General features: G+C 41.1%; 1 protein-coding gene and 1 long non-coding RNA gene across 2 annotated transcripts; one reads left to right on the top strand and one right to left on the bottom strand.

Annotated features, from left to right (window-relative positions):
- Window positions 1–5,713: 5,713 nt before the first annotated feature.
- On the bottom strand, window positions 5,714–55,431 carry LOC107312795 (bromodomain and WD repeat-containing protein 3-like). The gene is given in 41 exon segments (XM_015860503.2): window positions 5,714–11,401; window positions 12,610–12,768; window positions 13,277–13,374; window positions 13,985–14,148; window positions 15,471–15,623; window positions 15,904–16,044; window positions 16,544–16,600; window positions 17,069–17,150; window positions 17,251–17,376; window positions 17,760–17,880; window positions 18,242–18,397; window positions 18,488–18,549; window positions 18,818–18,929; window positions 19,441–19,523; window positions 19,747–19,871; window positions 21,003–21,110; window positions 21,418–21,534; window positions 21,855–22,032; window positions 22,614–22,690; window positions 23,222–23,371; window positions 23,549–23,642; window positions 24,124–24,307; window positions 25,784–25,954; window positions 26,575–26,800; window positions 27,241–27,291; window positions 27,293–27,370; window positions 28,137–28,271; window positions 28,770–28,923; window positions 30,106–30,210; window positions 31,911–31,951; window positions 33,787–33,887; window positions 35,231–35,301; window positions 35,966–36,066; window positions 36,510–36,731; window positions 38,340–38,500; window positions 44,270–44,368; window positions 46,608–46,758; window positions 54,536–54,595; window positions 54,768–54,797; window positions 54,974–55,032; window positions 55,125–55,431. Coding segments are annotated over 41 exon segments (5,394 nt in total). The 5' UTR covers window positions 55,162–55,431; the 3' UTR covers window positions 5,714–10,607.
- LOC107312796 lies at window positions 54,847–58,556 on the top strand. The gene is made up of 2 exons (XR_001554625.2): window positions 54,847–55,021; window positions 56,634–58,556. It is a non-coding gene; the product is annotated as an uncharacterized LOC107312796 (long non-coding RNA).
- Window positions 58,557–60,233: the final 1,677 nt, after the last annotated feature.

Below are 60,233 nucleotides of genomic sequence, written 5' to 3'. Positions count from 1 at the left end.
TTGCAAAAGCAGTAGGGGGAAAATCAGAAAGCGTAACTCCAAAGGATGCTTATCTTAAAGCGTCCAGAGAAACCAAATAGCTACCTCAATGTTTTTCTGCTACTAGACAGCAGATGCAGATCCTTAATGAATGGTGTTCACATGAATCCAATAGCACCATTTATACTGCCCAGCCTTGATGGAGTTGACTCATTAGCTGTTATAAATAACAACTCCTAATATGCAGTCAGTGTACAAGTGCCTTGTATAATGATTGAGGAACAATCACTAACTAACTTCCCACTGATAATTTGTAAGATATTTGAATAGAAATAAGGTGGCATTTGCATATCTCCCCGGAAGGAAGTAATCTCCCTGAAAAATATGTTGGTTTGCAAACTGCATTCATTAGTCAACAACTTCAGCACGGTCGCCTTCACAAGGTATTATGCCAATACATGTGGAAGATTTCCTTTTCTTTTAAAAGCAGAAGGAATCTCAGTAAGACACAGAAGAGCACAAAGGACTGCAGCAAGATGCGCTGCCCTGAGTAATTGATGGCTGCATCCATTCCAATTAGTTGTGCTTTGTTATAGAGGAAAAAAATAGGCACGCTACAGACTGATAGCTATCGCTTAATCTCCATAAACAAACACCATTCAGGAGTTAATTTGAACAAGGAATAAGAACACTATTGCACACAGCCTGGGTTATAAATTCCACCTGTGCCCACCCCACATCACTCAGCGCATTCATGTTCTCTTTGACAGAGCAGACACTTTCACGAGCTCCGTACAGCAGCCAAGCAGAATAGCCACGTTGCTGAAGAGTTGAATTCCCAAACATTACTTACAGGTAACAGCTCTTCAACAGACATTTTCAGGTATTTATTTCAAAACCCCAATCTCCTGTCAGTGTTCACCACTTGCTGATTTCACAAGGTACTGCTATATACAAAATCCATGAGGGAGTGACAATGACTGGTTGTGGTGGATGGATTCCTGCCATCCTTCTCCTGGCAGAAGCCCCAGGGAAGGCCATGTCCAGTGTCTACTTCCAACAGCTGCACACCTGGCTCTTAAATACTCCTTTGCTCTCAGGATTTGGCCAGTCTTCCAGATCATGATGTGTTCAGCAATCCTTAAATAATCTGCTCTCATCAGCGGCTGGCTCTTCAATGCCTTTTATTCAAGTGTTTCAAAGACTTCTAATTAAACCTCAAGACCCTTTTAAGATGAAGGCAGCATCCCTATCTGATACAGCCTTAACTGAATCAAGAGAGGTTAAGAGGCCAAAATACAGAACTAATTGGAGTGCTCCTCTAGGGCTGCTTCTGACCATTGGTTCTCCAAGGGCTGGTAGTGCCAAATTCCGTCCCTCAAAACACCAAGACTAAGTCAGGCTTCTGACCGATCAGATCTGTTGCTATAAGCTTGTAAACACTGAAGTTGCTGGTTTTAACTATATCTAGCAGGAAGAACGAAATCTGATAGATGTCAGAGCCTCTGCCCCAGGATCTGCATTTTCTATGCCACTTAATATTTTTCAGTATAAGTTATTTCAATAGATGTGGCTTGTTGGCCAATTTAGCAATGTAAGTGCTGCTGCTGAGCTCTCAGAGCAAGCGGGTTTCAGGAATATGACTCTTAATGCTTCATAGAAATTATTAAAAAATCAGAAGCGAGTTTTCCTTCCCACTAATTGCCAGTTTACAGCTGTGTTCCCATGGCCTTCTTAAAGGTCGTTCATCATTCAGACCCTTAAAAAACATACAAGGAGCTCAAAGAAAACAGTTGTTATGATGGATTGGATGCGGACATCTACTAAAAGACAGAAAATGGGAAAACACGAGCAACACCTCTGAGTTTTATGGGCAGACTGAGCCACCACCACCACTGCAATTCACTGCCTGCAGGCAAGGACTTCCATGGGCAGATAATCACTCACACAGCAGAGAAAGAGATAAAGAACCGCTGCTTTGCTCAGCGTTCAGTAGAGATAATTAATTGGGGGTCAATCAAAAAGTAATCCAACTCCGTTTAAGTCTGCAGCGATAAAATCATGACAGATGGGATGAAGGAGGAGAAATCCCAGGCTGGCCAGGCACACAGCAGCCTGCCCAGGGCTTCCCCAGCTCTTCCCAAGCACAGGCAGTGCTTCTGTAATTGGGTGTTTCTGTGATTTGGTGACCCTGATTTCTTACTCAGCTGTGGGCACCACACCTCTCATACCCAGCCCTACCATGCACCCTGTCCTTCTGAGACACACCAGGCTATTTAAAGCAACTTTACAGTAATTATAAGCTGCAGTTTCATCTGAATTACTGCCCTCGAGATCCTCCAACTGGGATTTCCCAGTGAACAGCATCTTTGGTGCTTCTCTCAAGCCAAGTGTTCTCTAACGCTCTTTTGTACCTTCTTAACCTGGTCCTTACACTGAAAATCTCAATACACAGACAAGCACACAGTGCTTTGAAATCTGGGGAGAGGAGCCAGATTAAAGCCCCAATCACAACCTGATATCCCCATTGCCCACATTTAGTGCGTGATCATGGATTTCAGAAAAAGGGCGTTTGCCCCCATTCCCCCATTCTTGTTCTTCTACCTTCAATATGACATCAAGGAGCTCAACCACATCTTATCTCCAGCACTGGCATAAAGGAAATGAAGGTGACCCCAGCGGTGCGAGGACCACGTAGATATTCCTGTATCACTTTAAAATAAGGCTCTGAGGGAGAAAAAAAAAAGCTGTGCTAAGCACAGAGTGTGGAATATCACAACTCTGAGTAGGTGTTTATGGCTGAGCTATAATGGAAGTGCTGACAAGCCCTTCCCGCAGTGGTCCCAGCTGGCCCCTCTGACAAGTGACACGGAGCGAGCGGCTCTGATTCACCTGGGCTGTGTGCAACACGGTGGGGAAACAAGTCGGGGGGCTGCTTTGCTCTGCTGTTTTCCTTGTTTCTATTTTGACCCAAAGGCCGGAACATTTCAAATCGGCATCGTGTGCGTTTTATACCGTGAATATTTCAACATACATGAATGTTTAATCCAGCGCTGCTCAGCTGAGCTCAGGAAATTCGAAAATTATCTTTGTAGTGACTATAGAGCTTTCATAAAAACAAAAAACATTGTTATGTGATGTACCAGCAAAATAACGAGCTCAAATGTGCTGCGGCACCGGCTGCGTGCTTGCAATCAATTCTGCTTTGTACAAATGCAAAAATGTTCCCTTTGGGAGCGTGCTGGATTTCTGCATTTTCCAGTGCCTATGGAGCGTTATAAAGGGATCAGAAGCGACCCCAAGCAGATGCATATGGATGTTCCACCGCGTTACAATGTTCTCCATTTCAATACTGCTGCCCATATAAGTGAAAATAGCTCCACGCCTCAGCACGAAGGTGGCTGGGTGCAGGGTGGGAGCAGTGGATCCGCGGGTGCTTAACATCCCCGCTGCACAGCCCAGGCTAATGAGCTTCATTATTTAATAATAATAATCAGCGTTTAATTAACACAACCATCGCCATCCATAAAATACTTTAATTACACCAGAGGCTGTTGGTAAGACGTCAGCTTGGGGTGACACTGAGCAGCAGGTTCAGCTCTGCTCTGTGCGCTGGGCTGTGGCCACCAGCAGATAGATTTGCAGATGGATGGATGGACAGACAGATGGTGCTACGCTTGGTGCCTTCACTCACTGATTAACTACAAGCTAAAACTGCTTCAGTTTGTGCCCTTTCATTGATGGAATGGGCCAATCCCAATTTCCCGTTGATCACCTCCACCCATGCCTGTGGCTGCTGTTGGGCACAGAGGGGTCTCCCTGTGGTATAATTCCATGCTGAAATGGCCTAGTCCCTGTATGAGAAGTAGTTATTTAGGGGGACACACGGGCAATGCCCTGGGCTCAGCACCTCGTTGGGTTGCATTGGGATGCCTCCATGGGAGCCCACCCGCAGCCTCAGCTCCTTCCTCACCTCGTGCAGTACGGCTGCCCCCAGCACCATGACTGCATGGTCCATCTGCTCTGTCCCCACTCCTCATCCTGTTTTCAGTTGCGACCCAGAGCTACAAGAACAAGAAAACAAACGACAAGCATCTGGTTTTGAAGCGAGCTCCTGTTCTGCGAGTTTGAAAACTTCACTTTTTCACGTAGGCTGCATTTTCTCCCTGGCAATTTGTGCTTCATAAGAAACGCTTTGATTGTCATTTAGCATTATTCTCCGGGTGCTTTGTGGCTGGTGGAAGCGCTGCTCCCTGCCCCGCTCGCAGCTGCTGTGCACACAAAGCAGGATGCCACGCACCTGCCCTGCCTGCCCGCAGCTGGAGGCGCCCAGCAAAGCGCCAGCAGTGACTCAGTGTGGAAATCAGCCTCTGTTCTTCGTGACTGCATTACGTGGCAGCACGGGCACGGTGGTGGATAGACGGCCTGTTACAAAACCTTCCTCCAACGCTTTCACAGCAGCGCTGAGACAAAGGAAAAATACTGTTTTAGAGCCTTTCATCCGTTCCTCGGCTTAAACAAAGTCCATTTTGTTGCTGTGAATAAACCAAATGCATTCCCAACTGCAGTTAAAACAGCATTTTGGGGCTTTTTGACCACATAATACAGCTATCAAAAAAGAGTTAATTGCTTCTTTTGGAGAAAAAAAAACCCAATCTCCAGAATGCTGCCACTTCAGCTGCATGCTGGAATGGTTTGATGGAGGTGAAGGAGCTCCCAGTGCCAAAGCCAGTACCGCTGTGTATCGGCACAGGTAAAAGAGAAGTTAGTTCCTGTTAGTAGAGAGAGATTTCTATATTGTCCTGCAGAGTGTAACTAAGTGACATAACAAATGGTGAGGCACCTGCATCTGCCTGAAATGAGCCCCACCAAAAGCAGAAACGCAATTTGCTCCATATTCCAGAAGCACTGGATTTTCCCTGGGGAGTGAAGGAATGAACACACTGCAGCTCCATCCATACAAGGAATGATTAAAGCAGGAATAAAGCGCTGTGTGTGCCCCTGGCAGCCCAAGAACCACAGCACCCAACCTGCCCACAGCTGCTATACCATTAAGCCCCTCCTGCAGTCATCCATCCCTTCACTGGGTTAAAATCATCCACATCTATACAATTTATACAAGCAGCCTTCTTCGTAAAGACAAAGTGATGCAGTTAAAGAAGGAAGAACTCAGGGTTGTGAGTGGCTTTTTGTCCTCTCAGCTCTGAGCTGCTCAGTAAGCAATGCCAAACCAAAGCATCAGTTTCTCTCTTCTTTTTTGTTTGTTTTTATTAAGACAATCCCACAGCTGGAAAATGAAACATCCTAAATTACATCAGTGACTTCAAAGAAAAAAAAAAACTCTAGAAAAAAAAAATCTTTACAAATATTTACATTTGTACAATACAAAAAACTAACAGCTCATTGCATATAAATATTACATTTGGTCTGCCAACGAGTGGCATCAAAAATCCCTGAAGTATTCATTTAAAGGGACCTGAGATAGCGGATGTGAAGATATGGGCATAAATATCACCAGAAAAATAAAAACAAACCAACAAATCAACAGAGAAAGTATATAATCCTAATACCTTTGTGCATTCTTGGAGTATTTTAAGTCATCCAGAGCATGAACTGTGGAGCATAAATGTGGCGAACGTCGCTGCTCCAACACCAGCGGTAAGGAGCGGTATTTCTAAGCAAAGTCTGCTGTAACAACTCATGTAGGAATGAAAAGCCTCTATGGGTATTTCTATGGAATAACTAACCGTCAGGCTGAGATTTCTGAATACATCCGAGCAGCCGCTGCTCTCAGGAGGCGCTTTGAGGGGCACAACGGCAGCGCTGGGGTTTTCCAGAGCAGCAGCTCCTGTCCCATCTTGCCCAGAGCTGCCAATGCAAAAGGCAGCCCGAGAATGGAGCGGCCGCCCTTAATAGTCCACGAGGTTGCAGGTTACCTATTTTCCAGACAGCTCCACATCTGGAAGTTCACCAATGTGGCTGCAGTTATTTCCCAGGAATAGCAACTCTCCAACGCAGCACTAAGGAGTTCTTCTATCAGGTACCCACATCCATGCATGTAAATGTATTTAAGCACCATTTGTATAACACTAGAGTTAAGGCTGTGACAGCAATTCCACCGGGAAGGTTCATGGATCCGTAGCACAGCTGTGTGCATTTGCTGTGGGCTGAACTTCACATATTAAACATGTACAAGCTCCCAGCAGGTCTCTGTATTTCTAATACTAAAGAAGACAACTTTTAGATGAAGTTTGCAGGCTGTTACTGTACAGAAAGGAGTTCTTGCTGCTGTTTTTTTCCCCTCAAAGGTGCACACCTCCAATATACTAATATCTGAAAATTATCTATCGCACACGCGTAGTAATTTTCTATAATACATTTGTAAGAACACAATGATGGCTCCCCATGGTCCTAATGGAGATTTTTGCTTAGGTTGGTAACTGCTCCTTCGGTCTACACTGTAATGAGCAATTCATAACACTTGCCGTAATGATTAAAAGAAGTAAATCAAGATCTGCAGGTACACAAACACACCACTAAAACATGGAACTTGTGACACAGCACAGCAACGCCCCGCTTTGGCTTTCCCCAACCTTCACCACCCAAAGTATTCCCAAACGCTTGCCAAGGTTATCTTGCTTTCTGAGGTCAGCAGAGCCTCCACCATTGTCAAAAGCAATGTGTTTTAGTCTGTCTTTCCATGTTTTATAAACTGAACACATCTTTTTTTGCTAGCACGCAATGTCTGTTCTTCCCAGGGCTCATCTCGCTTTGTGCAGAAGTGGCAGCTGAGGCGCACATTTCAGAGAGCACTCAGGGAAAACTAAGATACGCAAAAAGGACAACATTTTCGGCAACTGGAAATCATCCATAAATTACTTCTCAGTGCTTCTGTTCACCCGCAGGGTGGAGCCACCTGGGACAAGGCAGTGACTTCTGCTTACTGATCTGCAGCTAACTTCTATTACTGGAGAGCATAACTCAAGATCGCTCCAAGCCCAGAAGCAAGCACAGTGTGCTCTCTCTTTATTAATAAGAGAGGCAGTGAGAGGGATGAGAAAGAGGAGATACAATGGGTGTATCCCAGGCACCTCCAGCAGCTGGGGAATGGTGCTAACACAGAGAGAGGAAGGTATGAAAAACATGGGAAGTGGTGGGAAAGTTCATCTGCCAAACAGGAGGTAAAAGAGTGAAGCCTTTACAGCCCAGCTGAAATAAGATCCATTGAGATTGTGGAATTCCAAAAGTATAATAAATAACCTATGGGTCAATAACAGGAAGCTAAAGAAGAGGGGTGGAACACAACAAGCAGAAAAGCAAAAGATGACAGAAAATGAGAAGTGGGTAAAGTTCAGGCTAAAGAGACACAACAGCACATCAGAACTGCAAAGGGAGCTTGGTCATTCACACTCTGGTCCAGGAAAACGTGGGAGTGGTACAGAGAGCAGATCTGTAGCCAGAAGAAATCCAAGAACACAGACTTTCAGCCCCATCACCACAGAGCATAAAGCAGGGGGCAAGGAACTGCTGCAGTGACCCCTGGGGCAGAAGCCCCTTTTCCAGAGTGCCCAGTGTCCCCAGTGCTCAGGAGAAGGGCCACACAGCTGGAGAACACCTGGCCTCTCTTAGCTAGAGAAAACCTTGCTTGCATCTTGCAGCACAGAAGCTCAAGAATTAAGCAGCAGCAGAGCCCCAGGCCTACACACACACCTTGCTAGCCTTCAGGGATCTAATAACCAGGCTCACAAACCTATTTCTTAGGTCCAATTTTGGAGTAGACAGCACAAGGCTTAAACCAGCTCACTGCTGCTCTACCCGCAAGGCTACCTGCAGCACTAAGTGGCTCCTCCTGGCAGAATCTGGGATTTGAGAGCAAGAATGCAAAATGCCATAACATTAAAATGATCCCACAGAACGAGGCGATGAGGAATCATGTGCCCAACTCAGAGAACGCATCCAGATACAAAACCGAGTAAAAATAACATCTCTAAAACCAAGTTATTCTTCATGCTTACAGAAAAGTTCTCATGCACAAAAAAAGCAGGTTTTTGTTTTCATTTTAGATAAGCAATAGCTCTGTTGTTCCAGCACACCCTGCTGCCTAGCTCTTAACCATGTAACACGTATGATTAATACTTACGCCACAGCAAAGTGATGCTTCACTGTTATCTTCACAGTACTTCATTACATAGAAAAGATACATTTGAGAATATGTTTAATATTATCCTAACTGTTGCTAAAATACACAAATTATAAAATGATTTATCTGGAATCCATGTATTTATCTCCCGCACAACCCCTACACAAAATAAATATGTAATGGATCTTCAGCCAGTCAGAAATATATGGAAAGCATTTCTTCTGCATTTCAAGGTTTTCAGGCTTTAGAACAGAAACCATAGTGTTTACATTAGCTCAACAGGACTGATCTAAAAGAGGTACAGCTCTGACTATGAGCTGATGTATAACGTGCTATTCCTGGTTACCATATGTAGGAGGAGCCATCAGTCAAAGAAATAATACATTATTATTATTTTTTATATAAATATATAAGCATATATATATATATATATATATATATAAAATGAGAGAGAGATGATAGGACAGCTATTTATATTTTAAAGCCCAGTACAGAACTTGCAGTGCCTCTGCACTATATTTCCACCAAGACACAACTGAATTAAGTTCAGAAACGGATTATGGCTGATCCAAAACAGCTGATAAAGTGTGATTTTTCTAATGTACCATTAACTCATACTAATGCTCCGAGCAATTTAGGGTACGCTTTCCTCCATCACAAAACTAAAACTTTGCCTTTTTTTCAAGTCATTTTGTTTTTAACGAGGTTCTGGAAAGTGAGATAAAATAGATAGTGCTTAATATAGAAAGGCAAAAACTAAATTCTTTCTGCATTTGAGGATATACATGGGTCACTCTTTGCTGCCTGAGGTTTTCCAGAATCATTGACCAAGCCATGCACAGAACTTACGGATACTGGATGAAAGCTTTTGTTTGTTTGTTTTGTTTTTAAAAAGAACATTGAAAAACTCCACCAAAGATTTCTAATCTCTTTCTTTCCTTTTCTTCTCTCAGTGTAATCTAAGTCACTCAACCGAGCTGGAACTGTCAGATTCTTTTAGACAGAAGAAAACCAAAGTCCTACACACATTCCAAGCAGACCCTGCTGAGCAAAGAGGCTGCCACCACCAGCTCAGCCCACACAAAGCACCTGCTCACGGCTGCTGGGTTTGGCACCCACAGAAAAGCCTCTAGGTTTCCCTCGTATCATCACATACTACTACTACCACCACCAAAATGATTTCCGATTTCAAGTTAGCATTCTGCAGTATCACAGCAAGACAGTGCAATACGAATTCGCTTCTGGAAGCTTGAGACACCAGAGTCGGTGTGGAGGATGGAACAGCAACTTCCCAGCACTGCCAGCCACCAGAGTTCCATTCTGCTTCCCCAGCAGTTCCAAGGGGCAAACTAAAACAAACACAGATTTGCACTAAGTGGCAGCAGAAACATGTGGGAGACAGTTGGCCTATCTGCACCGACAAACTGCCATCTGTTGAAAACCTTACGCTTCTGAAAACTCTGATAATTACTTAGATTTGTTTTCATTGTGTCAAGATATCTTTACTACACAACTTGGTGAACAATTCCATCCTTCTACAGCTCCTTCTTGCCAGCACTCCTTCAACACGTACTGAATAATAGCATCTATTTTCTTTTAAATTTCCAGTAGTTGTAAATAGAGGTAGCCAAGCTACTATTAAAAATCATGTTATGCTTCAAAGAGGAGGAACCTTTCAAATGTTGAAGTTACCACTTAGCTGCACAATCTCTAATAATACTATAAAAATATGAGAGGACAAAAAGAAAATAGATGCAAGTAACTTTTGCATTTGGCACCTTTTGTCTAGATATTCATACTTCTCAAGTATTCTCTTTTAATAAAGTTAATGCACACATAGGACACACCACATCAAAGGTTTGCTACATATTTACAAGGCACCAACCCTTTGTCACTTTTTACACGAATAAAGAACTGATAGAAAGCACATCAGGACCCTCATAACTGTAGTATGGACATACTTCAGTTCAGCACAATTCACGACTGTTTGGCCTGGGAAGATTAAAATAATCCAGATCCTTCTTACAATATAGAAACTGTAAACATTTTATAGCTGCCTTTAGGATTGGTGTATTGTGCAAAAGTTATAATTATTACTGTGTATAAGGATTTATGGCAAAAAACCACATAAAAACTCTGTAAGAAGGTGCTATTTCTATAATACAAAAACAAAACAAGGGAGAGAAGTCATAACCATGATTCAAAATGTAACGTTCTTATTGAGAAGCTGGAAGCCTCTTTAATGCGATGAACTCGTAGTGTGTGGGGAAGAATTTCTGTAATTTAAGGCCTAATGAATAAGGCTTTGACCAACGAAGCATGGAGATCTGAAGTTTTAAAACAAACGCAAACTGACATAATGGAAAAGCACCACTGTGAAACGTGAGTGGAGTCCCCGCACAACTTGCTTGGTAGATTTTCTGGTAAAATCCCTGCAGTAGAAGGCCATTGAAGTTCTATTTAAAATTGTTCCAAAGTTTCTCATCTGTCAATAATTCCATCCCATGAGATGGCTGACCCTGGCTTTTTCTGTCATTTTCCGCACCCTGCCTGACCTGGAAGTACCAAGGTTCAAAGGATCCTCGGTGTGCACAAAATTGTCATTATCAGAATCGTCGTTATACAGGACAGTTCTCCTGCCCTCGTTCCTCGTCCTGATTCGAGGCGGTCTACTGAAGCGGCCTCCAAACACGTTTTCACCAAACTGTCCTCCAAACAGAGTTTCAAATTCGTCATCTGTAATTCGGGCACGTTTTGCTCTGGTGGCTCCTCGTGAGGCTCCTCTGCCTCCTCGGCCTCTTCTTCCACCCCTGCTACCACCTCTTCTTCCTCTGCCACAGCCTCTTCCACCTCTACCACCTCTTCCCCCTCTGCTCCATCTCCCCCATCTCCCCCATCTACCTCTCCTCCCTGTCCCTCTGCTCTGCCAGGTCCTTTTCCCACTAGTGAATTTTCTTTTGATTTTTCTTTTGGGCTTTTTGGATTGCACAACTTTGCTGTAGTCATGGTCTCCATCAATGTAATCCTGATCTGTTCTAGATGTTGTTTCAGAGTCTGAATCAGAGCCACTTCTGCTTTCAGAACTTGAACTAGATCCTGATTCCCCGCTTTCTGATGAAGACAAACCAGATTTCTCCTTTAATTCTCTTTTCTTCTTTTCTTCTTCCTCTGCGTCTCCCTCCTCTAGATGTTCATCTTCTGATGCACTTATTAGCTTCCTCTTCACTCCTGTCCGAGGTTCTCTGCCATCACCATTTGTAAGTGGTCCATCAGGAGAGTGATCTAAGCAAACACAAAATCATCCAGTTATCATCATAACAATGTTTGAGCTAAACTGGGCCACAGAAACTGGGATTCACCTCGTATGTTTTTGTGGCATGCTCTGCAGATGATCCAACTCTGAGCTAGCCACCAGAGATGACCTTTATGTTTTGTGTATGCAAACTGGTCTTCTAAGAGAAAAATGTATTGGACCAGAAGTAAATACAGTTCATCACGTACTGAAGCACAGACTATAGACTCCCTTGACTAAGAGTCCAATACAAACATACTCAATAAAAGGAGAACCGAGTGACATGCTTGGACACAAATGTCTAACAACACTTTGACAAATCCAAAGAAAAAAAGCTCCAAAATCTATTCCAAACCCCTCAAAATATCCATTAAAGCAGCAGCCTGCAAGTAGTGTTTGTTTCCTATCAAACAGGTTCTCAAAAGGCTTAGCTCAGAAAGCATTTGTGACAAACACAATTTCAGAACAGCAAACAACCCAAAAATGCTCACTGGGATTTCTGAATGCCTTGAATTAAAAACTACAGTAAAGCACTTTGCTGTCTTGGGACCAAATTTGTTTTTAGGGTTACTCTTCACTGTCAGGTTTGTAAATACCTTTTTTCACACCGGATACAAAAAGCTCATCTGCCATACACAGTACTGCTATAGCACAGTAGCATGGACTTGAGAAAGACTACAGAAATCAACCAATGCTCACTCAATGCCTACCTCAGTGAAAGTTCTGATTGATGAACCCCAAAGACAAAACAGTGAAGGTTTCAGACTGTTTCCACTTTTAATTATCACTCCTCATTTCAAATATAATAAAAATATATATCTTCTAAATTGGAGTTATTTTATTTATCATCCGTTTCAACTTGATTACTAAAAGGATAAGGTTTTGGGGTGGAGATTCTTTCAGTTTTTTTTGCCTTTTTGTCACTCTTGAAGAAACTGTACTTCTCAAGACATTTAGGAGCAATCAAGTTTTTCCACCAGGAGAAATTTTAAAGGACTCCACTGAATTACATGTAGCATTATGTGCATGCCACCATTCAGACAACAAGAACTGCAAGTAATAAGCTAAATTACTTAGAGTATGGGTTGGGGCTACAGAATATTAGACCCAGGCAAGAATACCAAAAGATCAATGAGAAGCACCAGCTTCCATTTCTAGTGAAATCAGTCATGGAAGGAATAAAAAAGTTATGTCCCACCTTGTTTCACTGGTGTCAGTTTACTTCTGACTGGTTTAATTTTCCCTGGATCAATGGTACCTCCACTTCGGTTCTGTGCATTAGAACCTGAGGAAGATGGCTGGACTTCCACTTCTTCACCAGTGGCTGAACCCAGAGGTTCCTCTGTTGTATCTGAAACTTAAAATGGGACACCACTAGCTCAACAGAGTATCTTTCATTCTCTATTTATACATTTGAAATACATATATAATTTTGGGAAGTTCTGTAGTTAGTTAGTGGCCTAAAAGTCAGGAGGTTAGTCTTACCAAGCTGCCTCTCCAGTCATGAAGAGACATAGATTCTTCCACAGGGTAACCCAAAGTAACTTAATGTATTTGTAGTTGCCACATGAAGAAAGCCTATGTACAGGAAGTCCAAGCTCAATTAATTCTTAGCAAGGACAGGCCAAGTTACCTTATTCTCTGAACCTTATCAATAACTTACCAACAAACAGAGGGTCATGTTCTGCTAACATGATCTACAGACCATATATTTACATGACTTTGCTGCTTGCTTGTTCAACAGGTAAGTTTTGCACGTGTCTCGTGAATACATTTAAACTGAATATTAAATATCCTAAAGCTTTTTCATCATTCTGCAGACAAGCTGCTAGGGGAGAAAGGATGCCTATTAGAAAACTTCTCACCATGAGATGAAACTGAAGAGCTGGTCCTAGTCAAAGGCAATGAGGTATTCTGGTTGGTTTTAGGTTGAATCTTCATTTGCTTCTGTTTCCCTTTTGGACTGAAGACACAAAACATCCCAAAGAGATAAAATTGTTAATACCAAAGGAATCAACAACAATAATTTTCCCTGCAAGATGTCGATTTGTTGGGTTTTTTTGCATTGAAGTCATAACACAAATGATCTTTGTCCCCTCAGCGCTTGCGAAGATGTAGTAACACTAAACACAGTTACAACATCCTGTTTGATAAAAGCATTTCAGATTTAAGAGCAAGACATGCGAGGGTTTTTTTTGTTGTTGTTGGTTTTTTGTTTTTGTTTTTTTTTTTTACTCTTTCCTTTTGAAACTGGAACACTCATAGATAGTGTTTCTGTAGATAATGTATCATACAGGAAGTGTGAACACAGCACTTTTTCAACCTTTACTAAATTACAGCAAAAATAAATTTGCTTTTCCATTTTATCCATAGGGATTGCTTATAATTACACAGACTTACAGTTAACAGAATTTGGCATGGAATTTGTGCTCATGACTTCACCATCCAAAAGAACACATGTATCAAGAAACAAGCAATACCATCACTGGCTGCCTATTTACTAAAGTTTGTCTACTGCTGTTATCACGTATCTCAAATGATACCGACAGCACAGTTTACTAGTATTACGTTACCTAGAGGCTCTGCTAGTTGAGGGTGAACTGCTGCTACTTCTTAGTCGTTTTCGGTACCGGGGCCTTTTCCTCTTCTGGCATTGCATTGCTGACTTGTACTCAGAGATGATATTCTTCATATGATTTTCAAATAAGGCAGATAGTCGAAGTGTCATGCTGTAAATCTGGGGTGAGAAAGCATGGCCATACTTAATAGAATTTCACTAAATGGAAGATCAGCAAAAAAGTATAAAAAACTGCCCATACAACGGCTTCTCAGTGCAAAGGAAAGGTTCATGGTTACTACAACTAGAAAGCTCTTTACAGACAATTTCCATTCATGATATATGTTTATTCTTATGACAGAAAGTGTTTATCCTCCTTTCTTAATAAAATAAAGCATGGAAGCAATCCATAAAATAACTTGAAGTACCAAGGGGGAAAAAAAAAACCAGCAACTCTGTTGTCCCCTCATCTAAGCATCTGGTTATAATTCCCTAGTGAAGAGTCCTTTCACTCATCCCTTTAGAGCTGCAGAGTAAAGCTACCTGAAGTGTCTTCACTCCTAATTTTTATGTCAGGTATCAAAATCTTTAATCTACTTCTTTGTTTTCTTTCTAGGCCACACCTCTGACTACCCCCATTCCTAAATTCACTCATTTCTCTCTGACTGTATTTCGGACTATTCTGTTCAAAATTTTACTTTGAATGGGTTTTTTTTTTATTTATAATTGTGTAAACTCGCAGTTCAAACTGAGCACATACAGAAATGAAACTTAAGTTCTTTCTCATGTCTACACTCTTCTGTTGCATACAGTCTTAAGGATGTCACATAAATACCATCAAGACAACAGTATCAATATCTTATACCTCTTCCCATTTCTTGCAGTCTTTCTGAATACCAAACTTCTTTGACAAGGAGTTTTCTTTCCATTCACACAACTTAATTCCTGTCCCCTGGCTCTTACATTGCAGCAATGTCTCCTTAGCTCTGGCATGTACTGTCCTGCCCTTCTTGCCTCCACTTGGGATGCTGTTGCCAAGACAGTAAAACAGACTAGAAAACCTCAGGATGTTGACACACATTTGGCAGTAGATGAACCTACAGTGGCAGAAGGCCCAGCTGTGTGCCCCAGCCCTCCCACAGCGATCATCCCATTGAGGCACTTCACAGCATTTAAGCAAATGGATATTGATGGACCACTTTATTAAAGTAATTTGGGAGTTGACTCACAAGCTGTTCAGTTATAAATACACAGGGAAGTTTCCCAGGGGGTGCACAGCAGTAAATAATGCACCACCAAACTTAACCTGACATCAAGCACATATAAAACACCCTCAAATTATCTGTCTTATTGCAACTCTACTAATATTCTCTCTGCTCAAGCAAGCAAAAATTATTAGTCTTTATCTTCAGAGCTTTCCCCAACCCACCTTTCATCCTTCACATACTTTATTCATGCAAGGCCAAGGTATTTGTAAAGAACAACTTTAAATTTTTACTTACTCGAGACTTTTTATTAGGAGTGTAAGCTTTAGAGTTGCAGAATATTAAACGAATATCTTTGTAGAATTCCAAGGGACTAGTGTAATTCCCTGCTTCCAAGGTTTCTTTCACAGTGCTGAAGTCCATAGGAGTGTCAACAATATCTCGATAATCCTATAAGAACATTCAAGAATGAAGGCTGATAATAACAATGTCCATGGCAGACAACTGAAAACATCTAAATTATAGCTTACAACAATGGCTGTTAGGTAATTATTTCCACCTAGGACAGAGATTTGAGAATTACTGAAGCTAATTCTCTGAAAACATCAGTGCACTGAACACGATCCATTCCAGTTCATAAAGGGGAAGACTGGAAACATGTTCAATGTGGAACTTTGCCAAAGGATGAACATTGGCTAATTAAAATTTTGAGTGTGGAAGTTGTACTTACAGGATAGGAGAAGAGGTCAACTGGCTGTCTAAAAGGTTCAGAGTCCTCTCTTTCATAAATCAGATTTAACAACTGCTTGCATTGCTCTTTCCAAGCGTCAGGACTTCCTTTCATGGGCTGCCTTCTTATTCGTCGTCTTACCTGCTGGGAAACAGATATATTCAATCATCTTTCAAAATACTCAGAATTTTCACTTTAAGTTCCTATTAATTTACTAGTGTTCTGATTTGAAGTACATTTCCATAATTAAAAACAGAACTGCAAGAAGTTAAAGCATAACTAATGGCACAGCAATAAGCAATATACAAAATACAGATATATGCTTTTTCTGGCAATAGATAATTACTCAAATCCATACAAAGCACGCAGTATTTCCGATTCCAGCCTGCTACTGTTGTCATTTTTCCCTCAGTTCTGATTGCATTTGTTCTAGATATCTTTCAGATCAAACAAACAAACAAGATTCTTCAGCAACATCCTTAATCTGGCAGCACTGACATTTGTGTGAACTGAATTCACACAGTTTGAACTACCAACTATAGGCTGATGAAAGATATAAACTATTTCAGAACTAAGTGACTATTTCAGTACCTGTCCTACCTGTCTTTGTAAGCTAAACCAACCAGAAAGATTTACTCACTCGTCGTTTTCCAGAGGAAGTTCCTGGAGCATCTGAATCTACATCTACTTCTGCCACCTAAAGGAAAAGGTGATGATTACACACATGAAAGCTTCTGTGCACACAGAGCAATGGAAACAAGGAGGGTTAAAACAAAATAACAGCTAATACAATTACAAACTACTCAATGAAAAAACAGTTTAGAGCAAGAGAGAAGCCAGTTTCAAATCACAAGTTACATAACTTCAGAGTAGAAAGTAGAAAAAAGGCAGAAAAAACACTGCATCTCTTTTCCAAACCAAATTTGCTTCCATAGAAATTACATCTAAACATCTGAGAAATATTAGTGGCTTGTCTTCAATCCTTGAGAATTCAGCTAAGTCTCAGTCTTGCTGAGTGACATACCTCTGCCTAAACGCTCATGCCAAGAGCAGCTGTACTGAGCGTATTCTGACTTCACGTAGTCTCTTACATTAAATCCTGTAACTTTTTCCAGATACTGAATTTAAAAATATAAGTTCTCACAATCATATTTAATGGTCTTACCTCTTCCTCCTCATCGGTACTGCTCAGGTCTTCTGCTTTCACCTTATTATATATATCTAATATATCCGTACAACTCTGATCCCTGTAGAGCAATAGGAAATGTCAAAATATATAATTCATTTTCTTAGAAACTCAGGACATCAGGTCTGTGAAGATGACAAAAAACAAAATAAAATGCCTACCCAATGAAGCGAAGTAACACATCTGTAACGATTTTGGCTGCTTTGACTATAGGACTGTCTGGCTCATTGAAAGTCCTGGCGTTGTGTTCAATGTATCGTACCTCCCACATCAGTGCAGAGATCCTCCTGAAACAAAACCAACAAAAATGAAAGGGAAGGAGAAGAAGGGGTACACCATTCACCTTCCGATATCAGTAGATATTCTGAGTTAAATAAATAAATAAAAAGAATTGTGTAATTCAAGTACACAGGAAACAGGTTGCCAGAACCAGAGGGGTAAGAGGTTTCTGTTCAGACACTGCTTACTGCCTCATTAAGTGTGCAGGTTTTGTGGCCAAAAGAAATGATCATATAATAAGACTTACTTTCTACAAAGTCAAACAGAATCTCACTTCATGCTTTCAATTTACCAAATATGTTGCCTAAGCGGCACTGCATGTTATTTAGCTAAAAATACTTTGCTCAAATAGTCTACAGAAGATTGCAGACAAGAAAAGAAACAAACTGACCTATAAAACCTATTTTCAAGTCTCCTCCTGATTGTGGTGAGGTCAGTTGGATAAGCAACTACAGTGCAATACATGGGATAGGCACTAAGGTCCACTGGAACAGCAAAGGGATTAGAAATATCTGAAAGACAAAATATCGAAGTAATTCAGTAACATCTCATGATACCAGCAGGAAAGTTATAAAATAACTAATGGGGGTTGGAACTACATGATCCTTGAGGTCCCTTCCAACCCGGGTCATTCTGTGATTCTGTGTGTGAAATAACTAGATGCCTTATAATACCTTCTGAGTTTCCTTTCTAAGAATTCAGCAAAAATAATGCATGGACACTACATACATTCAACAGAGTCTTATCAATTATTTAGCTAAGAACATTTCGAATACTTCATACCAATTCCCAGCATGCCACCTTATCTACTATCCAGTCATGTGTAGCCACACTGACATCCTTAATACTTCCACCTTTTCTCACCAAACATACCAAGAGAAAGAAGTTGCTCAATTCCCCGAATTACTCGTTCACATTCTTCATCTCTGGAATGGGCCCCCCATTCTCCTTCCTGGGGTTTGTAGAGAAGAGCTGTCAGTTCATCTGGAGTCACAGGGACTCCAGCACCAACCTCCTCTGGATAAGCAGCTAAATATGAAGAATTCAACAACAGTGAGTACTGGCAGTGACACAAAACTGTTTTCTTTACATACGGATATGAATTCAAGACATACTTACTTCCTTCTGGAATTGGCTCCATGTCCCAGGGACTCATCTTCTCAGTATCTCCATTATCCCAGCTTAAAAAATAAAGATAAAACACAGTCAAATACATAAATTATTTCATTTTTCATCTGACTTTATATAATAACAAGTATTTTTCCTCCCATGCATTCACAGCAATGGTGTTTATGATAGAAGTGTTGCTTTAGGAATAAGACAATCATTAAATACATTTTAAAAAAAGCAGCTTATTATATATTTAAATGGAAAAAAGCATCCATGTTCCTGTAGTATACACTGGGCACGTAAACGTGTCTGATATATTACAACTATGTCATTACTTACTGAACAGAGTAGCACTGGAAGGAACTATCAGGGTATTCTGCCTGAAAAGGCTGCTGACTCTCCACAGTTCCAAACCACCAAGCATCATCTATTATACTGCGAAACCTATCCCCTATAAGGAAAAAGGACTTTTGCAGTATTTATCATTTCTCTTTTCTGTTACAGGTATTGTAGTAAACAGCTAATAAAGTTTCCAGTGATCACGATAGTATCAAGTGTGACACAGTCTTTTTGCATCATGTTATAAAGATGCTGCACATCATCTTACAAATCACAAGCCTGGCTCTAAAAAGTCAGGCTGTGGGAGTGCCATAGGAGTATCAGGGAGTTACAAAACACAAGATTTGTAAATTAATTACAAAATAAAACTTATAATCTTCTAGAATTTTCACCACAAAGTAAAACTATTAACGGAGTATTTAGTAAGATTATTTTACGTTAGGATAAACACTGTTTGAAAAAGAATTTGTATACCTAAACATTAGGATTTGTTGTGATGTAAGCACTTCTACCCTCATTTCAATGTCTGAGATATTCACAGTAATTCAGAAAAACACAACCACCAATTTTTAGCCTATTAAGCAAGCAAAGAAACTGCAAAACATGGAAGTAGAAGTCATTACCTATTTGCCAGTTCCTCTCTTTGGCTTCATTATAAAACTGATGCAGCACAAGGAAGTCAATAACATCCGGCATATCATGATACCTTTGTGAAATAGAAAAATATTACTTATGTTACTCATTTGTCACATTGTGTCACATGTACAATACAGTCTCCAAACACAAACATTCATGCATTTTCTTTTCATGTTTGGTATAATAAAGAATTCATGCCATCATATCTTGAAAGAGAAGAAAGAAAAATGGGGGAAGCTTCCAAGCCTCAAGAAAATTTCTTAAAGAACACCATCAGAATTTCAGTTACTCACTTAATGGAAAATGATTCTCCTGTCATTTTGCCCGTGATTGGATCTAGGAATGCGAGCTTCAAGCAGCAAAGTGTAGGGGGCCCAACTTCATATTTAATTCCTACAGTCTTCACAAATTCTTGTTCCTGTCAATCAATGTGCACAGAACAGCATCATTTTAACACGCTTACAACAGAAACATCCACATTAAGGAACCAGACCTATAAACAACAAATAAATGTTTCCACTTTGCAGCCCAGATAAATTCACCCATAAAAGTTTACTTGACCAAAAACTAAAAATTAATCAGTCTCCTTAAAAAGAAAACTGAAAAGATGTTCACAAATACACCAAGGCTCTGAGCAAGACGCCCACAACTTACTTAACTTTTGTGAGAAGATTTTAAGGCAAGCTACTTTCTGTTTCAACTACACTGATGGCACCAGGGGTTATTCCTGACTAAAGCCAAGGCCTCTCACCCTTGTATAGCAACATACAGGGGATTTAAAAGGAAACTCTTACTTCTGAAGAGAAAATTCAGTATTAGCTTTGTACAATCACATCTTGTCAACCATAAGCAGGTGTTCAAATGGGTATCCTAAGTGAAAAAGCATTTCCTTATTCTTTGAAAGGCATCCCTGGTGATGTCTTTGAAGATTACAGGTGGAATCACTTTGTACCTAGCACTAATATCAGGATATTTTTCCAATAAAGCGATTCTTTTAATATGCATATGAATATTAGCACTTATTTGTGCTCTTTGCTAGATATGAAATCTAAACAAAGCAAAACATAATATGAAAACACTGAGCATTTGGTGTCACTGGACTCAGTAATTCAAAGTAAAATGGTTAAGAAAGCATAGAACTCTGTAAGCATAATATCTAGCTAAACAATCTACAATACTTTTATTCTGTTAAAACATGTTGTAGTATAATGTCTAACTCTTCCAAGATTTAAGAACATACACAATTATATGTTTAACTACGTCTTGTTCAAGGAAGCTTATGCATGCATTAAGATCTTTACTTACTTGTTGCAATCACATTTAAAACAATGATACCACCTAAATGTTCAGATCATTACAGAGCACTGATAGAACTATAAACATCTTTTTGTGGGGTGAATTCTGCTTGAATGAGAGTTAAGAGGGAAAAGAAATAGAAACGCAAAAGGGACCCCTGGCAGCCATCTAGTCCAACACTCTCATACTGGCTTATAATGCCAAGATAACACTACAGGGACACTGAGCACTTTGAAGTATCCATTTAACTTACCCTGAGTTCCATTTTGTTCCATGGTTGTTTTTGCATGTTAATACTGTAAATTTTTGCTTTTCTTACTGCCCGCACATAAGCTTCATGGCCTTGCCTGAAGTATATGATCTTAAATGAGAATTTAAAAAAAAGAAAAAATTATTTTACTGATAGTTTTGTTCCTGTATAGACTTTCAAAACTGAGATCATTACAAAGCATACAGATTTGTTTGAAAATGCACAAACAATTCTTCTTTCTATTCAGAAACTGCATGTGCATATAAAGGGACATAAGACAGCTACCTGTAAACATCTGCTTCCCTAAGTCAGCTATCTTGACCACAAGTCATTGAAAGCTAAATTTCATAGAGCCAACCAAAAGAAAAAGGTTCATCAGCCTAGATGGGAATTTAAAGACTGCTACAGTCGGCATTACCTCATCTCCCATTTGTGGCACAAATGGTGAGCGGCGGGGTATGGTATCCAAGATCCACTGTGGGGCCAGCCACTCTTCACTGGGTTCCCCTTCCATTGAAAGCAGTCCGCTTGGTTTCTTAAATATATTAAATTTAGAGCAAAAGCTGCAATTACTGTGGCATAGTATACAAGACCAGATTATAAAGCACAATCTAAAGATAACTACAGAGGGCAAAATCAAACGCTGGAACCCTCCAAAAATCCAACTCACAGATGGTAAGAAACGTTCATTATCAATAAAACAGAAGATTAAGATGTTCATAAATAAAGAGGCTATGTTTCTTTTAAAATACACTGCCGGTCTTCTTTAACAATTATTAGGAAAAACATAAACAATTTAAAAAAAGAAATGCATATTTATGAAGTAAAAAAGGCCCTCAAATTAAGAATGCCAACCTTTTTTCTAGGTTGTTTTAGTTTCCTTCGTTTTTGCTCCACTCCTTTTGTTCCCTTCACATTTTCATCTTCAGAACTGCTACAGATTTTCCGAGCTGCCTGCCTTGTTTGTCTCTTTGGAGGCTGCAGATTGATTCCTGCATCTGCTGTCCAGTCAGAGTATTCACTTGATGAATCACTGTAGATAACATAAAATTGTAAGAAAGAAAACAGCATTTCAGTTTTCACACAATGGAATGAAACGTCCAAACCTTCAACCTGTTTTCCTGGTTATGTGAAACAGGAGTCAGGATTAAGGCACATTTCCACTCTCTTAAAGAACAGTTAAGGAATATCTTAGCAGATTATTTTAACAATTGAAAAATCCTGGTGAATCTAAGAATTCTGTTCGGTACTTATTCTAAATACCTCACTGATTCATAGACTGCCTTTATAAGAAGTGACTTAATTGTGTGGAAAATAATCAGAAAATCTCTTGAAAGTACGTTTCCAATTGTAATACCCACATAAAACATAGTATCTGTATTAGCTCATGTCCTTTTCAGTCATGAAAGCACAGCATTAAGAAAGAGACTGTGGAATTTGTACATATTAACAAGGGAAAAGTTAACTACTGAAACATACAGCGTAACAAAACTGTATCTTTGCAAGGTTTACTCAGTAACATTTCTTCCTGAACTTGCAATCATTGCACAATATCAAAGCAAACGTCCTACTTATCTTACTCAAATTACTTAATAAAGAGGCTAACAAATCTACCTGGAGCTGCTGTCACTTTGCCACGTTGCCACAGGATCATCCACAGATGCATCACTTGTGCCAGCTGTCTCATCTTCCTGTATTAAAACAAAAAGGTTTCACTCTGGGACAAAGTTTTACATGTACCATTTTTATTAACAAGTTATACAGTCTGCTTTACTTGAGGAAAGCACTGTAGTTAAGGACTAATTTAAATAATTTCACAATTTCTTTCTTTATCTTATTATTATGCTACATACTTATGTAATTACTGGTGAGAATTTTAACAGTACTTGCACCATAGAATGAATTCTTATTTAAGTGCTTGATTAATAAATTTTGGCATCACTTGTCCTTATAGCTATTCTGTATGTTCAGTGCATTTACAATTCTCAGTCTCTCTTTACTTTGCATGTAACCCTACTGAGAAATAGTTATATATAATCTGGTATATTTTAAGTTCTTCTATTGTCAGTATCACTGATTAATATCAACATCTCTTTCAACAACAGTCTGCAGACGTAGATGAAATTTAAGTACTGAATCTGACCTAGAATATACGCTACATGTATACATATATATATATAAATATATACTACATTTGGGAGGAATTGCATGACACATCAGACCTCTGAGGAGCTGTCTGACTCTTCCCGTGCACGTGAGTTTTGACTTGCTCCTTGCTGACTGTGCTCAATTGTAGAGCGGGTCTGGTATGCATGCTGGCGTTTGCGCTGGTTCCTTCTCAAAGATCTTCCACTTCCTGGCTGGTAATCATTCTTTAATCACATGAGAGGAGAGACAAAAAGAAAATGAGTACATATTCAGTAGTGAATTGTGGAGTTAAAAGATGTCTTTTTAAAGTGACTATAAATTCTATCCCATCTACAAGTGCCAACCAGGAAACCTTGATTTAGAATTGACAAGACATCTTTTATAGACTTATGGTTGCTCACCCGTTGTAAGGTATGGGATGGCTTTCTCTTCTTTTCAACAGTGTATAAACCGATTTCAATTTCACCTTTGGCAGCTCGACATTCTTCCTGGACCCTAATTATACACAGGAAACATCCATTTTATTCACTAAATCGTTATATACTCAATAATCTCTCTATAAATTAAAATACTTCTGTGTCTCTTGCTACAAGAAATCTGGGCACAGCTCCTCCTAACAGCATTCATGTATATTTCACTCCAAGGAAACTGAAATGTATTACAATTAATGTGGGGTTTGCTTTTAAACAAAGCTTCAGAAAGACAGAAGAATCAGAAGATTGAAATTAAAATGGAAAAATGTATATTTTGAAACACTGAAAACAGATTTAATTGAAAGGAGAAAGAATTACTATTCTTAAACCTTAAGCAGAAGCTACCACTATTCCAATTCTACTATCTGAATTTTCAAACAAATCCCCAAAAAACTGAAATTATTTCTGAAAAATCATTTTTTAAAACCCACATGAGGTGTATGGAAGAACCACTAAACATCATACAATTTAATCTTCTTTTCCTGTCTCATTTGGCTTCTTACTTGCTGATGCCTGGAGGAAGCTCATTCACCACCACTCTTCTGCTCCATGCCATGAGATCTCTCTCCGTAGCCATCTGACTTCGTGGGGCGTTCTGATGCATTTGCCTCACACCTTCAATCTGACCACTTCTCCGGAGACCAACATTTGGTGGAGATGCAATTTCCAAGGCTGGACTTCGAAGAGCTGAGGAGGTAAAAAGATTTTTCTTCATTTCTATGACCAATTAATAAAACCCAGAATTTAAAGCTTAATGATTGTAAAACATCTTTTTGAAATGCTAACTAGATGTCAGGTTACTTTGTCTTTTGATTCAGATGAAGGTTTTTACATATTGGCTGCAGACTACTGCAGATGTATTTGGTTCTGTAGTATCACTGTGGCTTGCAACACCTTAGAGGTGTCGGTGGCAAGCAGAAAACACAACTATGTCACTGCCTTAATTTATCTCATTACTTGGGAAAGCATCAACAATTCCTACATGCCTAAATATGGCTAACAGCATGAAAAAGAATTGAATTTACAATTGTACTACCCTCCACAGAGATATTCAGCTATTAAAATATAAATCACTTCATATACATTCTAACTGATTCACACAAATGGGTCAGTTCATGTGGGAAAAAACACTGACAGTGCCAGTACTGCAAAGTAACTAAACTCATTTCTACTCTCTCAGACATGGAAATTCCCTCTCACACAAACACAGGGGTATCTGTACATATTTTGCCAATACAACTAAGGACTGGGATTACACATCAGCCTATCATAAGAAGCAGAAAGGACTTCCTGTGAATTGAAGCTGCCTGCTAAGCAACATTCATGACAACACCAATTCAGATCAAAGTGAAAGTGTATTTAATGCAGTTTCCAGTAATATTTTTCTTGTTCCTTCTTGCATTTAAGCTCCATATCTATCAATTTAAGATGTGCCAGGAATTTCTAATACAAAAGTAAAATCATTTAACCTAAAATTAATCTATTAGTGATGTATATATTTTCAATGACTTGCAGCACAAGTCCATTGCATCTGCTCTGTTATGACAACTGCACTCAGTCAGCTGCTTCACAGTCAGCTGTTCATATCCGACTGAGTTTGCTTTAAATTTTTCATCACTTTGCATATTAAAAATACAGTCACAATAGCAGAACACTCACCAGGAGAACAACCTCAAGCTTCCTCGGGAAACACTAAGACAGAGCAGACATGTTTATTTTATAAACACTGATGCTCAGCTTTAGCATTTGCGCCTCACAAGGAAGCCATTAGCCTGTCACAACAATGTATTCCACTGGCATTCTCTAATTACATACTGTTAACTTGACATTATTCAGTTAGAAAGTATTATCTCCATAGTGATTAAGGGACATCGAGACAATATAGGGAACTTTATTTTTAGAAATGGTTTATAATGGAATTAACACATTAACAGTTGTAATTAATCAGATAATGCCCAGTTAGTAAGGTGATTGGCTGCATCTTCCACATTTAACTCCTTTGACAGCATTAGCAAGTGCCCCAGATAGCTTAGTAATATGCAAAAGAACAAAAGAAAGTGTCCTCAAAGACAAAGTCCTAAAACACAAACTTGAACACATATCGATTAGTATCTCACTGCTCTTTACCTAAAGAAATGATAGAGGTAAAGAGGGGAAACTTACCTCCATTAACAGAGTGAGATCTATTCAGTGGAGGGTTTGGAAGAGTTTCTCCTTCATTAATTAGTCTCAGATCCTGTTCCCTCTGTAGCTCTCTGATCATCCCATCAAGGATACTCTCATCTTGGTCATTAGTTTGCTGCCCAATGACTTGTTCAACTACTTCACCATCACCTTAACAAGAACAGGGTCACGACTGCTTACAAAATGCTTAATTTCTGATTTACAAACACTATAGAAACAAACAAATTTTAAGTTGTGCTGTCTGCCCTGTGGATTTTTATCTGATTCCAACCCATCTTTCTGCTCTTAGAATGGAAGCAAAGCTTAGAAGATCATCTACAAGAAAAACCTACATCTACAGACTTGCACACAAAATAAAAATAAGCACTTGGAAATAGCAGAAAGAAATTATACTCCAGTAGGTAACAATGGAATACCTCTATCAGAGATCAGTGTTTTGCAGAGCCTGTCTTATTTTCCTGCTTCTTCCTTACTGACATACATAGTCACATCAAGACCAATCGGACAATAGTTTAAACATGCTGCCATAAATGTACTTAGAGGTCCACAGATTTTGGAATACTGCAGTCTCTTTGTTTTATCTCCAATCTAGTTAATCCCATATGCTTCCTTTATGCCATGAAGGCACCCCATTTGTTCTTCTACCTCTAGACTGATTTTAAACCACTTGTTTCAGAAGAAACTAAATTAATCTTTACAGTACCATCCTGCTGAACCGGTGCTCAATACTGTGCAATATATGTATTATGCACAAGATTTAGACAGTGTACCATTAGCTACATAACCCAGCTGAGGAATAAGTTGTTCATCCTTGCAGTTTTCTCTCCCTGGTACCAGCCGCTGGAATCTTGTGGGATGAGGATTTCCATCAACATCCACCAGAAATGGAGGAGGCATAAGATGTGGAGCCTGTTGAGTCTGTTCATCCAAAACATAGTTATTTGCATCACGGATAAGGGGTCGGTAATCAGTATGGAAGAACATCTGATCTGGAATCTGCAAGAAAAGCCATTTAGTAAATAAATAAACAGCCATTTGCAGCTGTCGTGAAGCTTTGGAATGGCTCCCATACCTACATACCACAACTCCTACACTTAGAATCAGCAGATGAAATGTTATGACAGAGAACAGACGCCTACCACAACTGTGTTTTATTATCAAGACTTGATGCAAATATTCAATAGTAAATTATGCCAAGGTGAATTGAAAGAAAACTTCTTGTTCCCTTGTCTTGTTCCCTTGTCTAGAGATTCTCATCTAAATCTTTTCTTTCTTTTTTTTTTTTTTTTTTTTTTTTTTTTATTTAGATAAACAATAACTGCTCCCTTATTAAATAAGTATTTAGTCCAGGGCACGGGGGAGACAACAAACTAACACAACTACTCCTAAGACAAAATGAGGCCAAGAGAGATGAGCTTAAAATTCACTTAACTCACCTTTTCATAATATTTACTGCATCCAAAGCCAAATAGCAGCAGATGTCCANTGAGAGTCTGTGCAGGCAAAATGCTGTCCATCTGGTGAGAACTTGCAATCAAAAACAGCTCCATGGCCTTGGCCCTCAATCTGTATAGAAACAGAGCATCCCTTTCAAAACCATGTATTCTCTATGGAAAGAATATTTCAGCTGTACTTCATCAAGTACTATATCCTAATTCTTTGAACACTCAACTCACTCAATACTTGCTTTTACTTTTCTACTCAACTATTTAGTCAACTTACTTCTTTGCCCTGAAGTTTCAATGCTACTTTTAATGTATGTTCCGAAACAAGAAGTCTAGATTTATTTTAGTGAAAGATACAGAGCAAGCCAGTGGCAAAGAACTCATACATGTATTAGCTTCATACCAGCACGTTTCACAGCTTCAGGTGCCAGGAAGCTAGCTCAGGTACTGAAGCAGCACAGCTACATTTGCTCAGCAGTGGAATCAGACCAACAAACCTGACACTGCATGGATTAAGATAGATGCCACACAAGACAACCATACTGTTTCCCAGACCACAGCACTGTATTACAACACAGAAACCTACAGGTTTTCATTGCTCTACCATGAGAATGATTACTATCTTTCGCACATACGTAACTATCTAAATGGATAATATTCTGATGTAGCATATCCCATGGAAGACTTGCTGCTACACTTAAAACACACAGTAAACATATTTGGGTGTTGTTTTCTGAAGAGGTGTTTTTCTGTTCAATATGCAGGAACTTTCCATCCATTTTGTTGTAACACTGCTCATAGAAAGTCTATGATGAAGTGTACTCTTCCCTCAAATCCAGTTTTAAGCATATGTAAAAAAACAAAACTCCTTCCCTGATTATTCTTACCATATTGAAGTAATTACGAATTTTTGTTCCTTTGTCTATATCCCAAATGAAAATATTTCCATCGTGACCCGCAGACAGTACAATCCTTTGGTCAAATGGATGGGCCTCCAGAACGAACACTTCATCATCATGACCCTACATTAAAAGCAGGGTAAAAAAAGAAAGTCATGTTTCTCCACATAATATCTCTGAATATGCCAATATTTAGTGTGAGGGTATATAAAACAGCTCATTTTATTAGATCTTAGACTAGAACTGCATCTGTACTTAGCTGACATTTTGTCAGAGGCTTGGTGTTATCACACTTGCTGCTTCAGACTGTAGCTCAGCACAGAAGGAGAGGGGAAAGTAAGCAAAAATCAGTATCAAGGACAGCTGCAGCCCTCTAGTCAGGGCAGAAGCTGTGGCCTCCAAATAGGCTCCCCTGTCAGCCAGCAATCAGCAGGGTCTAGCAGCACTTTGGTCATCAGCTCCTTTCCACATGATACACATCCTCCCAAAAAGCACAAGACAGTCGGCATATTTCAGGATAAAACATTGCTTACCAGGAGGCATGAGGTTGCTGCTCAGCCTCAAATCACTTTTAGAGTTCATTTATAACAATTAGGGATTATTCACTTGAACTTTACTCACAGATAAGCTATGAAGAAGCTGCCCTGTGGATGAGTTCCACACTTTGAGAAGAAAATTGTTGACTGCAGTGATGACAGTGGCATCATATCTATCCCAAGCCACCATTGTAACCTTCAGTTTAGTCACCTTGTCCTCCCCAGATGCTACATTGTTTCTAAGAAAATTCATAATTTAAAGAAGAAATAAATCAGTAAGTGCATGCAGAAACATTTAACAGCACTAAATCAATGTGAAGTTAGGGAGAGCATGGCCACCACTGGCTAAGGAGAAGGAAGGGAAGCTTCTGCAGTAGCAAAAGCTAGATACAGAAAATACTCAGTACCATTAAGATTTATAGTTCACTCTCCTTAAAAAGAACAAGTTTCCCTCCTGTTCTTCAATAACCATCCTCACCTACCATAACTCCTTTCATTTCTATTAAGTCTTTTTCTACAAGACATTTTTTCTTATCGGTCATCAACACAAAGAACACAACTCATCTCTTACCTGAAAGCTTAGGGAAAAATGCAACGTTAATAACTGCTGTGGATATGCATTTATATATTACAAGAAATTCTGCAAAGCAACTCAGGTCTTGGATTAAAATAAGAAATCTAAAAGTGTGTTTAGACAGGAAAGAAGGTTGTTATGGAAAAGAACCAGTGTCAAACCCCTCATCAACCTTCTGCCTACTGCTATTTGTCCTCAAGTGAGTAAAATAAGCATTAGTGGCCTACATTTGTTTATCTGAATAGTAGCTGAAATCACAAAATAAACTGTCTGTTATTTGTAATGATGGCTGCATAATACTATAAACTGCCAAATGTCCATATTTACATTCGTATTACATATTGTGCTTTTTCTTAATGTTTTAAACTCAATTAACTCATTATAACTTTAACTCTATCTCATAGTACAAAAATAAAACAGTATATATGCCATAAAATGAATACTAATGACCGGAGGAAAATAAGACAATAACAACCAGAACTTTTCTGAGAGGTGAGAGAAAACAAGAGATGTTTTGAACACATCTATACATATTTTAAAAACATACGGGTCTGCGCAGGATCAACAAGGCTTTACTACAACTCTCTTTCCATGAAATGAACTCTATCTGACATTCTTACCTCATCAATAAAACATTAAGTATTCCCCAATCACTAGAATCAGGAACATACCAATTAATATTTTCTTCTGGGGGCTTATTAACAGATAGGACGATGGCATTTTCAGTACAGCACAAACATGCATTTTTAGTTAACTTAATTTTAAGTAAAGAGTTTTAAATTCCATGGAAAATTTTAGTTTTTATGTAAACAATGGTAAGCAGTGTGCTTTGTTTAGTTTTCTTTACCCCGTCATTTTAGTTGCCATATCCAGGACTACACTCTTCCATTCTTGCTGATGATAGTGCCATACTCTTGCTGTTCCATCTCTGCTTCCACTGACAAATCTTAAACTATGGGGTGGAGGTAAGAAACAAAAACAAAGAAATGAATCATGAAATTCTGAATAAGCATTAAGTCACTGCTGCTTCTGGTCTAATACCCAAATGCCCTTCTAACATTCTCACTGTCTGGTAGCTTCACTATGGAGCTTTCTATCCTCACCAGCAGCATTGCTCAGGGCATACTAAATCCTGTGTTAAGACTGTTAAGGAGTTTGGCAGAGGACTGTGATTCCCTCTGCAACAAATATACACACAGGTTCATGTATACAAGTAAAATACTTGGAGATGCATACTTGCGTGCATACTCTTGCCTTACTCTTTAAATGCCCACAAACAGGCACGTTTAATCTGTCATAAAATCTCCATGAACTACTACCACGGAATAAAAAGCAGCTACAAAATTTGGCAAGCCAAGAGCCCACGTGTTCAAGTCAGTACAGAAGCTAGAATGTATTTAATACTTTTTCAACACTTATTCTTTATATTGTTTGTGCATCTCTGATCTAGAGAATATAATTAAAAGACATTGAGGTTACAATTTTCATATCAGATTTTGTACAGCAGAAAACAGTTTATATCTCACAACACTAATTACATTTGTTTATAGCTAGCAGATGGCCTTGGAATGACTTCAATGTCGTAATTCATACAAGCTGCACATTCCCTTTTTCATGACATCAGCAAATCCCTTGAGCAGTTCATAGTGGAAGCAAAGAAAAAGAAATGACATGCCAAGAGTCTAGCATAAATTATAATACATTAACTTAGGGAAAAGGTGAAGACAGAGAAGGGAAATATCCATGCTGAACAAAAGTAGTAGCCCTGCCTGTGAAGCTGAACACAAAAGCTACCTTAAAGCTTTCACCCTCAATATTACAGAAGTCATTTTTGTTGAGAATTTTGACAAAAGCTGCTTGGATAACATGTTTTCCCAGGAAAGCTGACTCCTTTAATAATGTATTACATTTACATACAGAAACAATGATTGTTTCATCTTTTCACATGCCTTGACCTGGAATTCTTCATCATCACGAAAAGAGTGTTTAAATACACCCATGACAAGTTTTCCTGCTTTATTTATTATTTTTTTTAATATAAAGTAAAACCACGGTCATAACTTTTCCATTTAACGCATAATATTCAGCAACTACATGACTTAATACCCTCAGTGGGACTTGTGCTCTCACATTCCTTGGAAGGAACTGTTCGTACAGTTATATCGGTACATTCCCATATAATTTTCCATGACAAAGGTTTCTGAGTACAGGTGCAGTTGCTCTGGCAAAGGCACTGCTTTGCTTGGATGGCTCCTGCATGCACAAATCCCTTAAACCTTCTGCCAAGCAAAATAAGGAAAATGAGCAAAAGCTGGCATAAAAACATTTACATTAGGATGTTGGTCACTAATCATAGCTTGTCACACATGGGCTCTGATTAATCTTAGGCAAATTATGTAAAGTGTAGTGGAAGATGTGTACCATATCCACAAGCTTAGTCTTGCTGTCTTCTGCTGTAACAAGAAAAATGTTCTGTGACTGGGCTTTTCTTGGTGCTGTTGTTTTTTTTTCTCCTTAAACCGAGTAAGTAGGAAACCAAATTTTGTATCCTTCCTGTGTCTCACCTCACAGGTAGGCTTGTTAAGTACTGAAAGTTGCTTATAAAACTAAATACCATAATTTCAATGGAAAACTCCCAGGGAGGCCACTCACCTGTCTCCATTGTTACAGAACTGGACTGCGACAACTTTATCCTAAATGAGGGGAGAAAAAATAGTAGTAAGTGCTTAGTAAGATGAAACACTCATCCAAAAAGATCTTATTGTTGAACTGCTATTTGGCAAATTACACCTTCCAAAGCATCTCCTGTAATACACTATCATACCATTTCAAGAAAAGTCACATCCCCTGTTAAAAATTCCCCAAGCAGGCATTTTGTGTCAGAACTGGATAAGAAAAATCTCAAAGAGGCAGTGCATCCACAGCCTTCCAGAAGGAGCTGAGAGATGCAAAGGATTTCTAGCTCAGCCTCCCCAATACCTGCATATTTAGGAGGAAGAAGCTGCAGCAGCTCTGCTCGTACCTGAACACAGTCTTCCTGCAATGTGTGACAAGGCAAACCTTGCCTGGGGACCCTGTACCTTTAACACTCCACTGTTAATCAGAGTAAGGTACTACTGGCATCCCCAAGGCCTGGTAGGTATTGCACTCCATACAGTGGTAAAAGAAGAACTTACCAGCATGCAAAAGAAGTCTGCAATTTTTTAGGTAGGACATTAAAACAGTTCAAAATATTTTGTCCAACAACAACAGGAAAAGCAAACAAACGTTGTTTTTATTTCCACTATTTAATTGTTGAGAAACTAGCATTAAATTTTAGATATTTGCTTAAAATCGTTATTTTATTTCGCTTAATACTTGTACTGGCTATTTGTACTAGGTAGTCTTTGCTCCAACAAATGTCCCCAGGTCCAGACAACAAGTGTCCAGCTCAGGACTCTTTCAGGGGTAGGCACACAGCAGTCCGAGGTACTGAGCAGAACTCCAAAAAATCAAAGGAATTTCAGTTTATTCCAATGCTGATGTGCTGAATACAGAAGTCAAGTTCTTCCCGGACAGCAAAACATTTGCTAGATTTACTGACTTGAAGCTCTGAGGCATAAACACAGGATTCATGACTCCCACTGAAGTTCAGTTAATCAATTTAGTCCACAGCCCTAATGCACAGAATATTATTAAAGTGTGCAGCTGGGCTATTACAGTATAAAGATAAATGCTCCAAGCTCTTCATCATTGAGAAGCCTATCAGTGCTGTTATAAGTTGGTCTTTCTGATATATTGTTTACCACAAACACAACAAAAAACACTATCATCCTCTGTTCTTAGTAACAATTAAGAAGTGAAGACAGATTTGACATTATTTTAGTAACTACTCTTTATCAGATTTCAGTAAAAACAAGACATTCAATAGTTTTAATAGAAACCATCAAGACTCAGAAACCTGGAAACTAGCACTGAAGTTTATTATACAGATATACAGAATATTTTCAATTTTAATGAGAATCCTTCTGCATCATCTGAGAAAGGATACTGTTAAGTTTTCCTTGCATTCTAAATGATCCAGTCTGATGCCATACTCCAAAACCAGAATTACTCTGAGATCTTTTTTATTACATGGTTTTCAGTCACAAATCAAGTTAGATATTCAAGAATAAATTTAATAGGAATAATAATGTCTTGCATGAAAACTGTTTTAATTCCCCACCCCATCACAGACTTTCTTTGGGATGAAATGAAATCACCCAGTCCCTCCATTTCCTGGAATAAAGGTTTTCTTGCGGGGGGGTATGAGGGCGGTGATGAAATAAAATACATGAAATATTTTGCACATGTCTCGGGCTTCAGGGGTATTTTAAAATAAGTATACTACAAATTTCAAGGCATTAAAATACCACAGTACTGGGAGCCAAACAAACTCTAAAGACGGAAACAAAGTATTACACTATTACAGTGTATACAAAGCCTAAGTTCGTGAAATAAGGTACAGAAGGGAGGAAAAGGAAGATTTCCTTTCTGATTTGTCTCTTACCGTGTGAGATTCCAACTCAGCCATTTTCTCTGGAGATTCTGAGCCCAAATAATATATTCTTATCACGTGGTCAGTACTACCTGTTGCAATGAACATGCCACCTAAGACAGACAGTGGTTTTGGTGAAAAGTAAAGTCACCCAAGGAACAACTAATTTCAATTACTACTTTATTGCCAAAGAAGCGGTTTTAAAGAAGTTTTAAACCAAAAATCTCAATGTGATACAAACACACGTCCTAAAAAAAATGTCAACTCTGACAACTTTTGCTTTAACTTGTAATTTTTCAGACTATATCAACTTTAACATAGCAATGAGGTCTGCAACATTTTACAGCTGTGACCAAAGAAAGATAAAATTGCAAGTTACAGCTCTCATCAACTAATTCTGCTGCTTTCCCCCATAACTTCCGGAATTACCACAGTGCTCTCAGTCAGCCTATGCAGAACAATAGAAAGGGAATATCCTCACTGGTCAAACCAAGTATGGATGCACATCTATTTGAAGTGCATTAGAGAAATTATTGCTGAACTGGGAGTGAGTGATTGTTTTCTTGCAATGTTTGTTTGCACTGTTAATGTTATTGCAGAAAAAAAGTGGGTGCTTGTGTAGGTTACGGCACTGAAATGGTTTTAATGATTTCAGGACTCCAGATCTTAAAAAAGGATCATGTTAAGGGTTGCATGGTTCTAGAATAGTTCTCAACTTGAGGTAACAAAAATTAATAAGAAATTACACAATTCTGCTTGTAAGAATCACTAGAGCTGTAACAAAGGATGCCATTGAAGCAGATATTTTCATACACACACAAGAGAACATAAGGACTTACAAATCACTCAGTAGATTATTCTATATTTCACTGTTCAGTACTAAATAGATTACTGAATAGCTGCTCACTAATCAGACAGCTCTGCACCCTTCTGCACTCCCAGGCTGGTCTGGCCTCCACGGTTCTGTTAAGCAGCAGCATGTGCAGCCTGGGCAGCCAGGGGGAAAGAGGGAGGGCAGAAGTGCCCTGAAGGAAACACTGTGAATTACTGAAGCCCAAAGAAGTCTCTAAGTAAGGAGAACCGATTCTTCTAGAATACAGCCAGATCTGGAATTGGCAAAAAAGCCATCTCTAAACAGAAGCCACCTGTCTGGAAGATTTCAAGAACTTTCTATTGAAAATCTCTAGTGAAAGACTTCTTTCTGAGGTGGTAAAGACAATTAAGCCAAATTTTAAACAAAGAAACAAGCACACATACACACACACACACACACAAGAAAAACAAAAAAGTAGCTTGAAACAGACAATCTGCATGAAGAGATTCGAACAATCACAGTTTGACAGTGCTGTGATTAACTGAAAAAGGCTTAGATATCATTTGTATTTATAAAAAAGTAATAGCCTTGTCACCCACCAAAGTAATTATACTTTCCAACTACCTGATATTGCATACGTACCAGAACTGAAAGATGAACAAGATATCTGAACACCAGGCCTGGACCTCTCCGCAAATTTCACAGGGCGATCCCTACATGTGACATAACAGCATTTTTACTCTTTATTACTTTATTCCGGCACTGCAACTCGGCTGGTAATGTCACCACGCTCATCCTAAAACTCTTTGTTTCATAATTCATACCTTATTTTGATAGAGCTTATTTTCATTTGTTTATTAATAAACCCACCCTTTTTTAAATTGAAAACAGTTAATTATATTAACCAACTTAAATCTATTTAAAATAGAAGTTGGCAAGCCATTTGTACAACAGGATTTATTTTCTATTAGGTGTGGGTTTGATGACATTTATAGACCCGTGTTCTTCTGATCAAAAGCAATGAAATATCTGTGCTTGTACATTTCACACAAGGATGTGGTCCTAAACACGAAAGCATTAAGTTCTTCCACAGCACTGCCTAGCAAAGCACAAAGGAAAAAATATCTTCCACTCTGCACTGTAATGCCATGGACTCTGCAACACGTGTAAGAAAGTGTTCTCTGCCTCACACGCTGGTGTTATGTATGGCAGTCACACCATAGTCATCCAGCAGCAAGTATATAGCAGAACACATCCCCAAGGAACTTATTCATTGAGAAAGAACATGCCCATAATTATCCCAGCATTCCTCTCCACTTTAAAATTCCAAATAAATTTGTCCTTTTTTCAAAATAACAATAATCTGAACAGGCTTACTTAAACTTCATGGTGTTAGCATGCCACTGCCAGAAACAGATTGTTCCATCAGCACCAGTAGAAGTGAGGTATCGTGTTGTGCCTTTTCTTGCTGGAGAGAACTGAAAATGAAGTTTTGAATTCAATCAGCTAATTTCATTCTCCCCCTTACATGCTACAAGTTCGCAAATGAATATTGACAAGAATCTTTTTCATTTGCATGTTAACTTTCTCTTCAGGATTACAGAGAGTAGGAACAAGCACAAAAATAGAAAACGAACTTCCATAAAAATAAAGCCAAGAAAATAGAAACAAAAATAAATACATTTCGACTAGCAAGTCTATTTTTGCCATAGAAAATTTAACTCTGAAAGGAAACAAGCTTAGTTCCTCTGACTAGGGCAACAAGATGAAAGAATACCACTGTAATTCTCTATGTGCATGAGATTTTCCTGTTTTTTTTCAAACAGTCACAATGGAAAGAGAACTTATATTCCCATTTGCTAATCTACATTTGTCAGCACCATTTTATTTCAACAGCTTATGAAGAAGTGTTATTCCTTACCTGTATGGAAGTAATGGAAGCGGAATGGCCCTGCAGGACTGCAACCGGGGCACAGGTTCGAAGACACCACACTCTGACAATCTTATCACAACTGCCTGCTGCAAGCAGTGTGTTCTCATAGTTCACAGCCATGTCAGAGATCTCAGCTGAGTGTCCCCGCAGCGTTGAGAGCAGGCGCCCATCATCTGTGGCCCAGATTTTGACCAAGCAGTCATCTGACCCCTAATGCCAAAAAAAAATTCCAAAGATTATATAAAATAATACACACATTATGTGTCCATGATTCACATACGAGCTGTGGATGAACAAGTATCTGAAGCACCTCGTGGTCATGAGCTGCCAGATGAACAACTTCAGGGAGATTCCATACAGACACATCTGAGTTTGGGAATCATTTTGTGATGGCAGGAATTGAGATGTTTGTAAAACAGAAGATGCTGTTTTGATATGTACTAATATACACTGCGAAGATAACACCTCTAAATACCTTCAGTAGTAACCAAATTTCAGATGAGATGTTTAATTATGTATTTCTAACAGGCATGCTTATCTGCGTCAGCAGGATCAGTCCAATTCTAAACGTAAGGTGACTATAAGGCTGGAGGGAGCTCTAAGGAAAATGAGAACTTAAGCACATGAGGCATCTCAAAACCTCTAACAGGTCCTGAGAGCTGCCAGTCAGCTGCACCATGAGGTTTAATTTTTGTTAATGGAAGAAAGTTGGGCCGCTAAAAGAGAGCTCATGGATATCACACACAACTGAGAGAATTGAGTTTGGGACAGGATACCAGTAACACTACACATAATGCCAACACCATTTGACTTTCAATTACATTTTATTAGCTGCACATAAGTTCATAGACAAACCAGTTTCAGTACTTCATAAAACTGTAGACGAGAAAGATTTTTTTTTTTACGGTACAGATAAAAATGGAAAGGCCCTCACTGTGATTCGGAGTAATTACCATAACAATATCTCTGACCAATACATAATTAGTGAGAAAGCTAGCAAAAAAAAACAAAGATAACAATTAGCCTTGCAGGTAAACTGTGCTAGATAGTTATCAATAAGAGACAAGGGCAAAGAAAAGCCAAGACAGGGATTAGCATTCATTGTTTTAAAATGCATTATTAGTTATTAATGTTAAAAATCTGCTGTTTTTTAAATACATACAACAAAAACGAAGCACAGTGTCATAGAAATGTATGGTATATATAATGGAAAACTGAAAATTCATATATTCATATGAATATATACCGACATTCTATGAATTCTATAAAGTACATTTAGCAGAGGTGTAAATTGCAGATTAAGTAATGAGGCTCGCTCTTTGTCACCAGGTTTTTACTGAAATGTAAGAGGACTGCCAGGATTTCCAAGGTTAACAAAGGTAAAATGTAGTTTAAAAAAAGAAGTGTTAAGACTGAACTCAGCAAGCAGCACACACAGTAATTACAAAGTCCAGAATAATTCAGGTGCCATTCAGCAAGTCGATTAACCAATAAAAATGAGCACTCATTTCAAGAGAGAGCTACAAGATCTGGACTGGAACGGCTCTTCTGGAAGGGTTGGTCAGTAGATAGCTGTAGATAGCTGTTTCAGTCTACCAGAGCCAGAAGCAATTTTAAAGCATCAAGTCAAGTGAAAAGTGAAAACTAACAAAGAAAAAGATGGATTTTCATATCTATCAATTTTTTTTCTCCCCTTCTTTTTCTGGATGCTGTTTCTCCGTCTCCATTGGCAACAGAGGCTTGTTAAGGGACTCAAAAAAGAAGAAAACCAAACAAAGCACAGTAATCTTCAAAGAAAAGTAAAATTATTAGGCTTACTGTAAATATTCTTCTCCCACTGCGATCAAAGGCTATACAGTAAACAGAAGATAGATGCCCCAATATCCTCTTGTGCATCTTCATCTGTTGGTAGGTGGATGTTGGGAACAAGTGGCTGAAACGTCCACATCCAGTTAATTGCCGTGCAGAAAGGATGTTTACTGGAAGAAAAAAAAAGTAATAATAAAAATTAAGACCTGGATTTTGCATCTAGAACTCAGAGTAAACAAATACTGTGTCAGTATAAGGTTTGATAACAACTATTATCATCTATAAATCTGAACCTCTGCCATCTTATCAGAACATTCAGTACAGTTTTCCAAAAAATACACAATCGTGAAGGAAGAAGTTTTCAAAACCCATTGCAACACACGATACCCCTGGTTTCCTAATAAATATTCACAGAATCATAGAATCACTCAGGTAGGAAAAGACCTTAAAGATCATCAAGTCCAACCACAACCTAACCATGCTACCCTAACTTTAACAACCTTCCTCTAAATCATGTCCCTGAGCTCCACATCCAAATGCTTTTTAAACACATCCAGGGACAGTGACTCAATCACCTCCTTGGAGAGTCTATTCCAGTGTTTAACAACCCTTTCTGTAAAGAAGTTTGTCCTGATATTCAAACTAAACCTCCCCTGGTGCAACTTAGGGCCATTTCCCCTTGACTCCAGTCACTAGTGAGAAGAGACCAACCCTGCTCTCGCTGTAAGCACCTTTCGGATACTGGAAGAGAGCAATAATAATAATAATCCCCTCAGCCTCCTTTTCCCCAGACTAAACAGCCCCGGTTCCTTCAGTCTCTCCTCATAGGGCATATTCTCCAAGCCCTTCACAAGCCTTACTGCCCTTCTTTGGACCTGCTGCAGCACCTCCATGTCCTTTTTGTACTGAGGTGCCCAAAACTGAACACAGTACTCGAGGTGAGGCCTCACCAATGCCGAGTACAGAGGCATGATGACTTCCGTAGTCCTGCTCACCACACCATTCCTGATACAAATGAGGATGCCATCAGCCTTCTTGGCCACCTGGGCACACTGCTGGCTCATATTCAGCTGACTGTCCGTCAGTACACCAAGCTCCCTTTCCATCAGGCAGCTTTCCAGCCACACCCCCCCAAACCTGTAGGGTTGCCTGGGTTGTTGTGACCAAAATGCAGGACCTAACACTTGGCCCTACTGAAACTCACACAGTTTGCCTTGGCCCATCCATCCAGTCTATCCAGGTCCCTCTGTAGTGCCCTTCTCCCCTCAGGCAGATCAACACTCCCTCCCAGTTTGGTGTTATCTGCAAATTTACTGAGGGTGACTCAATCCTCTCATCAAGATCATTAATGAAGATGGCAAATAGAAATGCCTCCCATACCAAGCCCTCAGGGACAGAAAAACAGTTTTTATAATCACCACAAGTTAATCCAAGAGTTCAGATCATGAACATGCCAACAGATATACTCCGTGGACTTTGAAAATTTAGTATTAGTAATACATAATTCCCATATAACAATTATCACAAATTTATTTTTGGATGGCATCACTTTTGTTTGTTTGTGTTTTAATATGCAATAAAATAGATTCATTTACCAAGGACCCTACATCATATGTCAGGATCCAAGATTTTCTATATGTTTTCCATAAAGTCTCATTATTGGCAGTCGCAGAAACTTCCTTTCATTTTTATCACAATATAAGAACAAGAAATATGCAGCACTGATGGAAAGAGCTTCAGTCAAGAGCATCAAGCACCAAAAAACTGCAACAACAAATGATATCAATATTATTACTCCTAGGGGTCCTGACCGAAAGAGGCTGAAACCCCAATGCACAAAAGCATGAGGTGGAAACAAACACTGCTGGCAGATTTGCTGGAGGTAACTATGAACCTTTCCACTAGGAAATGAGAAGAGAGACTAAGCATGAAATTGACTTCCAGGGAACTCCATTGCAGGAAGATCATCGTGGCTGCAGAATACAGAAAGACGTTAATTCTAATCTTTGATCCTATGTATAATTTGAGATAACTCCTGGTGTTTAATTTTACCTGTCCTAATTCATACCACTTGAAGTTTTGACTTCAGAGTTTTGACAGTTCTCTCTGAACGCCACTCAAGATATAGTGCTGCTGTATTGGTGGGTTTGCAGAGTGCTTGCAATAGGAGGCTCCCTGCAGATCCCCTTATCTTGTGTACTGCACATTGCAGTAGGCAGGACTTCCCAGGAGCCACGGGAAGCTCTGGAGTGCCTTAGTTTAACAGCATAATGAACAACTTGACCCGTTTTCTTAATTGCATCATCATACTTTTTACCTGTCTTCGCAAACACCAGGGGAAAAAAAAATACCATAGAAGATGTTAGAAAATTACAAAGTCAAAAAGCATCCTTTCAAAGAGTTACAGACTGGTTACACACCATTTAGACACAAGCAGAGAGATAAGCAGAGCAGAAAAATGAATTGATCCAGGTTTACAGAAAGTATTTTTGTTTCTCAGTTTTATGCCCTGAAATTTGGGCTATTTTTGATAATGCAACAAAACATATTAGGACAAAGGCATAGTAGCATGAAAGAAGCCTGTGCTTGAAAAAAATCATCAGGCTCCCACCATGACCTTATCTTCAGTCAATATTTGTTTTTCATGCAAAAACACATACCCAGCAGTACTAAAGAAGCAAAATGCACTAAGCCAAATTAATTTACTATCCTCCTACTGTTCAAGCAATACCTGATATTATATAGGAACTGTTCTATTATATAGAAACTGCCTCCCCTAGCAAAGCAAAAATGAAACTTCTATCCTCTTTCCCCACCTCTTACAGGATGGAACAGAGATCCCTTCGTGATAAATGCAGCACAATGGTACCTTCTGCTTTCGGACAAACCAGCTTAACGTCTGACTTCTTAAGAGCATTACAGTTCCCTTACCCCCCTGCTGGAGAGTTGGAAGGGAAAAGCAGAGATGTAGCAACTGAGCAACACAGTAACTCTTTGCCTTTCAAGGCATTCAAACACACAGTAACAGCCTACCTGCCTTGAAACAGTTTCAGGTGGCTCTGAATACTTTTAACCATGCACACACAGGAGGGTGAATCAAAAAAAGTCTAACTGTATTTCAATGTACTCCCAATAACCACAATACCTTCTGTGCACTGCAGTGTTCTCTATTGGAAATGTACCACTGCTCATTGTTGTAACTCACACCAAGGACACACCGTTCACAAGGTGTAACAACAGCCAGGCACAAGTGCATCTTTGAACCAAAACAAGGAAGCATTCAACGCACCTGGTTCTTACTGTAAGAAAGCTAAATGAATGTTTACCTCACACACAAAGCCATCACCAAGATCTCAATCTACCCACACTTCATAAACTCTCACTGCCTTCAAAAGAACTGCAGAGTAGTGCTCATACATACATCAGAAAACAACAAGCCACACACAAATCTACTTCTCCTATCTTTCGGTAGAAGATTAAAGGGTGTAATACCTAAGTAGAAGATAAAGAGCCCTTTTTTTTTAGTTTTCTTTAGTACAATAAAGCTATTATACTCAAAGTCTAAAATATTAACTATGACCATATCTAGTCTTCTTTTTAAGTAATGAAGCAACTTCTTTCTGCAAGCAGAACGACCTTCTCAGATGCAGTTCTGCTCTTCTAGCTGTTAACACGACTGCTACCCATGTGCAGAGATGCCATGAGCCTTGTTGCTGCTGATAGCCTTTCACCAGCCAAAACATTCCTTATGCACAACCTTCACAATCTCCTAAACACTCCCAACTGCCACATAGAACTTGGTGCACACTCCCTTCAGGAAGGAGAGACTGATGATAAATGAACCCAGTTTATGTGATCCTTCTTGCAGCACACTGGTGGGAATGTGGACTCCTGATTTTTTGAGCTGGGGAAAGCCCTGGCTTACAGAAGTACCAACCTGCAGCATTATCTCGGGGTGCCATGCAGTAAGACACATGCATTTCTCTGTTTCTCTGAGCCCTTGGTCCTTAAACATACACACTTCCAAAAAAACCCAGCACTTCTAGCGCAAGTACAGGCATCACTGCAATGAGTTCAGAGGACTCTAACGCAAAGAAACAGTCTGAAAGGCCACGCTCATCAGCTTCACCATGGTACCCTGCTGGCAGCAAGCTTAAATCTTTATCAGTAGAATGAAAACGATATAAGAATACTTTTATACCCACTATTTCTACACATGACTTAACTGTCTGCACAGGCAATTACACAGCGGTTTCATTGCATGACTGCACGTGATGCTGGGCACCCATTCCCTCAGCACAACTTCTTCCAGCACTTCAGCAAGTACTTCCAGAGACCTCCAGGCTGTCCCTGTCTGACTGCCCCAGGCTGACTAAGTCAGCACAGCACAGGAATTCACAACCACGTTGAAATATTAAAGAGCCTGTGAGTACTTCTTTGTTTAGTGATCTAAAACAAGACACAGACACTGCAGCACCACTCACCAGAAAAATATATATATATATATTTCCCAATATATGGAAATAGTTCCTTCTTTTTTAAGTGACACAGCATAGCTCAAACTACCTGACAAAAGCAGGAAATCTACTAAGGAAATAGTTAATTATGAACAAGCTCTAGGCAAATATCCATTTCTTTTTCATACAGAAGATCAATATTAACTTCACTGTTCTGTCACTGTTGCTGGAACACCACAGACCTTATGCAAAGTGTGCCACTGGTTTCAACCACAAGCAGCTTCGACTTTGTCACTTTTATGTCAGACAAAGGTTAATTTTTAGTAAGGAGAGACAGTGAGAAAGTACAGAAACATAAACAGAGGAACAGACATAGTAAAAGCAGAAGATTGTCACCATGATCCCTGCATCTCTAGAGGAGAAATGGCTGGGAAGGAGGATGGAATCTCCTTAAAAAAGATAAATTATTTCCTGAGATTAGACAAGGAAAAAGAAGGAAAAACACACAACAAAAAACAAACAAACCAGAAAGAAACACTATCCTAAGTACTCCCAGCATTCTGATTTTTATGTTACATTAATCATGCTAGTTGGATGGAGTTCAAGAAAGACTTCCCATTAGAGATTGCCACTCAACAGATAAGAGAAATGCACATGAATGAACCCCCTAAGAAATCTGGGGAAGTCCATACAGCTGCACAAAAACTCACATGGTTATCATATAATCAGATCAGATAAAAACATCCCAATATGAAAAGAAATCATGACAGACAGGACTTATATTTATGCCTGCAAGAATCAAACTTGTTTGCTGTAAAAATGGTTAATGAAAATTTGGACCGTACTAGCAAAAGATCTTTCAGTTTAAGTGCAAAACAGCTCTTTGATGGTAAACAAGCTGAATGCATATAAACATTAAAGTTCTATACAAGTTTTTTATCCAGCTGAAAGCAAATACAAGTGTCAGTTTGGTGATTATTTCCTTTTATAGAGAAGGACGTTACAAGTAGTCTGCTTTCTGTCATAGCTGAACTAAAACGAATTCTTGAGACACAGAAGTTATATGGGAACCAGGTGCTTTATTCCAGCTAAAGTTCTTGAATGAAAGCTTGTCTACATGCTCCTGTGACCATGCTTATTCAATCATATGGGCATGTGCAATTTTACTTGTCTGTATCGTAACAAATAGATTAAAGCCTATTTCTTTTTAAACAGGAAGGTGATGTGCAAAGCCATTTATCGTGAACACAATGATTTATCATGTGTGCATATATTATAGAAGGCTGCAAACAGAACAGTGCAAAAACAGTTATTCTACTGTCAGTGAGGATTGTTTTTTAGATTAATTAATGGTGACATCACAAAAAAAGCCACTAAGGAAAACCCAAATTAACATTTAAGCCAGAAAGAGTAACTTTAAGATGGAACATTAATAATAACACATAGAAGGAAAAACCACCTCATCTGTGTTTCAAAACTCACCCACGTTTGGTGGTTTCCCATAATTCACAGGTAGTTCGGGAGGTCGGCCTCTGTGAAGAGCTGCAAATGCTGACCCCTTCCATAGTGTATGTCTGAAATCTGTATGGGAAATATTAACAGAGGGTTAGAGAAACCATCAGCCAAGCCAGGCTGACTTATTCCTTGTGGAAGCAACAGCATCAAGGAGCACTCCCAGCATCCTCGTCTGTCATTTCTCAGTCTCTAGGCTCAACTGTTCTTGTGGAAAAATAAGATTCATCTTTTTAAGTAGTTTGTCATAAATTTAATTGGGAGAAGTTGTTAAGCTGATTTTTCTTTCCTAAGCAATACGACTGTAAATGTTTTTAGCTTGGTTTTGCTTCATTTTGGTGAATAGTGTCTAATCTGCTGGTAAGAAAGAGAGAACAAAAAAGTAGGTGCACATTGTACTGATACAACACCAAATTCTGATGTGATTTTAGGCTTTTTGGAATCCCAACTCGTACAGGATCTCTCCTTACAAACTGTACACTTGAGAATACACTCACATACGTTTTCTCCCTGAAAAGAGAATTTTTTTTCAATAAATCTCTTTTCTTGCAATTGGTGGCAATGTGCCCTATCTTCAGACACTCCTCTGCACCCCTGTGCCCCTCCCCCCAAAACAGCTTTTAAAACTAAGACTGCTTTCTTTAAAGGCACTCCAGCTCTATGCTGCCAACTGGCCTCAGAGAGCCTTCTCTCCAGAACAATAGCAATTTTTCTAAGACTGTTCAGAGAGCCTCAGAAATTAGACCTGGACTTCTTCCATTTCTGGCCATCTGGAGGGGAGAAATGAGCTGCCACAGTGAATGAGAACTGAAACAGAAGGACAGTGCCACAGATTGGTAGATCCGCATATCAGCACCTAGATCTCTGACTATGCTGTGTGCAAGGTTACATGACTCAGAAAGACTCCTGAGAGCACGCTCTGATTACAGTCCAAACTGTGCCACCAAGCATTACAATGTTGCACCTTCAAAACTTAAGCTTTCCAAAATTGATCAAAATAACTGCAAATGCTAATGGTGAGGTGCACTGTTTCACACTAGCGAGTGCACACCAAATTGCACAGTGTCACAGCATCTTTTCTTCCTGAAGGAAAAAATCCTGTCATAGGTCCAGCACTACATATGTCAGCAATTCATCTAACCTCTGTTCCCTAATTTACTCAGAATCCAGCTCCCAGCATAGATACATTCATTTCCATGTTTTCTTCTAAGATGCAAAGTGATGTGAAATGAAGAAATGTTTTGCTGCAAACCTGAGGTTCCCAATCCTAACAAAACATAGATTCATTCCCCAAGCTTTGGATGAGTGACTGCAGGCACCACATCCATCAGGTGACATCAAATGGATCAGCAAGAAGCCACCATCCTGGATACACATGTGAGTCTGACTTCACATGCAGAAATTTTAGTGCTCATTTGCCACTGAAACAGGAAGGTCCAGCTCTCCACCTCTGCTCCTCTCTCAGGAGGATGCTCCTGTTGCCTTTGTCACCTCCAGCACTCTGATCCATCAGCTCATTTAATTCAATACTGTAGCAATACCAAGTTTTGCAACAGTTGAGCTCTGAATCAGCACATCATAAGATCAGACAAGTTCTGGCTCCTACAGGGGAGAAGTGGCAGGGAGGAGGGAAGGGAGGAACCAACCACTCTTTTCAATAGCAAATGGCTCTCAGATCCACTTAGTTGTAACACAGAAGCGTGCTTTCAGGAACATTATCTCAAGCAGAGCAGTTTTTCAGAAGGACTAGGCTGGTGTCCTATTCAAGAAGGGAACAGGGGATTTTGTTCAAATTAACTTCAAGCAAGGACAAGCAGGAAACTATCACCAAAGAATGTCTAACTCTCTCCAGCCCTCTAACTGATACCCCAAATGCCACCCTACCCTTCAACCTGTCTGCACAGACAGACAATCAAATAATGGAACACACCAGAAAGACAGCCCAGCAAAATATTAACTGTGGTAGGTTATTTCAGACACACACATTTACGTATTTGGAAAATATATGGCTGTTTTTCAGGTGGATCAGATCTCCAATCCAGTTCATCACACCGTCGACACAAATACCAGTCCGACAAGCTGGAGAAGTAACAAAATCAGGCAATAACAGACACAGAGATAGCATTCCCAACCAAAGACACAGTAACAGGGTCAGCAATAACATGGTCTTGCTAAAACACTGTTAGGTAAGCAGGAGCTGAAAAGATAAACCGGAGTTTACACAAATACAGATAACACAATATGGATTGAAATAAAAGCTTTCACTCCTCAAAACAAAATGCAGACAGACACAAACTGAAAATCTTACCTTTTGCTGCCCTTAACAGAGATTGCCGCCCAACACCCAGCAAAGTCTGCACACCTAAGACACTCTGTGGGATCTCCTTGTCTAAAAGCGGTCCAAGTCTCTCACAGATCCTAAGAAGATAATCCGGAGGGATGTGTGCATTGACAGCCACCTAAACATACAGAAAACACAGGTGTCTGAAAATTGGTTTATTTTTGCTTCTGCAAGTATTGTTCTTTTCTTTTTTAAATTCCTATTCAAATATTAAAATTAGTTACTTTGATCATTTTTAAAATGAAAGCATCCTCAAAATTAATTATACCCGAGATATCTTTTAACACGTCACAGAATGTGGAATAAGTCAGACTAGAAAATCAAGGTAGTAACAGCCAGAGTAGTAATTTAGAACGCTCTTTAATAACAAAAGATCCCAGAAACACAGCATTCTCAGTGCATTGGTCTAATCAAATGAAGTATTGCCTGGGGGCTTCTCCAGCCTGTTTTACCCTTCAGTTCATTCTTCTCACACGCACCATGTTTTGCTTAGCTGAAAAACCCTTGCCTTGCATTACTGTAAGAAGTGCACGTACAAAGCCTGAAAACCCTAAATATTATGCTTAGAGCCATACCCAGTCCCTATTTTCTAATTGCTAGGAATAGTAACTTTAAGACCCACATTTGTCAGCTCCTAATTCGTTATTCTAAGAAAACATTCCTCCTTTTCTGCTTCAGAGGCTGTTTTCCATGGGGATACGATAGCTCCCCCAATAGTCTGTGCAAACAGCAAATAAGCTTTGCTGCCTTATCTGGAGTGCCCTGTACCTGCCTGACTCCTGCTACACCCACTAGCTGCCAACAAAAATATGCAATATCAGAGTCCACTTGGTTCCTTCAACCTTGGACATAGAGCTACAACCACCTCTTCTCTAAGATCAACAACAGCAGACCCTTCAGGTCCTCAGTACCTGTGACTGAAGACTGAGAAAACACTGAACCAGAACTAAATGCAATAAATGTTGCAACATAATGAAGAATAAGATGACACTAAAAGAGTTTTTTTTTGTTTTCCCAAGTCAGAAACTAACGCCAAGTTACATTAAAGCCAACTTGAAGAGGCCAGAACAGCATTCATGGTAAAGAAACAACAGCAGGCACATGCCTATGCACATACCCCCCTCCCACCCAAACACTGCAGCTGAGTCCAGTTGCACCCAATGCTGGTGAGGAGCTCTAAGCACACACCAGCAATGCAGGCCCCTCCCCACAGTGCAGGACAAGTTGTTGCCCAGCCTGACTACTCAATCAAGTTTCCCTTGGCATCAGCCCTGGTGCTCATCTATCACACTGCAAGCTGTTTTGGCTCCCCACATTCAGAGAACATTCAACCCACAGAAGGGAAAGGCATTCTGCAGAGCCGACTGTGATTCAGACAAGTGTCAGAGCTGGTGAAAAGGAGAAGACCGCTTCCTTTAACAGTAGAGTATCACCAGACAGGTCTGGCTACCCTGTTCACCTCCACCCCCAAGAAAATGCCCCAGAACAGCAGAGGGAGCGGCAGGCAGCAGAAAAGAGGAACAGACAACCACTTCATTGATGTGTGCTGCCAAAACACTACTGGTTGAGCTGTGTCATCACGGGTGTTATTACCACATGGCATTGGGAAATGGTTCGTTCCAATTGGGCAGCAGCAGTGGTGCTACGGGGCCCAGAGCAGTGAGTCATGCTGTACAATGTCATCACTGCAGCGCAAGCAGGATCAGCACCGTTCCACAAATCCACGAGCGAGATTTTAACCCAACGAATCACAGCCTTTTCTAATGATGCACACAAGGTATTATTTAATTGAAATCACTCCAACACTCCCCATCTGAATGGAAACTCTTACAGAAGAGTAAGGATTCACCATGCAGCCTCTCTCAGTCACTGCACGCCAAAGATCTGCAAGGCAATAGCAATCCATGTGAAAGGAAGGCTCCTCCAAAGCCCTGGGCTTTGTAATTCAGCAAGAAATATAAACTTGATCACCTCATTAAGGCAGGCCCACACCATGAATTTTCATACTACGAGCATTAAGGAATGAACGTCCCATATCACAAATGCCATCCTGCAACGAGCAGTTTCTGCAGCCATTCAAACTTCTTTTTCCAAAGCCACACAGTTCTAAAACAAGATCAGTAGCTGCCCAACTGCGCAGCCAGTTTAGTTCAGGATGTAACTACAAATCGCCATTAGTTGTAAACTACTCAATGTAACAGTAACCAAAATGAGATACAAGGATTATCTGAATTTTTCTATTTATCTTTCATTCCTAGCTGTTGCGGTAGCCTCCCTTCACTATGTAAGAGAAGGATCTGAAACAAAGGCAATTGAAAACATGCAATTTGTAAATTCAGAGTACGAAATGCTCTTTTACATCTCTGATAATGAGTAGCACGTTTCTCAGTCAGCAGCTATCAATTTTAGCAGTTATTCAAGCTCAAAAGATGAAAAGAAAGCCAGCAACCAATCCAGAATAGGAAAAAACTTCCATCTCAATTTTGGAGTAGAAATCCTCCTCTCTCTGGAAACCTTACAGAAAGGCCAAAACATTCTCTATACATAACACAGCGAAACACGTCCCTTTTCACTCAGGAAGGTGTCGTTTGAAGCCTCGCTGCTATTCCACTTCTGGAGAAAGGTGTTGGATTAAGCCTGGCAGCAGATATCCTACTGTGGAGACAGAGCCTGGCTCTGCTTACACAAAGCACACATTATTCAATGAGAACTGACTGACTCAGTCCATCTATTCAGACACGGAATGCTACTCGGTTGCTTAAAGACCTTTAAGGCAGTTGGTTGTTTTTTTTTTTCTTTTCTTTTTACAGAACAGCAAAGGGATTGAGCACCAACACATCTGCAGACCTGCCAGCACTCAAAGATCAAAGATGGATGCGCCAGAGCCCTGAGCATGTGGCAGCTATCTGCAGATGCCTGGCAGTGATTTGTCTGGGTGGCTGAGACACTAAGCAGCTCAGGACACAGACATCTGGCTGCTCCCTGCCAGAGCAGGCAAGTTGGCAAACCCAGCATGGAGCCAGAGCTAAACCAGCACCAGAGAGCTGCTGAAGCAGATAGATCTCAGCATTCAGTTTTATTAGACTGTAAACTTTCCTCAGTAATATTTAACGTGGAGCATATTGCACAGACCTGGCGCCTATCAAAGTGATCGTCCCCTTTATTAACACGCCCTGCCCATCAGCTCTGCCACCTACAATCACAACCATACCACACTAAAGAAAGGCTGCGTGGCTCTCCTTCCCCTGTCATTTACACGTTTCTACAAACCACAGCAGCCTAAGTGGCCCCTAATCTGTATATTAATATTGTTATTACCATACAGCTACGCAGGCAGACGGCAATAGGAGTAAATTCTCCTAAAAATTTTTTTTCCATAGTAACTTCCAACTAAAACGCTTAAACTGCAGCCTGGAGCAGAACAAGCTATTTTGTTTTCAGGTTCCCAAAAGAACTTGAAACAAAACTGCTGCCTCTCACCTCTGTGTGTGAGAGCTGTACGTGGATTTTAAAGACCATCCCAAAACATAAAGCTGTGAAGACATGGAAGAGAAAAATGAAGCCTCCCACATCAGATTTGCATTCGCAGAAGGATAGAAAAAGGCAAAGCTTAACATCAGCTACAGCCACGTTTGGCATTGCACCTTTTGGCCACTCGGCGAGATTAAACTAGCAGTAAGCACATTAGCACCTCCCCAGATCCATTAGAAAATAGCTTTAGAATATTAAAAGCTATTTTTGAAAAATATATAGAAAACAAGGGGGAAAAAAAGCAAGAAATTAATAATTCAGGCCAGAAACATGCTAAACAAGGAACTTTTAAAGGACTGTTTTAAAATAGAAGAGCTGAAGGCATGCTAAGCGAGAGCCAGTTCTACAGCCATACTGGGATAGATTATGGAAATGGTTGTTGCCTTTAGATGCAACAATCCTATACGGGTTAAATAATCAGAGCATGAGATTGGCACAGCACCATGGAAATACTCTCTAATAAAGCAACTTTATTGGTCTTACAGATCTAAAAACTCAAATAAGTCAATATGTCCTTCTAAAACCTCCACGTAAACAGCTGCAGGTGAACTTAACCACAACAGCTTGAACTAATATGCAAATATGCTGCTACAGAGATAAGCAGCTGCAAATAAGGAACTATTACCGAAGTCACGTAAGGGCTAGGAGAAAGTCATACCCCCTAAACCTGTTTATGTTTCTGATGTTGGAAGTATTACAACATAATCTCAAACTGCTAAGAAAAGAGTCCTTACTGGGCAGCTACGACACAGGCAAGGAGCTCGCTGATCCCTGAAACAAACAAACAAATCCCCTGGAATTAATGCTGACAGTTTTTCCTCCCCAGAACAGCTCAATAAACAGGAAACAAACAGAAAGACAACTCTTTGTGATTACTAATTATAACGAGACGTCTGTATTCCCAGGGTTTGGAACGAGATAGCTCTGAAACACCTCTTCAGGGAAGCCCAGGGAAACGTTGCTTCAAAGCACTAACTCTGTCTAATGCAAAAGCTGCACAGAGGTGGAGAACAATGTGGGCCTTGCAAGGCCCCTTCCCACCAGGTCCTGGGGTAGGCAGGCAGCTGTGCGGCAGCAGCAGATTTCTAACCTCCAGGCAGCCGCACCACGCTGCTCTCATTTGCCAAAGCAACAATCAATTAAGAATCAATTGACAACTCTATCAAAAAGCAGCAGAGGAGACCAGGAGGACCGAGGCAGCTGAGCAAGCAGGAAACTGCTCAAGACCTCAAATATGGAATCTCAGCAAAAGGAAGCTCAGATACTGGACTTCCACAAGATGCCAACAATGTGCATATACACAGAAATTCAAAAGCCATTATCCACTCAATTTCCCCAGGCAGGGTAGGTTGGAACTATCATATAGCAATGACATTTTCCTGAGGTGAGAAAACCGCACCATCTCTCTGCTGCTAATGCTGGGATTGGCAATACCTATAAATAACAGCACCTCAGATTCACAGCTAGTTTTAAATCAATGCAGATGGACAAGGCAGAAACCCAAAGCCAAATCCCATAAGCTGTTCCACGCTAGTGCAGCCATCCACAGATACAAATTCTCCACTCAGATACACCGTCCAACAGCTGACGTTCTGTCTTTCCTAAAATTAAGCTTCACTTCAGCACAAAGAACAAAACAGTCTTTGCCAGAATAGGCCGCCCCTCAGATAGCTCTTGAAAACCAGACCAGTCATTTTTATCAGGAATAAATAAAAATAATTTCCAAAAACTGCACACTGGAGACTGCTCTGATAATCTAAAGCAGCTCAGCTCGACTTGGCTGTTCAGCAGCTGGCTATACATTAAGCTGCTGTGGTTAATTTAAAGTAGAAGCACTGATAGCGTGCAAGTTCAATATACCTAAGACCCTCATAATGAAAGTAAGGACCCTCCCCCTTTACAAGCACGTTTCACATCCCAAGACCACCAGCAGCAACTAGCAAAGTAAAAAGCACTAGGCCCACACAGACCTTTGGAGCACACCTGGGCAATTATCTGGACAGGCAGCCATATGTTGCACATAAAAAGTGCTCCAAAGTGGAAAGAAGCAGGAAACACAAAGAGAACAGAAATGCACAACGTGTTTGTGTTCTCTGTGTGGCTTTGCTCACTAGATACAGCTCTTACTAGTGTATCTTCAAGTATTCTCCTGCCTGAGGGTGCCTGACATGTAAAGTGAAAGACTGAGTTCAAATAAGAAAGAAAAAGAAATCTCTTTAACAGAGAGATTTTGGATCTTGACTGAAAGCTTGAGGGGTTAAATGGAGTAAACTGGGAGTAAATGTTAACGATTGCCAAATGCGATTTGGTTGTTCCATCTTTATCATTTCCAAAAGCCCTCAGAGCAATAGCACACTCTACAACGAGAGCATCAGCATATTCTCGCAAAAATACCAGCTCTATAGACTAAACAGTCAGACTGAGAATGGAAAACAAAGTTAAAACATCAGCAATCAGAACAATAAATTCTTTGTCAGGTTTGAAGGAGCAGAATATTGGGCAAACAAGCAAACAAACCAACCTAACTTCTCTGGGTTTGCAGATCTCTCATTTTGCTCAATTACCTCAGGCCTGTCTGCCCAGTGCAGTTGCAACACAAGGCAAAGATTGGAACCGATTGCTTTCCTGCTTCTCAGTGGTCAAACAAGAGAAATGGGCAGAAAACCCCCCATCCCTGATTGCCCGCATCAGTAATTATTATTATTATTATTATTATTTTCCCACAAGGTGAGATAACTAAAATCAGAGTTTTTTCTTCTCCACAGCCCTAGCTATGTTCTAAACATTACATCCAGACATCCAGCTAGCACAGAACTCAAGTAGTTCAGGTTAATATACAATCACGTGTATCCAAAGGTCTGAATTCCAGCTTCATCACACTCTAAGTGGAGAGGGAAAAAGGCTTTCCTGCTACATCCTTGACAGCAAAAGCTTCAGCCTGAGGATTAACTGAAGTTCAGCTCATCCCATACAGCACCAACCTGCCTTGCTATGATTAGCTCATTGTCCTGTTCCTTACCGATTTACCACATTAACCAGCTAAACAAAACTAGAAAAGAGATTATTAAAAAAGGATAATTGTTGATTAGCTTAAAATAGAAGAAAAAGATCTTATACTTGGCTTTCATAATTCTATGCACCAAGAAGCATTAATTCCAAGCCTTGCTTTACTCCAATTTGCTTCCTGCTTCTGAAAATCTTAAAACTCTATGTCTCCAGCAGCAGCACCTAACACAGAAGAAAAGGCTTTAACACTTTCCTAGCCACACCTCACTGAATGAAGGGGAAAAAGGTGCAACTGATGAAGCAGAACAGTCTGTAATCAAACTACATTGCTGCTAGCACCCCTCGCTGTGAGCAGGCACAAGCTGAACCTGAACTGGCCTGATGTTAAGATTTCAGATCCTCTAAGAAGATCGCACGCAGTACTGAGGTTTATTGAATGCAGCACTTACTCCATTTCTGCTAACTCAATAAACAGCTCCAGAATTATCCACCAGAGGAATGACAAAGCACAATCACCTTAAAACCTCAGTATGTTTCAGACAGGAAAAGCCAGCAGGTACCTCAATGCCAGGAGCTCTCCCACCTCTACCTGAACATCTAAAGTAGCGCTACAATGGAAAAAAACCAACCGCAGAGCAAACTACAGGGCAACACTTGTGCTCAAAGCCCACATTGCCACGGTGCTCAGTGGGGTGGGACACAAAGCTCCTTGTGGTGCAGAGCAGGATGCTCACAGTGTGTCTGTGTTGCACCTGGAGTGCAACTACAGCTGCAGTGTCAGTGCTGTCACCTGGAGCCGTGGGCAGTGACAAGGCCGCTTTTATCTCCAGCCCTCAGCGTAAGGCAGCGATGGGCACCCACTCTGGGCACCCCTTCCAGCCTCCCCACTGATACCTCATGGACTTTGTGCTTTCAAACCAAGCAGTGCCCGGAGCAGGCCGCCCCCTCAGCCCCAACCCCACGATGCGGCCCCGCAGCCCGGCCGAGACCCGCAGCTCCCGGCCCCGCACCCCCCGCCGCCCCACCAGTTCCTCTGCGGCTCCGGAACCAATCAGCCGCCTCCTTACACCGCCGTCCGCGTTGCTCCGGCTTGTAAGGCGCGGCGCCATTCGCCAGGCCGGGCCCCGGTACGTGCCCTCAGATAACCCGCCCCGGCCCCACAATAGCGCGTCTCGGCCGCCCCCACCAACCCCGTCCCGTTAAACCCCCCCTCACCCGGCCCGGCCCCGCCGTGCCCCCATTACCCCAGCCCAGGGGCGGCTTCGGGTCGGCGGGGCGAAGCCGTCGGGCTGGGCGGGGGGAGCGCGGAGCGTGGCGGTGCGGGGACGCGGGGCAGCCGGCGGCGCTTGGGGGCTCACCAGGTCCTCGAAGCTGCGGCGGTGCTCCTTGCCCTGCCAGTCCAGGCGCCGGGGTATCAGCTGCGGGAGGGAGACGGGGAGAGAGAGAGAGAGAGAGCGGGAGGAGGGACGGAGCCGGCGGTCAGACCCCTCCCCGGGCGGCCGAGGGCAGCCGGCCCCGCTCGGCGCCCCCAGCCCCGGCCGCAGCACGGCCCCGCAGTGCCGGGAGGGGCCGGGCAGCGCCGTCCCTTACCTGGTGCTCCTCCAGCTCCTCCACCAGCACCTGGGGACACACACAGCACGCACACAAAGGACGTGAGTCCGAGCCCGCAGCGCCGTGCCCCCCCAACCCCCACCCGCCGTCCTGCCCCGTTCCCTTCTGCTTCCCTTCCCGGCTCCTCTCCCCGTCCCGTCCCATCCCCTCCCGCCCGGCCCGGCTCGGCCGGCAGCCCCGCTCACCTGGGCGGATTTCTTGCAGGGTCCGGACTGCAGGAACCTGGCGATCAGGTAATAGAGCTCTGCGTCGGGACAGGGAGGGGGAACGGGAGAAGGGGACACGGTTACAAAGCGGGCGGACGGCGGCGGAGCCTCCGCGGCCAGCGCTACCCACCGGCTTCCAGCTGGGTCGGGGCGGCCGCTGTCGCCATCCTCCTCAGGAGGCCCGAGGGGGAGGGGAGGTGGCGGATCTCGCCCCGAGGACTCGGCGCTCCTACAGCGGCCGAGCTCCCATGGAGGAACCCCGCTGGCCGTGAGCGGCGTTCGCCCCGCTGCCGTTCTCCGCCGGCTTCATGGCATCGCCGTTCGCCCCATAGATAGCCCGGCCCGGAGAAGGCAACCGCCGAAGCTGGGTGCAGGAAGCGCCGCCGGCCGCGCGAGGGCGGTGCGGAGCGGCTGCGGGCAGCGGGGAAGCGGCGGGGCGGAAGGGCCGGGCGGTGACGCGAGGCGGAGGGACGGGGAGCGGGGAGGGCGCCATGAGGCCTGTGGGCCCCGGGAGGGAGAGAACTGAGTGTGTGTGTGGAAACAGCGAGAAAACAGCGAGAAACCGAGCGGCGTTGTGCTGTGTGGGAAGGGGCAGGGCCGCGGGTGTGCGGGCTGCTCTGCTGGAGGGCCCGGCTGGAAAAAAAAAGGCCTTTTAGGCGATTTTATCAGCGTGTAACGCGGTGAAGGTGCGGGAAATAAACTTCAGTTGTGCTCGTGGAGTTGTTTCTTCCGAAGGATCTGTTTAATCCACGGAAAAGAGAGGCAAAATGCCGGATTTGGGACAGCCAGAAGTGGCCTTGCTCACCTCACACTGACTGCCACAAACACAAAGGGGTTCTGCTGGGTTTAGGGCAGCCATAGGGTACCCTTGTGATGGCATTAATGAGAATTCAACCTTAAACATGAAGGTCCTTGAGACAACATTCAATTTCTGATGCCTAGGGAGAGCCCTCATACTCTGTTAACATAGATGGGAACTTACAGCTATCAATATGTGATACCTGTCATCTTGAGTGCCTCAGTATTTCAGTGGGGCTGTTGTCATGGTCCCCAGAATACCAGAGGCAAGGCAGTGTGGTAGATAAGAAATTGGGCTGCAGTGGCTTTGCTAGATGAGGTGCTTCTTGTCATCATAGAAGAGCCCGAGTTGGAGGGGATCTGCGAGGATCATTGAGCCCAGCTCCTGAGCTCATCTTACAGTCAGTGCTTCAGGAGCTGAATCACAATCGTTTCCTCCCAGTGTCCAGGAAATAAAGACATGGATGATGCCACATCTGTTCTCTTCAAAGCAAACACTGTGCAATATCAATCTCAATAGACATTCTTGAGGGAAATAAGTGATTTTTCCAGAAGTATCCTGTCCAAGCTTCACAAATGTATTTCACTTCAGCAATAACTTGCTAAAATATTAGGTGAATGGACAGCATTCCTTAATATACAATTGTGTTTTACTGCCATAAATACCTGATGTTTGGTGTTAGAATTTCGTGAGCCTTGGCAGGGTAACAATCACTGTCATAACTGAAAAACAAAGGAATAAGACAACTCATCTTCATGCTTTGAATACCAAGAGCTGAATCACAGTAAATTGATGCAGTTGAAACATTAAGAATAAATTCATTTTCACATGTATTTATAGTGTATCTACATGACTAGACGCTGTGGAGTGCTATTTCAGAGTTCTTCCTGCTGTTACCACAAGGATGCAGCCCGTCCTGCTGGCAACCTGCTCTCATGATGCTTCAGGATACCAGTCAGGTGTGTGACATCCAGCTGCTCCGCATGACTCGCCTACACCTTAATGCAGGCGTGGAAGTTGTTTGTGGCAGGCGCTTGGGTTACCTGGCTGACGCATAAACTCCATTTTCTTCTTCGTCCTCCAAAGCTCTCAAGCTGCTAATGAGAATTTAAATAGCCACAATAAATAAATGAAGCATCCCCGCTTAACCATCGTAGCTCTAGGATTTTTTTATAAGGCAGATTCTTGGTTATCACTTAAAGAGATGTGGGGAGCCACCTTCCTAAGCTGTTACCTCGGCTCTAGGGGCTTTCCATTAGTAATAACTCTTGCAGTGTGACACTGGAGCCTTTGAAGTTAGTCCTGTTAGTCCTATGGGAGTTTGGGTGTAAAACAGTTCTGGAAACAAATTACCTCCTAGGAAAAAAACCTTCTGATATTCTATATCTTTAGGAGTAATATTTCTCTTTCCTGTCTAAAGATCTGATAATTGCAAGCTCGTCTTATTTTGTATGCTAGGGATGCAAAGGAAGAACGTAGATAGTGTATCGTAATATGTTTTGAAAGTGCACATCAATCTTTCTGAGCTAAATTTAATTGTCAGGAGAAAACACAGCACCATAAACATTGTGTAGCACCAGGTCCTCCTGTCTTCTAGTAATACCTAATATATTCTTGATGGATATGGTGTCTCTTTGCCCCCCCTTGGCTGATGTCTTGCTGAACCTTTCTGCTCACAATTTGCTTTTATGTGAGCTCGGAGGCAGTAGCATATAAGCTGCACCACCACAAAGAGGCAGGATGATTCTTTTAGGGCCTGTATAGAGCCAGTGGGAATTCCTACAGGAACTGAAATGGGCTCTCAAATTGAAAGCCAAGTTAGAAAATGTTCCCAAACGAAGCTCATCTATCCCTTGTGTGTGTCCTCCCCGCACCATTAGCACTGGAAGCCTTGCTGCATGCCTAGGTGTTTGTACATACAGGTTCTCCCAGCTCGAAACTCAGAGGTGCTCCTTAATGCAAAGGCTGTGCCCTTGTTGAAGCCTAGGCTGATTCATGCATCAACAAGAAAGGAGCACATTAGTAACTGTGCAGCTATTTGTTAGCTATGTGTTGCAGAGTATGGGTGTACAGACCGCGGCCTGCATTCAGGCGAACACAAACAGCTCATTAGTCATGCCTGGAGCAGCCATTGGATGGCTTCCCTTGGCCAGGCTCTTTCAGAGCAATTAGGGCTGGGATTTCCATCTCCGCAGTGACCCCCCAGCCTTCTTCCTGTGTTGCTGTTCCTGTGGCTCCACAGCTTCATATCATTAACATTCTCCCAGTTGCTTTATGATCCCCTAGGGCTGCTGTGATCAATAGCTCTTCCTGCTTCTTCTGAGCTCTCCCCTTAAGGACTCGTCTTCCTGGTGAGTAATGCCCATCTTCAGGTGCACCTTTCATTCCCTGGGAGCCCCGTGGCACAGCGCACTGCAGCCGCACACAGATCTGCAGCTCCATGACTCATCTCTTTCTGGATCCTCTGCATCCAAGAAGCATCGTGCTGGACAGCAATAGTAAATCTCCTAGTGAAAGCCAGATTCAGTGCTGGTGCTTATTTGTGTTTCTCCAAAGCAGAACGCTGTTATATAAATGCCAACAGCAGCAGTGGCACTTAGTGCTGGAGAGAAACAGTGATGCAACGGTCTTTGCTTTTGAACAACAGATGTACTCAAAAGCAGGGATACTTTGAGGAAGAAGCTATACTGTGTGTTTCTTTCCATGCTTGCTCTTTTTAAATAATAGTAATAGTAGTAATAATAATAAAGGAATGCCTTTGAAGCCTTTTGAGTGGAAACCTTTAGATAAAACTTCAATCTAAAACTTCAATCTACACCCACAGAATAAAATCAATCTCATTCTGCTATGGCCAAACTTGTCAGATGTTGCAGGGTCGCCTCCCTCTCCCTTATGTGCCCTTCCCAGACAGAGTGCAGATATCACAAAGTGTTCAGAACGCCCATTGCTTCTGCCCATTTCATGTTGCAAAAACCTCTCAGAAAAGCCCTATTTTGCTTTTCTTGGAAGAAACCTCCAGAGGTCACACAGTCCCCATCCTGCACAGAGCAGGCCTGAAATATCACGTTTGACCAGGCAAGTCTGAACACTTCCAAGGAAGGAAGATTGCCCAACCTCTCCGGGCAACCCAACCCCTTCCAGTCTGACCATCCTTGTAGGCCAGAATCGTTTCCTTATCTGCACTTCCTATGTTCCAGCTTGTGTCTGCCACCTCTCACTCTATTGCTGTTTTCTAGTGTCAGGACATGCTTGGTGAGTTTTTCCACAACCAGACAGAAATACGGCACAGCTGCAGATCAGAAGGTGGAGGTTAGAACCATGCAGGTGTGCTGGGTTGTACCTGGACTGTACCTTTCCAGTGAATGTATATGGGAATGTATATGGGAATGTATGTATCAGAATCCCTTTGGATTTAGACTTTATCATCCATTTTTTAATATGAATTCTGCTAACCTTGGGCCTTTCCTTATGCAACCAGGTGAGACACAAGGATACTCACTGTTCCTGAAATGAAATCCAAGTTTTTTCTGTAACTGCTACAAAAACAAGTGCTGTTTAGAAGCAGTTTCAGAACTGGTGCTTTGTGCTTTACAGCTGAAACCAAATACAGGCATTGAATAGTCAAGACTTACTTTAAGATGGTATCAAAATGCAGTAACTTCAAAATGAAATTCTGGCATTGTAGTTTGTTCAGGTGAATAAATAATAACGATTATAATTAACACTTGCTGGCGTGCAGAGGTCCTGTGTGCCCATAGACATCCACTCGTGACAAAGAAATCTTTCTACGTTTCTTTTTCTCTTGACGACATGTGTTAAATAACAACCCGGTACCTGCCGGTGGTTATGTAACATCTGCTGGAGGATCTTTGCTTTATTTGCTTCTGCATCCCTCCTCTCTGCCCTCTGGGTGGTGCTCCATAACCAAGAGTTCCGGGTAGCGCTATCCCACAGGAAAGGCTGTTGGGAAACAGGGCAACGCTGTCCTTTGTTTCTAAATTCCGCCTTAAAATAGTTGGTCTAAGTTCAGAGATTTGTTCTGTGTGATGTAAATGTGGCGCCTCTTCCTCTGGTGAAGCTGCAGATCCATTTGCTGGCACACAAGATGCCACCTGCCTGGAGCAGGATCAGCTGTTATTCTGCCGGCCGATCCATATCTCATATTTCTTATGGCAGCCATTAACTGCAGTGAGCTGCCGCTCTGCTTGGAGGTACGTACATCACCCCTGCCACTGTCTAACTTTTATTTGCTTCGTTTTCAACACAAATTAATTCCCTCTGAACATTATGTAAACATTCGTGTCTCTGTTTTACACACAAATAAATGCAATATTTCAAATATGGATGGCATGCATACAAAAACAGGCAACAGCAGCCTGCGTGCCGATGTGCCCATAGCTCTGTAAACAGAAGAACCGGGTGAATAATGCCAGCACGCTG

The sequence above is a fragment of the Coturnix japonica genome, chromosome 4, assembly GCF_001577835.2.
Source record: "Coturnix japonica isolate 7356 chromosome 4, Coturnix japonica 2.1, whole genome shotgun sequence".
Classification (NCBI taxonomy): domain Eukaryota; kingdom Metazoa; phylum Chordata; class Aves; order Galliformes; family Phasianidae; genus Coturnix; species Coturnix japonica.
The sequence above is the reverse complement of the archived record's forward strand: the minus strand, read 5'-3'. Positions and strand labels throughout refer to the sequence as shown.